This window comes from Tachypleus tridentatus, chromosome 6 (assembly GCF_004210375.1).
Source record: "Tachypleus tridentatus isolate NWPU-2018 chromosome 6, ASM421037v1, whole genome shotgun sequence".
NCBI lineage: Eukaryota > Metazoa > Arthropoda > Merostomata > Xiphosura > Limulidae > Tachypleus > Tachypleus tridentatus.
Window position 1 is genome coordinate 125,568,819 of NC_134830.1, and position 72,089 is coordinate 125,640,907.

The 72,089-nt window shown below is 32.8% G+C and overlaps 1 protein-coding gene across 3 annotated transcripts; it reads left to right on the top strand.

The window, feature by feature from the left end:
• The first annotated feature begins 32,734 nt into the window (after positions 1-32,734).
• LOC143253597 (zwei Ig domain protein zig-4-like) lies at positions 32,735-43,139 on the top strand. 3 transcript variants are annotated; one of them, XM_076507712.1, is made up of 8 exons: positions 32,735-32,972; positions 33,835-34,013; positions 35,361-35,397; positions 36,063-36,220; positions 37,005-37,215; positions 37,437-37,597; positions 38,761-38,883; positions 42,316-43,139. In XM_076507712.1, the coding sequence occupies exons 2-8, from the start codon at positions 33,912-33,914 to the stop codon at positions 42,337-42,339; spliced, it is 816 nt and encodes a 271-aa protein (XP_076363827.1). In that variant the 5' UTR covers positions 32,735-32,972; positions 33,835-33,911; the 3' UTR covers positions 42,340-43,139. The 3 variants fall into 3 exon arrangements, with proteins under 3 accessions (XP_076363827.1, XP_076363826.1, XP_076363828.1); XM_076507711.1 differs by having other exon boundaries at positions 33,832-34,013; positions 42,316-43,138; XM_076507713.1 differs by lacking the exon at positions 42,316-43,139 and adding an exon at positions 41,894-42,236 and having other exon boundaries at positions 32,738-32,972; positions 33,832-34,013.
• Positions 43,140-72,089: the final 28,950 nt, after the last annotated feature.

Consider the following 72,089-nt stretch of genomic DNA (forward strand, 5'->3'; position numbering starts at 1 on the left):
ACAGATATAGTGAACAAAGTGATATTAGTAACAGATAGTGAAACAGTGATATTAGTAACAGATAGTGAACAAAGTGATATTAGTAACAGATAGTGAACAAAGTGATATCAGTAACAGATAGTGAACAGTGATATCAGTAACATAGTGAACAGTGATATCAGTATCAAATAGTGAACAGTGATATTAGTAACAGATAGTGAACAGATATTAGTAACAGATTATGAACAGTGATAATAGTAATAGATAATGAACAGTGATATTAGTAACAGATAGTGAACAGTGATATTAGTAACAGATAGTGAACAAAGTGATATCAGTAACAAATAGTGAACAGTGATATTAGTAACAGATAGTGAACAGTGATATTAGTAACAGATAGTGAACAAAGTGATATCAGTAACAAATAGTGAACAGTGATATCAGTAACAGATAGTGAACAGCGATATCAGTAACATATAGTGAACAAAGTGATATCAGTAACAAATAGTGAACAGTTATATTAGTAACAAATAGTGAACAAAGTGGTATTAGTAACAAATAGTGAAGAGTGATATTAGTAACAGATAATGAACAGTGATATCAGTAACAGATAGTGAACAGTGATATTAGTAACAGATAGTGAACAAAGTGATATTAGTAGCAGATAATGAACAGTGATATTAGTAACAGATAGTGAACAAAGTGATATCAGTAACAGATAGTGAACAAAGTGATATTAGTAACATAGTGTACAGTGATATCAGTATCAAATAGTGAACAGTGATATTAGTAACAGATAGTGAACAGATATTAGTAACAGATAATGAACAGTGATATCAGTAACAGATAGTGAACAGTGATATCAGTAACATATAGTGAACAAAGTGATATTAGTAACAAATAGTGAAGAAAGTGATATCAGTAACAAATAGTGAACAGTGATATTAGTAACAAATAGTGAACAGTGATATTAGTGAACAGATATAGTAACAAATAGTGTAACAGATAGTGAACAAAGTGATATTAATAGTGAACAGTGAATAGATAGTGAACAGTGATATAACAGATAGTAACAGATAGTGAACAGTGATATTAGTGATATTAGATACAGTGATATTAGTAACAGATAGTGAACAGTGATATTAGTAACAGATAGTGTAGTAACAGATAGTGAACAGTGATATTAGTAACAGATAGTAACAGATATAGTAATAGATAATGAAAAGTGATATTAGTAACAGATAGTGAACAGTGATATTAGTAACAGATAGTGAACAAAGTGATATAGTAACAAATAGTGAACAGTGATATTAGTAACAGATAGTGAACAGTGATATTAGTAACAGATAGTGAACAGTGATATCAGTAACAGATAGTGAAAGTGATATCAGTAACAGATAGTGAAACAGTGATATTAGTAACATAGTGAACAGTGATATTAGTAACATAGTGAACAGTGATATAACATAGTAACAGTGATATAGTGAACAGTGATATTAGTAACAAATAGTGAACAAAGTGATATCAGTAACAAATAGTGAACAGTGATATAGTAACAAATAGTGAACAAAGTGATATTAGTAACAAATAGTGAACAAAGTGATATTAGTAACAGATAGTGAACAGTGATATCAGTAACAGATAGTGAACAGTGATATCAGTAACATATAGTGAACAAAGTGATATTAGTAACATAGTGAACAGTGATATAGTGAAGTGAACAGTGATATAGTAACAGATAGTAACAGTGATATTAGTAACAAATAGTGAACAAAGTGATATTAGTAACAAATAGTGAACAGTGATATTAGTAACAGATAGTGAACAGTGATATTAGTAACAGATAGTGAACAAAGTGATATTAGTAACAGATAGTGAACAGTGATATCAGTAACAGATAGTGAACAAAGTGATATTAGTAACAGATAGTGAACAGTGATATTAGTAACAGATAGTGAACAGTGATATTAGTAACAGATAGTGAACAGTGATATTAGTAACAGATAGTGAACAGTGATATTAGTAACAGATAGTGAACAAAGTGATATTAGTAACAGATAGTGAACAAAGTGATATCAGTAACAGATAGTGAACAGTGATATTAGTAACAGATAGTGAACAAAGTGATATTAGTAACAGATAGTGAACAGTGATATCAGTAACAGATAGTGAACAAAGTGATATTAGTAACAGATAGTGAACAGTGATATTAGTAACATAGTGAACAGTGATATTAGTAACAGATAGTGAACAGTGATATTAGTAACAGATAGTGAACAGATATTAGTAACAGATAGTGAACAGTGATATTAGTAACAGATAGTGAACAGTGATATTAGTAACAGATAGTGAACAGTGATATCAGTAACAGATAGTGAACAAAGTGATAAGTGATATTAGTAACAGATATAGTGAACAGTGATATTAGTAACAGATAGTGAACAAAGTGATATCAGTAACAAATAGTGAACAGTGATATTAGTAACAGATAATGAACAGTGATATTAGTAACAGATAGTGAACAAAGTGATATCAGTAACAGATAGTGAACAGTGATATCAGTAACAGATAGTGAACAAAGTGATATTAGTAACAGTGATATTAGTAACAGATAGTGAACAAAGTGATATTAGTAACAAATAGTGAACAAAGTGATATTAGTAACAGATGAACAGTGATATCAGTAACAGATAGTGAACAGTGATATCAGTAACATATAGTGAACAAAGTGATATTAGTAACATAGTGAACAGTAGTGAACAGTGATATTAGTAACAGATAGTGAAGTGAACAAAGTGATATTAGTAACAGATAGTGAACAAAGTGATATCAGTAACAGATAGTGAACAAAGTGATATTAGTAACAAATAGTGAACAGTGATATTAGTAATAGATAGTGAACAGATATTAGTAACAGATTATGAACAGTGATACAGTAACAGATATGAACAGTGATATTAGTAACAGATAGTGAGTAGATAGTGAACAGTGATATAGTGAGTGAAAAGTGATATCAGTAACATATAGTGAACAAAGTGATATTAGTATACAGATAGTGAACAGTGATATTAGTAACAGATAGTGAACAGTGATATATAGTAACAGATAGTGAACAAAGTGATATCAGTAACAGATAGTGAACAGTGATATCAGTAACATATAGTGAACAAAGTGATATTAGTAACATAGTGAACAGTGATATCAGTAACATAGTAAACAGTGATATTAAGTGAAAATAGTAGTAACAAATAGTGAACAAAGTGATATCAGTAACAAATAGTGAACAGTGATATTAGTAACAAATAGTGAACAAAGTGATATTAGTAACAAATAGTGAACAAAGTGATATTAGTAACAGATAATGAACAGTGATATATAACAGTAACAGATAGTGAACAGTGATATCAGTAACATATAGTGAACAAAGTGATATTAGTAACATAGTGAACAGTGAACAGTGATGTAACATAGATAAACAGTGATATTAGTAACAAATAGTGAACAAAGTGATATCAGTAACAAATAGTGAACAGTGATATTAGTAACAAATAGTGAACAAAGTGATATTAGTAACAAATAGTGAAAAAGTGATATTAGTAACATGAACAGTGATATCAGTGACAGATAGTGAACAGTGATATTAGTAACAGATAGTGAACAGTGATATTAGTAACATAGTGAACAAAGTGATATTAGTAACATAGTGAACAGTGATATAACATAGTAACAGTGATATTAGTAACAAATAGTGAACAAAGTGATATCAGTAACATAGTGAACAGTGATATTAGTAACAAATAGTGAACAAAGTGATATCAGTAACAAATAGTGAACAAAGTGATATTAGTAACAGATAATGAACAGTGATATCAGTAACAGATAGTGAACAGCTATATCAGTAACATATAGTGAACAAAGTGATATTAGTAACATAGTGAACAGTGATGTCAGTAACAGATAGTGAACAGTGATATTAGTAACAGATAATGAACAGTGATATCAGTGACAGATAGTGAACAAAGTGATATTATTAACACATAGTTAATAGTGATATTAGTAGCATAGTGAACAGTGATATTAGTAACAGATAGTGAACAAAGTGATATTAGTAACAGATAGTGAACAAAGTGATATCAGTAACAGATAGTGAACAAAGTGATATTAGTAATATAGTGAACAGTGATATCAGTATCAAATAGTGAACAGTAACATTAGTAACAGATAGTGAACAATGATATTAGTAACAGATAGTGAACAGTGATATTAGTAAGAGATAGTGAACAGTGATATTAGTAACAGATAGTGAACAAAGTGATATCAGTAACCGATAGTGAACAGTGATATTAGTAACAGATAATGAACAGTGATATTAGTAACAGATAGTGAACAGTGATATTAGTAACAGATAGTGAACAAAGTGATATTAGTAACAGATAACGAACAGTGATATCAGTAACAGATAGTGAACAAAGTGATATTAGTAACAAATAGTAAACAGTGATATCAGTAACAGATAGTAAACAGTGATATTAGTAACAAATAGTAAACAGTGATATCAGTAACAGATAGTTAACAAAGTGATATTAGTAACAAATAGTGAACAGTGATATCAGTAACAGATAGTGAACAAAGTGATATTAGTAACAGATAGTAAACAGTGATATTAGTACCAAATAGTGAACAAAGTGATATTAATAACAAATAGTGAAAAAAGTGATATTAGTAACAGATAATGAACAGTGATATCAGTAACAGATAGTGAACAGTGATATCAGTAACAGATAGTGAACAAAGTGATATTAGTAACATAGTGAACAGTGATATCAGTTACAGATAGTGAAAAAAGTGATATTAGTAACATAGTGAACAGTGATATTAGTAACAGATAGTGAACAGTGATATCAGTAACAGATAGTGAACAGTGATATCAGTAACAGATAGTGAACAGCGATATCAATAACATATAGTGAACAAAGTGATATTAGTAACATAGTGAACAGTGATATTAGTAACATAGTAAACAGTGATATTAGTAACAAATAGTGAACAAAGTGATATCAGTAACAAATAGTGAACAGTGATATTAGTAACAAATAGTGAACAAAGTGATATTAATAACAAATAGTGAACAAAGTGAGATTAGTAACAGATAATGAACAGTGATATCAGTAACAGATAGTGAACAGCGATATCAGTAAAATATAGTGAACAAAGTGATATTAGTAACATAGTGAACAGTGATATCAGTAACATAGTAAACAGTGATATCAGTAACAAATAGTGAACAAAGTGATATCAGTAACAAATAGTGAACAGTGATATTAGTAACAAATAGTGAACAAAGTGGTATTAGTAACAAATAGTGAAGAGTGATATTAGTAACAGATAATGAACTGTGATATCAGTAACAGATAGTGAACAGTGATATTAGTAACAGATAGTGAACAAAGTGATATTAGTAGCAGATAATGAACAATGATATCAGTGAGAGATAGTGAACAGTGATATCAGTAACAGATAGTGAACAAAGTGATATTATTAACACATAGTTAATAGTGATATTAGTAGCATAGTGAACAGTGATATTAGTAACAGATAGTGAACAAAGTGATATTAGTAACAGATAGTGAACAAAGTGATATCAGTAACAGATAGTAAACAAAGTGATATTAGTAACATAGTGAACAGTGATATCAGTATCAAATAGTGAACAGTAACATTAGTAAGAGATAGTGAACAATGATATTAGTAACAGATAGTGAACAGTGATATTAGTAAGAGATAGTGAACAGTAATATTAGTAACAGATAGTGAATAAAGTGATATTAGTAAGATAGTGAACAGTGATATTAGTAACAGATAGTAAACAAAGTAATATCAGTAACAAATAATGAACAGTAATATCAGTAACAGATAGTGAACAAAGTGATATCAGTAACAGATAATTAACAGTTATATCAGTAGCAGATAGTGAACAAAGTGATATTAGTAACAGATAGTGAACAAAGTGATATCGGTAATAGATAATAAACAAAGAGATATTAGTAACAGTGAACAATGATATCAGTAACAGATAGTTTACAGTGATATCAGTAACATAGTGAACAAAGTGATATCAGTAACAAATAGTGAACAGTGATATTAGTAACAGATAGTGAACAGATATTAGTAACAGATTATGAACAGTGATATCAGGAACAGATAGTGAACAAAGTGATATTAGTAACAGATAGTGAACAAAGTGATATCGGTAATAGATAATGAACAAAGAGATATTAGTAACAGTGAACAATGATATCAGTAACAGATAGTTTACAGTGATATCAGTAACATAGTGAACAAAGTGATATCAGTAGCAAATAGTGAACAGTGATATTAGTAACAGATAGTGAACAGATATTAGTAACAGATTATGAACAGTGATATCAGGAACAGATAGTGAACAGTGATATCAGTAACATAGTAAACAGTGATATTAGTAACAAATAGTGAACAAAGTGATATCAGTAACAAATAGTGAAGAGTGATATTAGTAACAAATAGTGAAGAGTGATATTAGTAACAGATAGTGAACAAAGTGATATTAGTAACAAATAGTGAATAGTGATATCAGTAGCATAGTAAACAGTGATATCAGTAACAAATAGGGAACAAAGTGATATCAGTAACAAATAGTGAACAGTGATATTAGTAAAAGATAGTGAACGAAGTGATATTTAGTAACAGATAGTTAATAAAGTGATATTAGTAACATAGTGAACAGTGATATTAGTAATGGATAGTGAACAAAGTGATATCAGTAACAGATAGTGAACAAAGTGATATTAGTAACAAATAGTAAACAGTGATATCAGTAACAGGTAGTAAACAGTGATATTAGTAACAAATAGTAAACAGTGATATCAGTAAGAGATAGTGAACAAAGTGATATTTAGTAACAGATAGTAAACAAAGTGATATTAGTAACAAATAGTGAACAGTGATATTAGTAACATAGTGTACAGTGATATCAGTATCAAATAGTGAACAGTGATATTAGTAACAAATAGTGAACAGTGATATTAGTAACATAGTGTACAGTGATATCAGTATCAAATAGTGAACAGTGATATTAGTAACAGATAGTGAACAGATATTAGTAACAGATTATGAACAGGGATAATAGTAATAGATAATGAACATTGATATTAGTAACAGATAGTGAACAAAGTGATATCAGTAACATATAGTGAACAAAGTGGTATTAGTTACAAATAGTGAAGAGTGATATTAGTAACAGATAATTAACTGTGATATCAGTGAGAGATAGTGAACAAAGTGATATTATTAACAGATAGTGAACAGCGATATCAGTAACATATAGTGAACAAAGTGATATTAGTAACATAGTGAACAGTGATATCAGTAACATAGTAAACAGTGATATTAGTAACAAATAGTGAACAAAGTGATATCAGTAACAAATAGTGAACAGTGATATTAGTAACAAATAGTGAACAAAGTGATATTAATAACAAATAATGAACAAAGTGATATTAGTAACAGATAATGAACAGTGATATCAGTAACAGATAGTGAACAGCTATATCAGTAACATATAGTGAACAAAGTGATATTAGTAACATAGTGAACAGTGATGTCAGTAACAGATAGTGAACAGTGATATTAGTAGCAGATAATGAACAGTGATATCAGTGACAGATAGTGAACAAAGTGATATTATTAACACATAGTTAATAGTGATATTAGTAGCATAGTGAACAGTGATATTAGTAACAGATAGTGAACAAAGTGATATTAGTAACAGATAGTGAACAAAGTGATATCAGTAACAGATAGTGAACAAAGTAATATTAGTAATATAGTGTACAGTGATATCAGTATCAAATAGTGAACAGTAACATTAGTAACAGATAGTGAACAATGATATTAGTAACAGATAGTGAACAGTGATATTAGTAAGAGATAGTGAACAGTGATATTAGTAACAGATAGTGAACAAAGTGATATTAGTAACAGATAGTGAATAAAGTGATATTAGTAAGATAGTGAACAGTGATATTAGTAACAGATAGTAAACAAAGTAATATCAGTAACAAATAATAAACAGTAATATCAGTAACAGATAGTGAACAAAGTGATATTAGTAACAGATAGTGAACAAAGTGATATCGGTAATAGATAATGAACAAAGAGATATTAGTAACAATGAACAATGATATCAGTAACAGATAGTTTACAGTGATATCAGTAACATAGTGAACAAAGTGATATCAGTAAGAAATAGTGAACAGTGATATTAGTAACAAATAGTGAACAGATATTAGTAAAAGATTATGAACAGTGATATTAGTAATAGATAATGAACAGTGATATTAGTAACAGATAGTGAACAAAGTGATATCAGTAACATATAGTGAACAAAGTGATATTAGTAACAGATAATGAACAGTGATATTAGTAACAGATAGTGAACAAAGTGATATTAGTAACATAGTGAACAGTGATATCAGTAACATAGTAAACAGTGATATTAGTAGCAAATAGTGAACAGTGATATCAGTAACAAATAGTGAACAGTGATATTAGTAACAAATAGTGAACAAAGTGACATTAGTAACAGATAATGAACAGTGATATCAGTAACAGATAGTGAACAGTGATATTAGTAACAAATAGTGAACAAAGTGATATCAGTAACAAATAGTGAACAGTGATATTAGTAACAAATAGTGAACAAAGTGGTATTAGTAACAAATAGTGAAGAGTGATATTAGTAACAGATAATGAACTGTGATATTAGTAACAGATAGTGAACAAAGTGATATTAGTAGCAGATAATGAACAGTGATATCAGTGACAGATAGTGAACAAAGTGATATTATTAACACATAGTTAATAGTGATATTAGTAGCATAGTGAACAGTGATATTAATAACAGATAGTGAACAAAGTGATATTAGTAACAGATAGTGAACAAAGTGATATTAGTAACAGATAGTGAACAAAGTGATACCAGTAACAGATAGTGAACAAAGTGATATTAGTAACATAGTGTACAGTGATATCAGTATCAAATAGTGAACAGTGATATTAGTAAGAGATAGTGAACAGTGATATCAGTAACAGATAGTGAACAGCGATATCAGTAACATATAGTGAACAAAGTGGTATTAGTAACAAATAATGAAGAGTGATATTAGTAACAGATAATGAACTGTGATATCAGTGACAGATAGTGAACAAAGTGATATTATTAACACATAGTTAATAGTGATATTAGTAGCATAGTAAACAGTGATATTAGTAACAGATAGTGAACAAAGTGATATTAGTAACAGATAGTGAACAAAGTGATATCAGTAACAGATAGTGAACAAAGTGATATTAGTAACAGTGAACAATGATATCAGTTAGTGATAGTGAACAGTGATATCAGTATCAAATAGTGAACAGTGATATTAGTAACAGATAGTGAACAGATATTAGTAACAGATTATGAACAGTGATATTAGTAATAGATAATGAACAGTGATATTAGTAACAGATAGTGAACAGTGATATTAGTAACAGATAGTGAACAAAGTGATATCAGTAACAAATAGTGAACAGTGATATTAGTAACAGATAGTGAACAGTGATATTAGTAACAGATAGTGAACAAGGTGATATCAGTAACAGTGAACAGTGATATAGTGAACAGTGATATCAGTAACAGATAGTGAAAAAGTGATATCAGTAACAAATAGTGAACAGTGATATTAGTAACAAATAGTGAACAAAGTGATATTAGTAACAAATAGTGAACAGTGATATTAGTAACAGATAGTGAACAAAGTGATATCAGTAACAGTGATATCAGTAACAGATAGTGAACAGTGATATTAGTAACAGATAGTGAACAAAGTGATATTAGTAGCAGATAATGAACAGTGATATTAGTAACAGATAGTGAACAAAGTGATATCAGTAACAGATAGTGAACAAAGTGATATTAGTAACATAGTGTACAGTGATATCAGTATCAAATAGTGAACAGTGATATTAGTAACAGATAGTGAACAGATATTAGTAACAGATAATGAACAGTGATATCAGTAACAGATAGTGAACAGCGATATCAGTAACATATAGTGAACAAAGTGATATTAGTAACATAGTGAACAGTGATATCAGTGATATTAGTAACAGATAGTGAACAAAGTGATATTAGTAACAGATAGTGAACAAAGTGATATCAGTAACAGATAGTGAACAAAGTGATATTAGTAACAAATAGTGAACAGTGATATTAGTAACAGATAGTGAACAGATATTAGTAACAGATTATGAACAGTGATATTAGTAATAGATAATGAACAGTGATATTAGTAACAGATAGTGAACAAAGTGATATCAGTAACATATAGTGAACAAAGTGATATTAGTAACAGATAGTGAACAGTGATATTAGTAACAGATAGTGAACAAAGTGATACCAGTAACAAATAGTGAACAGTGATATTAGTAACAGATAATGAACAGTGATATTAGTAACAGATAGTGAACAAAGTGATATCAGTAACAGATAGTGAACAGCGATATCAGTAACATATAGTGAAGAAAGTGATATTAGTAACATAGTGAACAGTGATATCAGTAACATAGTGAACAGTGATATCAGTAACATAGTAAACAGTGATATTAGTAACAAATAGTGAACAAAGTGATATCAGTAACAAATAGTGAACAGTGATATTAGTAACAAATAGTGAACAAAGTGATATTAATAACAAATAGTGAACAAAATGATATTAGTAACAGATAATGAACAGTGATATCAGTAACAGATAGTGAACAGCGATATCAGTAACATATAGTGAACAAAGTGATATTAGTAACATAGTGAACAGTGATATTAGTAACATAGTAAACAGTGATATTAGTAACAAATAGTGAACAAAGTGATATCAGTAACAAATAGTGAACAGTGATATTAGTAACAAATAGTGAACAAAGTGATATTAGTAACAAATAGTGAACAAAGTGATATCAGTAACAAATAGTGAACAGTGATATCAGTAACAGATAGTGAACAGTGATATTAGTAACAGATAGTGAACAAAGTGATATTAGTAGCAGATAATGAACAGTGATATCAGTGATAGCTAGTGAACAATGTGATATTATTAACACATAGTTACTAGTGATATTAGTAGCATAGTGAACAGTGATATTAGTAACAGATAGTGAACAAAGTGATATTAGTAACAGATAGTGAACAGAGTGATATCAGTAACAGATAGTGAACAGTGATATTAGTAACAGATAGTGAACAAAGTGATATTAGTAGCAGATAATGAACAGTGATATCAGTGATAGCTAGTGAACAATGTGATATTATTAACACATAGTTACTAGTGATATTAGTAGCATAGTGAACAGTGATATTAGTAACAGATAGTGAACAGTGATATTAGTAACAGATAGTGAACAGATATTAGTAACAGATTATGAACAGTGATATTAGTAACAGATAATGAACAGTGATATTAGTAACAGATAGTGAACAGAGTGATATCAGTAACACATAGTGAACAAAGTGATATTAGTAACACATAGTGAACAGTGATATTAGTAACAGATAGTGAACAAAGTGATATCAGTAACAAATAGTGAACAGTGATATTAGTAACAGATAATGAACAGTGATATTAGTAACAGATAGTGAACAAAGTGATATCAGTAACAGATAGTGAACAGCGATATCAGTAACATATAGTGAACAAAGTGATATTAGTAACAGATAGTGAACAGAGTGATATCAGTAACATATAGTGAACAAAGTGATATTAATAACAAATAGTGAACAAAATGATATTAGTAACAGATAATGAACAGTGATATCAGTAACAGATAGTGAACAGCGATATCAGTAACATATAGTGAACAAAGTGATATTAGTAACATAGTGAACAGTGATATCAGTGATATTAGTAACAGATAGTGAACAAAGTGATATTAGTAACAGATAGTGAACAAAGTGATATCAGTAACATATAGTGAACAAAGTGATATTAGTAACAGATAGTGAACAGTGATATTAGTAACAGATAGTGAACAGTGATATTAGTAACAGATAGTGAACAAAGTGATATCAGTAACAGATAGTGAACAGCGATATCAGTAACATATGGTGAACAAAGTGATATTAGTAACATAGTTAACAGTGATATCAGTAACATAGTAAACAGTGATATTAGTAACAAATAGTGAACAAAGTGATATCAGTAACAAATAGTGAACAGTGATATTAGTAACAAATAGTGAACAAAGTGATATTAATAACAAATAGTGAACAAAGTGATATTAGTAACAGATAATGAACAGTGATATCAGTAACAGATAGTGAACAGCGATATCAGTAACATATAGTGAACAAAGTGATATTAGTAACATAGTGAACAGTGATATCAGTAACATAGTAAACAGTGATATTAGTAACAAATAGTGAACAAAGTGATATCAGTAACAAATAGTGAACAGTGATATTAGTAAAAAATAGTGAACAAAGTGGTATTAGTAACAAATAGTGAAGAGTGATATTAGTAACAGATAATGAACTGTGATATCAGTAACAGATAGTGAACAGTGATATTAGTAACAGATAGTGAACAAAGTGATATTAGTAACAGATAATGAACAGTGATATCAGTAACAGATAGTGAACAAAGTGATATTAGTAACATAGTGTACAGTGATATCAGTATCAAATAGTGAACAGTAACATTAGTAACAAATAGTGAACAATGATATTAGTAAGAGATAGTGAACAGTGATATTAGTAACAGATAGTGAACAAAGTGATATTAGTAACAGATAGTGAACAAAGTGATATCAGTAACAGATAGTGAACAAAGTGATATTAGTAACATAGTGTACAGTGATATCAGTATCAAATAGTGAACAGTAACATTAGTAACAGATAGTGAACAATGATATTAGTAAGAGATAGTGAACAGTGATATTAGTAACAGATAGTGAACAAAGTGATATTAGTAACAGATAGTGAATAAAGTGATATTAGTAAGATAGTGAACAGTGATATTAGTAACAGATATTAAACAAAGTAATATCAGTAACAAATAATGAACAGTAATATCAGTAACATATAGTGAACAAAATGATATCAGTAACATATAGTGAACAAAATGATATCAGTAACAGATAATGAACAGTGATATCAGTAACAGATAGTGAACAAAGTGATATTAGTAACAGATAGTGAACAAAGTGATATCGGTAATAGATAGTGAACAAAGTGATATTAGTAGCAGATAATGAACAGTGATATCAGTGACAGATAGTGAAGAAAGTGATATTATTAACACATAGGTAATAGTGATATTAGTAGCATATTGAACAGTGATATCAGTAACATAGTGAACAAAGTGATATCAGTAACAAATAGTGAACAGTGATATTAGTAACAGATAGTGAACAGATATTAGTAACAGATTATGAACAGTGATATCAGGAACAGATAGTGAATAAAGTGATATTAGTAACAGATAGTGAACAAAGTGATATCGGTAATAGATAATAAACAAAGAGATATTAGTAACAGTGAACAATGATATCAGTAACAGATAGTTTACAGTGATATTAGTAACATAGTGAACAAAGTGATATTAGTAACAGATAGTGAACAGATATTAGTAACAGATTATGAACAGTGATATCAGAAACAGATAGTGAATAAAGTGATATTAGTAACAGATAGTAAACAGTGATATTAGTAACAGATAGTGAACAGTGATATTAGTAACAGATAGTGAACAAAGTGATATCAGTAACAGTTAGTGAACAGTGATATTAGTAATAGATAATGAACAGTGATATTAGTAACAGATAGTGAACAAAGTGATATCGGTAACAGATAGTGAACAAAGTGATATTAGTAAGAGATAGTGAACAGTGATATTAGTAACAGATAGTGAACAAAGTGATATCAGTAACAAATAGTGAACAGTGATATTAGTAACAGATAGTGAACAAAGTGATATCAGTAACAGATAGTGAACCAAGTGATATTAGTAACAGATAGTGAACAGTGATATTAGTAACAGATAGTAAACAAGGTGATATTAGTAAGATAGTGAACAAAGTGATATCAGTAACAGATAGTGAACAAAGTGATATTAGTAACATAGTGAACAGTGATATCAGTAACAGACAGTAAACAGTGATATTAGTAACAAATAGTAAACAGTGATATCAGTAACAGATAGTGAATAAAGTGATATTAGTAACAGATAATGAACAGTGATATTACATGTTCATGGTCAAAATGTTTACTAAAGAATGCTTCTTAAATGCATTTATTTACTTATATTCTCAAAAACAATTCAACAACTGTTAGCTTTCAAATTTCCTACTTCTTTTTATACTTTTGAATTAGTAAATAATCTTTTATATTCGCCACGAAATAAGGGAACCCTAACGGTAAATAGTGGAATTAACTGAAAGTTTGACGTTTAAAATTCCGATGATGTTTATCAGTAATTTTAGAGTTAAGAATCTTCTTTAACAATAAGAAGTGACGATACAGGAATTGACATGATGACCAAACAAGCACTTTTACAAAAAAGAATTACTTGGTTTAAGGCGTTCGACAAGTAATCTAAGGGTTGCGGGTTCGAATCCCCGTCGCACTAAACATGCTTGCTCGTTTAGCCGTGTAGTCGTTATAATGTGACGGCCAATATCACTATTCACTGGTAAAAGAGTAGCCCCAGAGTTGGTGGTTGGTGGTGATGACTAGCTGCCTTCCCTCTTGTCTTACACTGCTAAATTAGGGACGGCTAGCACAGGTAGCCCTCGTGTAGCTTTGCGCGAAATTAAAAAAAGAATGTGGAGAAATAAATAAGTTCGCTTTAGATATTTTTCTTCAATCGAGAATAAATATATTAAAAGACTTTTATAATACCGGACTCCTGTGTTTATGTATCTCTCAAAATTTTATCGTTGCCTAGTTACGGCATTTGCAACAAACAAAAATTAACTTTAAAAGGGGACGCAAATTTCACTGTGGAAAGACTACGATTTTAAAAGCTGGCGAACCGGGTTTGAACCTATGTGATGACGCAAAACATTACTGTTTTCATGTTAATAAGCTATGAGTGCGTTATAAGAATGACAGTCAATTCCTTTGCGTGAAATATACGTCGGAAGTGTTTACTTATTTATTGCTTTCTCTTTTTTAAGTCGTTCAAAATTAATTAGAGAGAGGTCAGTGATAAGTCTTTTGGATTTAAAAGGCAAAATAGCCCATTTTGTACCTTTGCGCTAAAAAAATACCAATAAAAATTAAGAAAATATTGATAGATTGTTTTCTCTTTATATGTGTATGTACTATTTTGGCCAAAAGTAAATTGGAGTCTTTAGGAAAGGATACCAGGATAAAAAAAAGTGAAAACCTAAAAACACGCCATTAACGCGTAAATACGAGATCTCTAGGAAGACTGAGTAGACTGACATAATTGACATTTTGAACTCTGAAGATACAAGTGACACCTGGATAGAGCTCCATACGTGGTTCATATTAGGGTTAGGAAAAGGTTAGCTTGTCTTTATAAGGATAAATCAAATAGTTTTATTTTTTACAGGGACTTAGTGGATAAGTCTTACAAACTTTCAGCTGAGCACATGTTGACGTCATTACATTCAGACTACCCATGTGAGTACAAAATTCCATCACTTTCTGAGATAAAAACCTTCAACACTCCGCTGTTTCCTGAGCAGAAGAGTTAGCGGTAAAAATTTTTGACCAACTATCAGTATAATATTGTACAACAAGGAGAAAATGTTATGAACACTGGAGGGAGGAATATAAAAGTTTGGTCATTGTGATAGCACACAATGAAATTAGAAACAGATGGAGGTTTGTAATGAGAACACAAAAATTACAAATAAAATATCTATTGTAGTAGAACTCTGTCCACTTGTAAACACAAAAAGTTAAACGTCAAGATGTTGTCAGGTGTACAAGGACCATAATACTAACACTTCCCAGTGGTCAACAATAAAGTTTAGACGTTAAGATGTTGTCAAGTATACAACGACCATAACAGTAGTGCTTCCCAGGGGTCAACAATAAATGTTAAAATGTTAAGATGTTGTTAAGTATACAAGGACTATAATAATAACACTTCCCAATGGCCAATAGCAAGGGTAAGACACTGTGATCAAGTGTATAAGAACTAAACTAATAGCACTGCCCATTGGTCAACAATAAGAGTTGGACGTTAATCAACATAATGAGGTATGAATGGATTATAACGTCCATAGGACTGAAAGGGCGAACACGTTGGGACATTAGATTCAAACCTACAGTTCACAGATTAAAAATCGAGCACCGTAACCACCAGTCCATCCCAGGCCTTATCTTTATGAGTAGAAAGACTTACAGTAAAACAACTTTGTTTATTGTGAGAAACACAAATCAAAATCATGTATCACCTGATCTGGTTTAAGTTTTCACAGCACACGGGTACATAATGAGCTATTTGTTCTATGCCCACCGTGAGAATCGAAATTCAATTTTTAAATTCATAAGGCCACTAACTCACCATTGAGCAACCAATGGGCAGATTCTTTTTTTTTAACACAATTAACAAGACTTTTTGGACTACGTTTGTTTGTCTTGAATTTCGCATAAAGCTACACGATGGCCATCTGCACTAGCCATCCCTAATTTAGCAGTGTAAGACTAGAGGGAAGGCAGCTAGTCATCACCACCAACCGCCAACTCTTAGGCTACTATTTTGTCAACGTATAGTGGGAATCACCTTTACATTACAACGCTCCCACGGCGGAAATGGCGATCACGTTTGGTGTGACTGCGATTCGAACCCATGATCTTCAGGCTGAGAGTCGAGTGTGTTGAGCCTACTCTAATTCTGGACATGTCTAAAATGTAGCAGTACCTAACGTGTCGCATTGACCGTTTAGGGTGTTATGTGTTGCATGATATATCATTCAGGTTGCAAGTACCAAATGTGGCATCCACAACTAAAAACTGCGTTATTCAACGGAAAATAGGCTATTGGACAAAGTTCGACATTCTGATCCCAAAGATTCGCACCCCTATTTCCTACGGGTGTGTGAAAGTGAAATAAAAACGTTTCTGATACAACCAACATCTTTCTGTCGTTACAACTTAACAGATTTCCCAGCAAAATCTAATTAAGCTATACAGATAGTTTTGTTTTTGAAATTTCGCATAAAGCTACACGACGGCTATCAGCGCTAGCTTTCCCTAATTTAGTAGTGTAAAACTAGAGTGAAAGCAGCTAGCCATCACCACCTATCATCAACTCTTGAACAAATCTTTTACCAACGAATAGTTGGAGTGACCGTAACTTTATAACGCCTCCACGACTGAAAGGACGAACATGTTTGGTGTGACGGGGATTCGAACTTACGACTCTCAGATTAAGAATCTAGCGCCCTAATCACCTGGCCATAGCAGACCCACTACATTTGTGATACATATTTCTTAACAAATTTTCTTCAATTATATATAAAAAATTACGTTTTCCCTTTATTTCTGCTTGTAATAATGAACTCTCAAAAAACATAAACAAACTCAGTAAAACATTTATGTGTAGAAATCGTACACTGAGCTCGGATGTACCTACAGAGATCGCTTTGTAATGACCCATATAACATTTTTTTTAGTTTCCTATAAAGATCCCCTACAGATAAATAGTGTCTTAGTTATTTTTATCGAAAAAACAGGGTGAGGCGAGTTTTATGTAAATACACAATATATATATATATATATATAGTAGGAGATTTCAGAGTAGCCACTGTAATTTCACGCTCACGTTAAACGTGTGTCATTACCTTGTCACTAGAGGACGCTATAGTCGCTGAATCGTTGCTATAAAAATAGCGCCCACTATGATATGCTCCAACAGGTTTCATCTCAGCGAGAAAAAAACTAACGGCCAGTTTCGAAAGTTATTTCTACTTTCACCATTAAACCCCTGAAACGAACACGTCGCTTTTTGTATTGTAATTGAGGTAAGAATCTAACCCTTTTATTTCTCAGTAATTACAGACCAAAACCGGATGTTTGTAATTACTAGGGTGTGAAACCGTAGACGACTGAAATCAAACGAAGATAAATGTTAGAAGAACACGATTCAGTTGAAATACCTTAAGTGAGACGAGCATGGCCAGTTTACTACAAAAAACACCAGCAACAAAAACTTCTTGCCTTATTTTGTGGCAGCGGATGCGTTATAAGGGTGACAGTCTATTTGAGTGGCACATGAATTGACGACAGGTGGTGCTGGTTGGCCCAGCTATGGCCAGGTGGTTAAGGCACTCGACTCGTAATCCGAGGGTAGCGGGTTCAAATCCCCGTCACACCAAACATGCTCGCCCTTTCAGCCATAGGGGTGTTATAATCTTACGGTCAATTCCAATATTCGCTGGTAAAATAGTCAAGAGTTGGCGGTGGGTAGTGATGACTAGCTGCCTTTCCTCTAGTCTTGCACTGCTAAATTTCGGACGGCTAGCGCAGAAAGCCCTCGTGTAACTTTGCGCGAAATTCAAACCAAACCAGGTGGTGCTGACTAACTACCTTCCCTCTGGGTGCGAAATTTAAAAAAAAAAGGTTTTTGCTAATATTCTATACCAACTAAAGTCTGGAATTCATATATTTCTGGAAGATCAGATTGCATGTTATTCATGCAAACACGTGATTCAACGCCCTAAATGTAACCTTGCGCTTAAAACAAATAAGGAAACGCTAACGTTTGAAACAACATCTTGAGATGTTTTATTTTGGTTACAGTGGTTTCGAAAGTTAAAGCAAAAGTTTATTAAATCCGGAATTTATTTGTTTAATATTCACAATCTCTATATGTATCAATTATCTTTATTAATTCCAAGATATTTTATAAAAATGGATGACAAAGTTGCAAGTGGCTTTATGGTACTATACACCCAGCCTTTAGAGTATTATACACCCAGTTTTTACGGTATTATACAACCAGTCTTTACAGTATTATACACCCAGCTCTTAGGGTTTTATGTTCCCTGACTTTAGCATATTTTACATTCTGATTTTATGGTATTATACATCCAACCTTTAGCGTATTTACACCCTGATTTTATGGTATCTTACACCCTGTCTTTATAGTATTACACACCCTCCCTGCTCTGCTATGTAGTAGAAGCCAGACTAAACATCCGCTCTGCCCTTGTAGAAAATACTTATAATACTCAACACTTGACCAGCCTTTATAATACTGCCACAAGGAGAGAGCACTGCATTGCTTGTTTAAAGACCCTGTAGGGTGAGCTGTAGACCATACTTGAAGAAGACAGACCAAAGTTTAAATGAAACGTGTTGGTTGTTCATACAAACAATATCACATGTTAATCTACTACAGTAGTTTTTAAAATATTATACATGCTGCCGTATCACGTACATACGGACTGAATAGTCGCTCTGACCCTGTAGAAAGTACTTTTTGTTATTAATTATTAATGAGATTTAGTTACTTCATAATACACCTGATCTAAGAAATATGTCTATCATTGTAACTCTGTATTTGTTCTTAAAACTGGGAAACACTACGGTGACGATAACCAAAAGGAAAAGATTATAAATAAGTCAGCTACCCGGGTGGGACAGTTTACGGACTTGCTAAAATTTGGGGTTCGATTCTCTGCGGTGGGCACAGCGGATAGTTCAACGTGGCTTTGTTCAAAAGCAAACAAAATCTAAAAAAAATGTTGCTCCAAAAAGTAAAGAAAGAAGTGAACGTGGTTTCTTTTCTTAGAATATGCATGGGGATATTTTAATTAAAAATGAAGCTATATTGTTGAAGACGTTTCTTTCCCGTGACAATTAAACTAAAACTACGTTACTGTCTAAAAAAAACAATCAGTTACTTTACATTCTGGAATCAGACCTTGAAGTTTGGAAATAAAGTACAAAACAGCTTAAAAAGTGGACACAGAAGGAACAGGCTTCGACGTTTCGCAAAAGTTAACCCTCGTCATGCCTGGTTAACTCAGATGAAAAGATAACGGAAGTGTGTCTGCCGGTCTTACATCCATCCTTACGTTTTTCTTTATAAACTAAGTTAGTTCAAAGGAATATTTTCGTTATCACTTTTTTAACATAGTTCTTTATTTTTAGGAAGTAAGATGGAGTGGAAATTCGGAAGAATTTACAGCTTTTTCACCAATGAAATTTAGTTTCAGAACTTTATAAACTATTTTTGACCTAAGAGTAGAAGTTAGGGTTGAACAAGAACGGAAAACATTGAGTATGGTTATTACATAAGACTGTTTCAACGAAGGAAATCTCACTGGCTACTTGACATATATTAGATATTGCGACTACGGCTTTGGAACGGGCGAGATATATATTTGTAGCGAGTGCACTTATTGCATTATTTAAATAAGATTCCGGAACTTTCCATAATGCATCCTTTTACGTCAAACTTTCTGTTATTTCATTAATAGGTATGAGAGAAATAAAAACAGCCAAAATATCACGCTATTTTGTTATATGGCACATATGAATATATATATTTTTAGAGAAAATTAATAACGATAGAGTTAAGAAAACATAATCAAAAGGAAAGACTGTTAAAAACAGCAAATCCAAACCTCTGACTAATTATATCAGTTCGTTATAACCTAAAAACAAGCCGAAACAAAAATAGATTTAAAATAAACAAACGCTGCACTAATTGAAAGGATTCCAGGTTTTGTTTTTAGATATAACACACTAATATATACATATTATATACATATATATATATATATATTTTTTTTTCAAAATGTTGTACGGTCAAACCACATACATTTTTTTTTTTTTTCTGGGGCGGAAAGAAATCGTATTTGATGAATTCTATGGAACGAGGTGTCATAAACTGATAAAGTTGTAAAAGTAATAATATTTTTCACACTAATCCAGAAATGAAACCCTCAACATAAAAACGTCTCGAAGGGAAGGGTGTTTATGGTAATGGTTCCTCCAATATGTGCATGGGTCGTTTTCAGGTCAAAGCGTTGCCAGATGACAAATAAAATGAAATAAGCCTCAAGAACCATGATGGTTTCTTTTTCAATGAGGTGAATATATGGAATTCTCCCCTTTTCCTTCCACTTGAACTCTTTTATTTCTGATAGGTGGACATTGTAAAATATTCATAATCGAGTAGTTGATTTCTAAACTACTAGATAGCGCCATATATCAGGATAATTTTACTACAGACACCATTTTTTTTCTGCTACTTAAGAAAATTTACTAAATAAAGGCACTGGAGAGACAACGCAATGAAAAGTGAGGTCGATCGGTATTCAAACCCGCGACTATGCTTTTCGGGCGGAAGATTTAACTTGAGAAGCTCATATCACGCATCCGAGGGTCGCGGGTTCGAATCCCGGTTGCACCAAACATGCTCGCCCTTTCAGCCGTGGGGGCGTTATAATGTGACGGTCAATCCCACTATTCGTTGGTAATAGAGTAGCCCAAGAGTTGGCGGTGGGTGGTGATGACTAGCTGCCTTCCCTCTAGTCTTACACTGCTAAATTAGGGACGGCTAGCGCAGATAGCCCTCGCGTAGCTTTGCGCAAAATTCAAAACAAACAATCATATCACGCGGAGTAACACGAATCTCTCTCAGCTTATGTTTCATGGTTTTTATAAACTACTTCTGAACCCTAACACATTCATACGCCGAACTTCATAACACAAGTGTAATGAACCAATCAGTTTGTGGAACTCAAAATCCAATTAATAAACACAGTGTTTGTTTTAGAACAAGCCACACTGGACTATCTGTTGTTTTTACCGCAGGGAATCGAACTCCGGATTGTAGACTCAACGCTGTCGCAGCGCGGGACTACCTTACAATGTTCAATACTTTCAGTAAACCAGAATACTATACAATAACAACTAAATTATGCTAAGTTGTCTCCTCATCAGTTGTCCATCAGTTGTTTATTAAGTTGTCTCCTAGTCAACTGTTCATAAATCTACAAATACGATGTCCAAGTGTCATTCTAATTACTTAATAGCCAAGTGGAACAGTATAAAATAACGGAACGGTCCACTACAGAATCTCGAATAGTTGAACACAATTATTAATTTAGTCATTTCTTACTAAGGTTTTTCTACAAATATTCGACATATCAGTGATTAGCTATAGTGAAAAGATTTTCAGTTGTATGAAGAAACATACAAAAACAAATCACACTTGCTGGAGTTTCATACATTTTTAACTCAGACCTAAATGTGAAATTTTTGTGGGTTACAACAGTAAGTTATACCTCTTATTATACTTGAGTGTTTATGTAGCTGTGTTTGCTTATATGTACAAAGCTACACGGTGGGCTATCTGTGCTCTGCCCACACGGGTATCAAAACCCGGCTTCTAGAGTTGTAAGTCCGCAGACATACCGCTGTGCCACTGGGAGGTTCTGGAGCTGGGAAATATTCTCAGGAGTGAACAAATTTTAATGACGAAATAACTTATTTTATTGGTGTGTGCGCGTGTCTGTGTGTGTTTTTCTTAGAGCAAAACCACATCAGGCTATCTGCTAAGCCCACAGAGGGGAATCGAACCCCTGATTTTAGCGTTGTAAATCCGGAGACATACCGCTGTACTAGCGGGGGGGACCTGTGTGCGTGACGATCTTGAGAGCTTACAATGTTAAGATCCTGTGTTAGATACCTGCTGTGGGTGCACGCAGAAAACAATTTGCTGAAAGTACCAAATGATTTGCACTTCCCTAGCGATTCAATGGTAATACCATGAACCTACAAGATTACAATTCTGAGTTCGACACCTGGAGTAAGAGTAATGTAGTCTTCAAGGTGTCATCTGCTTTTCGACACCGACTCACCGAGAGATCACAAACGCTAAAATCCTTGGTTCGACGTCTGTGGTTAATACAACGCAGCTAGCCCAATGAGTAGTTTTGCATTTAAAATACAGCTGAAGAAAACAACAAAAACCCGCTCGCTAGAAATATCCTAATTTTATCACATTTACAATGGCTTTGGAGGTTCAATATATACTTCAAAAAGAAATTATAAACAGTAAACACCAGAAACAAATGGGTAATAAACAGCAACTAATATTGACAAAATGGTAATAAACAGCAATCACCGGTAACAAACTGGTAATAAACAGAAAATATCACAAACAAACTGGTTATAAACAGAAAAATCACTAACAAACTAGTAATAAACAGAAAATATCACTAACAAAGTGATAATAAACAGAAAATATCACTAACAAAGTGATAATAAACAGAAAATATCACTAACAAACTGGTAATAAACAGAAAATATCAACAACAAACTGGTAATAAACAAAAAATATCACTAACAAACTGATAATAAACAGAAAATATCACTAACAAACTGATAATAAACAGAAAATATCACTAACAAACTGATAATAAACAGAAAATATCACAAACAAACTGGTTATAAACAGAAAAATCACTAACAAACTAGTAATAAACAGAAAATATCACTAACAAAGTGATAATAAACAGAAAATATCACTAACAAACTGGTAATAAACAGAAAATATCAACAACAAACTGGTAATAAACAAAAAATATCACTAACAAACTGATAATAAACAGAAAATATCACTAACAAACTGATAATAAACAGAAAATATCACTAACAAACTGATAATAAACAGAAAATATTACTAACAAACTAGTAATAAACATAAAATATCACTAACAAATTGATAATAAACAGAAAATATCACTAACAAACTAGTAATAAACAGAAAATATCACTAACAAACTAGTAATAAACAGAATATACCGGTAACAAACGTACCTCATGGCAGTTCATGTTTGTTTGTCAACATTCCACTTCATAAATCTTTCATTAACCACAGATAATGTTTGTCTGTCACACTACTCGGTATACGACATTAGACTCCATCATATATGTTTCGTCAAATCCACTTCTAGTTGGGAGATTTTACTTATCAGAGCTGGACATTGGCTCAAGATGATGTAACTTGGTGGTGGAGTGAAAATTTACCTCATGAAATAATGGGTCTCTAGAAAATTAGGGGTTGCTTGTCCTTAGGGGTTGTTACCTTACCAAAACAAAACGAAAAAAACTGGAGTCGTGGTATAATAAAGTTTAAACGTTCTGGCTCCCCACGAGAGAGATACGATCATGTGACTGCCACTAGAGGGTAGGCTAGGTTTGCAGAAGGTCTAACAAGGATAGGTAGATAGTTGAACAAAGAGAAGAAACGTAATTCGTTTTTGATGAAGTTAAACGAAACAGGTTAGAAGCAAAAGATGGGGAAAAACACAGCCTTCGCCTACATGAAAGTTACTTATTTAGAATATTTTTATATCCGTATGAGAAGCAACTACCGAAAACATACAAGAGTGCTTAAGAAGTATTAACTTTATTTTCGATTGTACAAAACTTATACCTATACTGTACTGAAAGAAAGAATTATTAACTATAAATACAGTTAATACGACCCTACTGGACACTATTTTAACAAGTTATTGTTAACAGCGTTGTTTCACACTACACTGTCTATCAAGTTATGTGATTCTCTGCTAAAAATTCAACCAACCACACGAGTGGTATTCTGAAGATTACTTTTATGCTGATTTTGTTGCCTGAATGGTCACTAGGTGACAGCTGGACTTACTTGAAAGTATGTAAGACATCTTAACCAGGTGTGACAATATCACACTATGTTGGAAGGGAAAGGTTTGAACTAAAATGTGAACGGAGGCGTTAGTGTTAAAATTTGGGATTCAGTTCTCGCGTTTGGCACTGAGCAGGCACACTACTGTTCATGTTAACAAACAGCATATCTGTCAGTGTCTGGCTGATTGAAATTCAAAATGAAAAGACAAAAGCATTTTGTCGTGTGTCCTTTATCCAAAAATCGAGAATTTCGGTATTTTTCTGCTCTGGTGATTATTTTGTATAGAACTGAAAATATATCTTTATAGTTGGCACGAGGGCTAACCCTATAACCCAGGGATACTCTGAGCTAATCTGATAATATTTCTTTGAAATCTGACTTTTCTCATTACCAAGAAAAGGACAATATAGTTGTTCTGTCTGAGATATTGTCCGAAAACGTAAAGACAAAGTTTTCTTTGCAAAGAAAACTTTTAGTGCTATAGAATACCGATAATTCCTAAACCACTTGATTGCCATGTCTGACCTGGGTGTTAGGAAACTTGAGGGTCATGTTCGTCCTTTCAGCCGTGTAGACGTTTTAACGTGACAAACAACACCAATGCTCGTTAGTAACGAGTAGCCATGAGAATTGGCGGTGGGTGGTATTTATAAGTTGTCTTCTCCTTAGTTTATCACTTCAAAATTAGGGACAGCTAACGCAGCAATCCGTTGATGTAGTTTAGCGCGAAATTAAAACAACAACAATTATTGTGACTGTAATATTCTCTCCCCTTCCTTTATATTGACACCACCACCTATTAATATTCGAACCACTGACTACAATAAATACACCAGCTACAAAGTTTCATTAATACTATAACAATTAATTAAATCTGTTTCAAGTTGTTACTGGAAATGATGAAATGCCAGCCTTCTAGGTCGTCCTTTATTCAATGACTTGAATCTTTTCCCCGAAATTTTGCAAGTCTGTTCACGCCTACATCCACGAAACCTCAGCCAGAAACAATGAAAAAGGCGACAAGCGGTAATAAACCAAACTTGAATTATCGGAAAGACGTATGGGGTTAATCACGTGCGAAAATCTTATTTATAGAGTACGTTACGTCAGTCGTTCAACAACCCTCAAACCCTATGGTTTACTCAATAATGTGTCCCACGCACACTGTCATGCTAACCAGTATAAACGGAATATTTTAAACGTTTTAGTTGTTACAACACTCACTGAAAAAACAAAATAGAAAGGAATTAATTCGTTAACTTTCTACACAAAACACGTGGCTGATGTTGATACTCTTAGAATAATGTGGGTTATCTACAGTGTTCACCGTGAGGAATCGAACCCCGAATTTTAACATTTTAAGATAATAAAAATTATCGCTGACCCATCAGGGTGAGGGAGAATAAATGAGAGGGGAAACTAACGGTTGATTAGTACGGTTAATTAGAGTTCCAGTGATGTCTTTGTTTGATTGCATATGTTATTAGGATTCCAGTAACCACACCAAATCATGGAGTCAGGAGCTATCTGATAGTTTAGAACATTTTGTTCACGAAACTATGTTCTATGGTTAATAAGCACTATAGTTCTGGGGTTAGCAAATATTGTAATTCTAGAGTTAGTAAGCACTGTAGTTCTAGGGTTAACTAACATTGTAGTTCTAGGCTAAGTAAGCATCGTAGTTTCACGGTTAGTAAGCACTGTAGATATAGGGTTAAGAAACGTTCTAGTTCTAGGGTTAACAAACACTAAGAACGTATAAAAAGATCGCTGTTATTTCTTACATACAAAATAAATAAAAATTTCGAAACATCCATTGATTATATCTAATAAAAATCGTTACATTTATACATTCACGTTCTTCATAAGGAATAAATCAATTTATGTAAGTCAAAAGTAATTACGAACAATTTAAAATAACATACTATACAAGAATCAGTATTCAGGTAGACTTACCGTTGTTCTATTAGAGAACCTGTCTTTTAGCAACATAACTTGAACTATATGTAGTGTATGACACACAAAAAATACCAAACTTACTAAACATATCAAATTATATGTATTTATTCAAGAAGTTACATTTCTTTTAATGTACACATCAGGCTGAGAAACCTCAATATTATACGAAAGGCCTCGTCTACACTAGATGTAGCATACAATATATGATTGCCAAATTATAATTAATACGATGCATTGCTGTTATAAACTCGTTATTTCAGTTTCTGTTTTGAAGGGCAGGTGTTGCCGTTGTAACAACGCTACCGTGAACGTGATGGAGTACATTGGCCTAAGTCCAATATTTAATTATTTTAAAAATTATAAGCAACACAACAGAATTAAACATATTTATCTTTAGTATGTATTTTATACATTATTAAATAGTGAACGCTCTACGTCGTGGTGTTGGAGAGGGTGTCTCACAAGTGAGAACATTATGTTAAATTTTCAAGTTGTTACACCAGTCCTGAAAGATGTATTCATAAATTATTTCAATTCCAAAGTTAGCTGTATTTACGAAAACACAAATCTTCGATCTCCGTGAAACATTCGTCAAAATAACAGTTCCTGGGTAAAATATGCGCCGTATGTGGTATAATATGAATACGTATAATAATATATATATATATATATATATATATATATCGATCATAGGTAATAATAAACATATGTATGGATTCTGTATGGTAATATATGGATAATGTGTAATTATATACATATATATGGATCCTGTGAGGTAATATATGGATCATGTTTAATAATATATATACATATATGTGTCTTATTTTCTTGGCATTTATGTATATTAGGAAAATAATAAATAGGCAACACTCTAATCGATACAAAATTAAAAACATTTTTCAAATGTGGACTCTACATGTTCTGACGTTTACCACTCTTCACCATAACTAAATATACAATACTTAAATGTTATATTTTTTTTATTTTTAGACAGAATCACATTTTAGGAATATATTTTTAACGTCGAGTGTTTATTTATTTATTTATTTATTTCAATGATATATAAGTCCTGTGCAATAATATGCTGACTATATGTAGTAATATATGGATCCTTTATGGCAATATATTTATAATTTGTAACAATATATGGATCTGATAAGTGATGGGGTTGATACGAGGTCAACAGTTCACGTTGTCGTTATTTCTGGAAATACCACTTTAGGTAAATGTTAATAACTTAGTTACAAAGTGTAATATTTTTGATGTAGTACAACCGAATATTATCCTCCTAATACTGCTCAGATTTTACGCGGTTCTTTCGAATCCTTTGGATTGGTTAATATATCCATTTTTTCTTTTCTATTTCCGAACGTTCGCAACAGTATCTTAAAATAAAACATTCGTGATTTTGTGTTTCTAACAAAATAGTTTTTAATGTTCAAAGTAAAAGAAGACAGATAAAATATAGTTCAATATAGCAGCTGTTGTATGGAACTGGGAGGGGACGCAAAGAGAAGATGAGGAAATTTCGGAAATGATGAATGACTTTGTAATGAAGGGAGGTGTGATTATGACTCAAAGGAATGGAATCACTCTAGCTTGCACGTGGAGAGAGACCTTGAGTACGAACCGAGATCCTGTCGTAACTAGTCAGCGGAGAATTTGCTGTCCGTTTCCTTTCCGTCTAAAAAGCCTTCATTCTGAGAAATCTTACGGTATGTATAGAACAATTAGAAAAGCTTTCGAACTGCAGACAGTCGTAGCCTCAAAATTCCTTAGTTACTAGGTGGTGCTGCTGTCAATGAACTCCCGAATGGGTGGAAAAGAACTGAGAAGGTTCTGGAAACTTTTCACTGACATAAAACGAATTCGAAGTTTGTAACGATGTAAATGAAGGATTAGAAAGGCTTAGTATTGTTTTATTCTGTTTGATTTATTGTCTCTTCATCTATATTTGTGCGATTATATTACAGACAATTCTATACGTTTGATTGAGATTACTAAACATTTTTTTTGCTTCTTAACACGAAAGTTTTAGTATTTCTATCTTTGTTGTTTTTACACTGGATTGACAACAACGATTTTCTCAGATACTTCACCATAAAATATATTTTGTCGTTAAGCATAAAAATTTGGCTGTCACAGGGATCGAACTCCTAATTTTATTTTAACAGCACTTGAATTACAGACTTCTAAATCGGCCCCCTCTCCATATATTATCATTGGCTCAGACACTTTTCGAACTTTCCGAACTCAGGACTACGATTAATTAACCCTAATTCTCTCTACATCTATGAAATAAAACAAAACAGCATACATTTTGGGTTGTTTTTTAAATAAGGTCCTGTTAACAGAAGTACGTGTTGGTAGGTAATTTAAATGATTGTTTTGATTTTCGCGCAAAACTACACGAGGGCTATCTGCGCTAACTATCCTTAATTTAGCAGTGTAAGACTAGAGGGAAGGCAGCTAGTCATTACCACCCACCGCTAACTCTTGGGCTACTCTTTTACCAACGATAAAATTATCATTATAATGCCCACACGGCTGAAAGGGGCGAGCATATTTGGTGTGGCGAGGATTTGAACCTGCGATACTCAGATTACGATTCGAGTCCTTTAACCACCTGGCCATGCCAGGCCCCCAAACGGAAGAGGACTCATCTGGTTTAGATCAGAAAGGCTGTGTGTCTCAATTGGAAAATTTCAGTAAAACATACTCGCTGTTCTATTTTTATTAATTGTTTTCATATAAGCATGACTATTTGTTTTTTAATCTTCCTAATTGTTTGGCAAAAACTAGTAAACAAAAACAAATGAACATCGTTTTTTTATCTCCCTTAACGTCCAATGTATTGAAAAATTCAACTTTTTTTATTTTCACGAGCATTTGTTATATCTAGAGTCTGATCAAATATTTTTTGAAAAAACCAATAAAAAACAGACATCCTGCAATATATACTAGTTCATACGTTTACATTTTCGTTTCGAAGTGTAGCTTGAATAAATCACAATAATTACGTAAAAGCATGAAGCACGTGAATACGAAACAAATAAAAATAGACGCAATAAACTATGTAAACCGAAACTTGAATACTATTGGTGCTTTTAAAATAACAACAAAATACAGCAATATCGAAACTAGATACTGGTGGAAACCTATAAATATTTTAACTATTTTAAAAAACATAAATTGCATGTATTAATAAAGATAACTTTGAGGGTCGCGGATTTGAATCCCCGTCACACCAAACATGCTCGCCGTTTCAGTCGTAGGGGTGTTATAATGTGATGGCCAACACCACTATTCGTTGGTAAAAGACTCGCCCAACAATTGGCAGTGGGTGGTGATGATTAGCTCCCTTCATTCTAGGTCTACATTGCTAAATTAGGGACGGCTAGCGCAGATAGCCCTCTTGTAGCTATGCGCGAAATTCAAAAAACAAAGAATCAATAATAAAGATAACCATAAGATACTTGAATACAAAGGCAGTTGCCGTAGGAACACAAGTAAATGAATATATAAATTGATGGTTAGAGAGTTTGGTAGGACGACAGGCATACAGACAGATTGAAAGGCATATTGTTTCTCGTTTCAGTACAGAACTAAGTAGTGGGTAACAGAAATGACAAAAATTCGGGTAGAAAATACACCACAAATGGTGGCCAGATGTGTACATAATAATAACACAAGGATAGTCAGAAAAGATATTTCTGTTAAACACAACGATAATAGAAAGATAATAATAATATATTAAAGGTTAAAGCCTTTATTTCTTAGAACCTCGGAGAGAAGCTGTAGTGGCAGAGAGAAGAGTGATCCGTCTCACGTGCACTTTAAAAAACCGCGTGATCCATCTCACGCGCACTTTAAAGAACCGCGTGACTCATCGCACGTGCGCGTCTGTCTCGAAATTTTACAGATTACTTCATCTCCCCCTCTCCCTACAGTCTCTCCAACAAGTTTTTGGGGTAAATCACCACTTTCTTCACTATCTAGCCTCCAATGGGGACGAATCTCAACAGGCGACTAGATATTTTGAAAGACAACTGAGATTCGGGGTGGTTTCTCCACGTGCGTTCTGAAACACATTCTCACAACAACTGTATGTCCCACGCGATGCATACAGCACCTAACCTAAAGAAACATCAATTGGGACACTAACGTGTTAAAACTCAAAAGCAACGATTTTTTGTTTTAACACGTTAGTGTCCCAGTTGATGTTCAAAGCCCTAGCTTGACGCAGCCTAGCCTCTTTATTGTCACTGGTGTTAAGCCTAACATTCAGACGCGTTTTATATATATAAAAATGTTATTTATAACCTATTTTTTCTTCTTTCTTTTCAAAGCTGATTCAGAGAAAAATAAACGTTTAAGGAAGTACCTTCTTGAAAAAGTACATTGACAAAACATGATACGTTAATACAGGTGGCGGTACGACACCATAATGATAAATTCTGGAAATTTACGAAAGGCCTCTTCGACAGCAATGTACAGCTACAAGATATAGTAGGAATGCAATTATCCAATTTCTTGTTGGACCAGTGAATAAATATATAATTTCACTCTTGCACAATAATTATGTGTTCCAACAGGTCACGTTATGAACAATAATGGATTCAAAACAAGATATTAAAGATAACATTTATACTACAGAAATTCGAGTACATTTTGATAAAGAAACAAAAATAATTAAATTCTCATTTCAGTATAATCAGCAAAGCAAAATAATAATAAAAAACAAAATATGTGCCAAACAATATATATATGCAAGTATCGCCGTAAAACCTAATGCAGATATATAGTGACGACTTATGAATGACATATAACCTTCCTTGTTTAATTAGAGTATCTGATAACAAATCGTGTCCGTATAAGAAAAAAAACGATAAATAGTAGTCAACATATGTGTTTCAGTTTTGCTGCGAATGAACTTTTTGTTAAATGGTTTTTGAATTGTGCCGAATATTTTATAAAGAACTGTTAACCTATAGGATTATTAGTGTTTATATCCACGTGAGAAAGATAATTCTATATCAATTGAGGTGTGTCATTTTATTATTATCTGAGGCAAAAGTAACATTTGTGGTTATTCATACGAGACACAAAAACAGCATATTTAACAGTTTGAAATAATTAAAGAGGCGATTTTTATAATTTTATAAATGGGCTGAAATCACAGCTACACAATATGTACTGGGTAAACAAAATTATTTAGAATTATTCAAACACGGCTTATAGTAATTTCGATGATTTATTATAGAAACAAAGACTGTGGAATTTCAACATTCATAAACACTTTTAATGTAATTTCCTTCAGTAAGTAATAATAATAATATAATATTTATTATACATATAATGATTATTAAGTTATATCCTGTATTAGGCATATGTTTTGGATGATTTAGCAAAAATATTTAAGATTATCCATCGAATATTTTACAATTATTTGTTTGATAACGGCAATTATTGATAAATGGAATCTTTATTTAAAGATACCACCCATTTTAAATACACGTGAATAGGTAAAAATAGTTATAAAAATTATATATACACGGGTATAACGGTTATGTTTAATAGGGTGATGGACGTATATGTTTTTCTCGTGTAAAAACTATTTGCCATTAATCTTAGAATATAATAATATCGATCTGTCTATGTCTTTACAACGTGTTGTGTAATTTGTCCACGAGGTGCATCATTCTTTTTATCCGGCGTTTGATTGTTTTTTTTTCCTGCTGACTGAAAAAAAATCTCACTCAATAAGATAACGTGTTGCGTCAGAAATGTTAAGTAAATCTGATTGGCTATACGCTTGTCCTGCCCTCCTCTCTATTGGAAGATCAACTTCCGCGAAAACTTATGATGTAGTATCGGCCCTATCACCCCTAGGGGTCACAGACGAAGGTGAAAAGAAGTTAAAGAGGGGCGGGAGAGTAGAGGAACATACGACTCGAGCTGATTGGAAGAAACTGGATTTCGTGTCGTAGAAGTCCTACATACTCAATTTGAATCTCGTACTGACGTAATCAAATATTTTGAGTGCAAAACACTATATATATAAGCAGTCACGTGCCTGAGTTCGCTCACATTGGAAGCTTGGAAGTATTCGAATATTTTGGTTTTTCTAATGCGATCGGTTGTTTCGAATATAAATTTGCTGGTTTTTTTTTTCACTAAAACGAATTGAAGTTTGAAAGGCCAGTTTTAGACAGATTATTAATCTCACACGAAACTGTTTTATTAAAAAAAAGTCAGTATATCGGAATTTTCCATATTAGCATATTCAACTCGTCGAAGGTGAGTTGTAATCTTGCATTGGTTTGTTTTAAAATTTGTTATTTTTTGTGGGTTAAATTACAAAAGGACAGCGCATGCACATTTATCTCTAAATTTAAAAAGATACAATAAAAGGATGGCAACCAGTCAAAATCATCCGCTGCTAACTCGTCTGAGGGATTAGTGGAAATTCACCGTGACTCTTGTGATTGGGGGATATAGGAGTAAGTTTAGGGGGGCGACGCTACAGTCCAGGGTTTTATTCAACGATGTAAATCCGGCTGATGATCCATTGTGCTTTCTTTTTAACAAAACAAACTAACTTTCGTCTCCCGTTGAGACAACGTAAACTTACGGGCATAGAACGCTAAAATTTGGGACTCGATTACCCGCGGTGGACACAACAGATAGCCCAATGTGTCTGCCCAGTCAAATGTATCACATGATTAGTTGCTCTTCACGTTTTTATACTGGTCAACTAAGTCACATGTGTTTCATATTGTCGTAGATGGACCTCAATTAAAAAAACAAACAAACTCTAATTTTGGAGTTAATTGTTAACCAAGACGCGTAAACATGGCAGTAACCAAAATATATCAGTTTAAGTTAATATGTTATATATTTACTTATTGTGTGATGTTTCTTCACGATGTTAAAATATATTTAAGTATAGATCTTTCGTAGCTGATGGATTACTTGAAATTAACACATTTAAAGTATTATTATATAATATTTTAACATTTTATTTATTTATTTTTTATTAATTGTTAGTTTTCACAATAATATTGATATATTTAATAGTAATATTGATATATTTAATAGTAATATTGATATATTTAATAATAATATTGATGCATTTATTGTCTGCATTTTGTTGCAGTAGAGGGCCTCAAAAAATTTTGTGCTAACACGATTATCCGTTAGACGATTCTGGTGTTCCACGCAGCCAGCTCGATTAAAATGTTTATCGCATTTCGTCTGTTAACAGTTCTAGTTCTTTTACCCTTTGTTCTGACCTGGCCACTGGATTTCACCGAGGTAAAAAGGACCTCAGCATCAGGGGTATGTGACTCTTAATCATCAGATTTTATTTTTATCAACCAAATTAAATGAAAGTTTGCTGCTATTTTAACTGAATATTTTGGTATTAACAAGATAATAAAGTGGTTTTTAAAACTGTATCTCGTCTGTTGAGAGAACGTAATTTGGAAAAATATATGTAAGCTTACTTTCCCAATTGTAATTTCATTTGACATTTTGTAACGTAATTGGTTTAAAAAGTATCTACCTGTCTCACAATTTCTTTCATTTAGTAGTGTTTGGAAAAAGGAAAGCTTACGTTTAATTGTTCAAACACACATGTTTGCCAGTGCAATGTTTCTGCCTGTTTCTTTTATTTTTATGTCTCCACAGGGATATGTGTTGTTTTTTCCTCTTCCAAATGCTATTCAATCAACTACCATTTCTTCGTTTCTGAATAGGTTGACATGAAATTTGATACAGTACGTCCAAACATCCCTTTTTATTTTTTATTTTGACCTTCCCAAGGATGTTATGGGATCAGAGGTCAAACAAACCAAAAATATGTATTTTTCTATGTTAACATGAGAATAGATAAAAGTGGAAATTTTCATATGTGCAACACAACACATCGTCACGCAAACAAGTTGCACTTGCACAGTTTGAATCTTTAAAAAAGTATTGTTTTGGGATTTTTGGTTAATTATTCTGCCGTATTTTACTTATCCAAATGGTATTCGGTAAAAAGATACTTTTCTACAGGTGACACACATTCACAAACAAAACTGGTGGACTTGACCATTTTCAGTAATTATAGGAGTTTCAAGATACCACAAAAATACACTTTTAGTTTTTTTTTTACGATTACTTTGTTTTGGGCAATTTAAGTGGGATTGGATACAAAGTTACTATTAGTAGGTATGAAACAGAGAATTTTGAAATTTTTGTTTCTTTCCCAAATTTTCAGCAAGGAAAGCACAATTTGGGGGTTTCGTGAACGATTCACGTGTATGTCAACCAACTCGCATGGGATTTGTTGCAAAGATATCTTCTTACAGGACCCAAGCAGTGATATACGGTTATTTCTCTTGTTTATATTTTTCATCATTTTCCTAGTGTCAAAATTCGCCATGTTGAAACTATGTGGTGGATACATATTGAATCCGCCCCTAATATCAGTCTCTTTAATTTTCTCCCCCATTTCTTCATATTCGTTTTTATCTAAACCTGAATCTGTTCTTCCATACCTGTTCTTATCTGATAAACCTGAATTATTGATCACACAAAATATTGTTTATTTTTATTTTTCATAATTTTCCCTTTTGTAACAGAATATTGACAATGTTACATTGCATTCCCGCCAATTTATTTATTTTTTTCTATTTTTAGCTCAACAACTTGAAAATACGTCGAAACTCCGAACAAGGTGAGGAAAATTAACATAATGAACTTAAAGAATCCGAAACATTGACGTTACGAGCTAAAAATCCAAAATATTGAAAAATTACGAAATATTAAAATTACGAGACTCGAAAAACAACAACAAAAAACAAAACCAAACACGAACCAACGGAGGCATAACGAGTTTAATAAACGAAACACTGATATTAAGAACTTGAATATTCGAAATCGGCGAACTTCGCATTATATGATACGTTGCAACACAAATATTTAAACCTTTTATATTGAGAAAATAACAGTTTTATGATGTTGGAATGCTTTCATTATTAGTAATGAAAATACAAGTCTTAAATTTCGTATGGCTTACAAAAACGTATTAGTGTGTTTTAATTTTTCATAAAAAGCGAATTTCGAAACTTCTGTAAAACACCTGTAATTTATTTTATTATATATTTTATACATTTTATAAATTTATTAATATTTTTCTCCAATAATTTTACTACATTTATTGTTTTTCATGAACTAGTTGTAACGAACACACCGTGCTAATAGAATGTAGTAAAGTTGCTGGAAAATGAGTATTAACTTACAGAAATCTTTCTCAGGGTTAGCTCTCTGCTTGGTATGTTATGAGAAGTTAATTCCTAACGCTTGTGGTAGTGGCTAACTTTTTTTTTTATTAATTTCCAGAAGAACATTTTGTTCCAAAACCAGGAGTTAGGTTACTCGGGACACCAGGCAGTTCTTTGTTCGTGGAACCATATGAAAGTATTACACTAGAATGTGAAGCAGAGGGAAACTCGTCACCCACAATATACTGGCTTAAAGATGGACGCCGAATTAATCAGGTAGGCCTAGCGATATCTCCACAAAATAACCTTCGCAAAGTGATGTGGTATGCTATCAATGAGATTATTGATGCAATATCCATTATAATTTCACCCCATGTGTCACAAGAAGGCGCTGCAACTCAGTTACAGTGGCTGGTTTATGGTCGTGGTTAGCAATTTTCTGTCTCAGTTCTGTCCAACTCTCAATAGGATTGTAACCTGGAGACTCTGCTGGCCATGACAATTTTGTGATGCCCACCTGGTGGAGATAATCCTGTACAATACATGCACTGTGGGTATCGAAACCCAGTGTTTAGCAGTGTGAGTCCACAGACATAATGTTGTCCACTGAGGGACAATATCCTTTCATTTTGGGTATTGTCCAATAAGTAGTAATTGTAATTTCAACGATGGTTAAGAAGGTATTAGGAGAGGAATGAGGGAGACAAATTGCATTAGGTGGAGGACGTACCCCCTACGAATGTACCAAGGTCGGTTATTACTTTCATACTAACTGTTTTATGACTTTGACAAACAATATAATTATTGTGATTTAGTTCTATATATGGCTAATTAATTAATTAATTGACACAAATATCGTTTTGTAACTGAAAAAATAATTACAATGATTAGAATTTACTTAAATTAATTTTAAAACCATAAAAACTGATATATCAGACGCATATGACAATGGGAAGAGTAGAGGGAACTTGTCCCCCACCGATTGTTTGCTTCTGTTATTGTTATAATATTTACCATATCTGCTAACGGCTCTACCATGTATTTGTTTATCCTTCTTCAGGGAGCTGAGGATGGTGTGGAATCGATTGATAATATGAGGGTTAGAGAAGGTTTTAGCCGGACTAGATCTCGGCTTTACCTTGATTGTGTCTCAGCGAAGGATGAAGGTCTTTACTCGTGCGCCTCCGAAAGCCCTCATCAACGGGCCAGTGAAAAAACAGGCCTGAAGCTGACAGAATCAGACAGAGCCAGTGGCGCTACCTGCAGGTTAGGTATGTTTTGCACATTTATGTACAGAAGATACGTCACATACTCCTTAAATAACTAAATTTGTTAGGTGAAAAACAAACGAAAAAACACTGAAATCCAGTATCCGTTAGTGTCAAACAATGGAAAAAAGTTTCTTCTCAAGTGATTTTGTTATGGATTTGAACACACAGAAAATAGTAAATACACGAAACAAAACTGAAGTTGTTTAAAATATTTGTTTCAGGCACACCTGCTAGAATATACATGTGGACTCGAGCTAGGATTGAGGTCCAGGGTAATGATATTCAATTATTCTGTCGATCATCTGGGAACCCTCGGCCCCAGGTCGTTTGGATGCGTGAAAATAAAGATGGCGAACGGATTCAAAATAGCCAGAAATATAAGGTAGTCTGGACATTGTGTTAGTAACTAAACGTTAAGACTGGACATTGTGTTAATAACTAAATATTAGGGCTGGACGTTATTGTATAGGTAAATATTGAGATCAGACGTTTTATTCTCGTAAGTTTTAAAAAGAAATAAGATGTTTTACACTATCACCCTAGGCTCTATGTTTGTGTAATTTTATCATATTTTTATTTGGTAGACAATAAAATATACCAGTAATGATACCGAATACTTATAATTGCATTTAACGAGCAACAATAATAAAGCATCGTGTATATTAATAACATGTCATTTTAGTTTTTGTTTTGTTGAGAACCAGATCCAAAGTAGGGTTTCAATAATTGTGTCCATTAGTAACAAATATTGTTATTTTTTGCCAGTTTGATATAAAATATTATTTTAACACTAGTGTTCCCACAGATGGCGCCACAGTAAAAGTTCCGTCAGTTATTGTTTTAACTGTGTCTGGAAGAATAGTTCGGTTTATTTACTTGCTGATTCATTTTATTTACCAAAAATAAATCTAATGAAAACGTTATGACGTACAGGTCTAATATGTTATATAATTTGCTACTTTCACTGTAGTAGAATAGGTTAGCCGAATTCACGGATCATCGGTGTTCTTTGGAAGAGCGAAACAAATAAACCGAGAATGCCCCATTACTGGTGTGATTCGTTATATTTCGCATAAAGCTACACGAAGACAAAGTTGCACTAGTAACTTTTTATAAGAGGGACGATCAGTCTTCTGTGTAAATAAGCACACAGCTACATAATGGGTTATATGTGCTTTGCCAATGGCAGGTATCAACACTTCTTCCCCTTTTCTAAAGTTGTAAATCCGAACACGGACCGCTGTGCCACTGTGTGTGTCGATCAGATTCTATAATTTGATCAGATAATCTCAAATTTGGCGGTGGATGCTGTTGATCTTGTACCTTTATCTCGACTTCATGAGTTCAAAATTAGGGACAGCGATATTCAGATTGCCTTTGTGTAGTTTTCCATAAAACGAAACAAACAACAAGAAACAGCAAATTGACAAAAAATAAGTTTTTTGGTCTGAAATTAATCTTTAATTAAATAAAACTCACTATTCGATGCTTTTTTAAAAATTAAATATAATTAAAATAATTAGTTGAAATGGACATTTTATCTAGGTTTTAGAAAATGGAGACCTGGTAATCCGTAATCTATCATGGGGAGATCTTGGTGGTTACACATGTATGGCTCAAAATATCCACGGAAATGCGAAAACATTCACGTTCGTGTATCCAGCTGCGGTAAGTAAGGAAGATATGTTAACGTAAATACTTGATTTAGTTCTTTATAAAGCCTACAAGAAGATTTGTGTTAAGTTTTTGAGAAATTAAAGCTTTTGCCACTAGATAACGCTAAGAAGAAAGTTTAACTTTTTGACTTTTTTTTAAGTACACGAAATGCAAAACGTTTACTTTTTATATATTTCAACACTGAAATTGTTCGGTGTTTGACATTAGAATTCAATTCCAACATAGAATTGGGTTTTGAATATTCAGAATTCAATTCCAATACGAAAGTGTTGTTAGATCTGTAGGTATCTTCAATGGCAGCTGTTTTCTTCTGCTCACAGGTGTTTTGAAAATGATTGTAACTGTTAGTAATATCTCATCTTGTTGGACTACCATATTCTCTTTTCAAAGTCCATGACTTACATCAGTAAAGAATAATGCTATAAGAAGTCCTCATGGATTGCAATATTTTTATACTTTCACATAACTTTAAATTTTTTGAGTTCACCAGCATTCTTCAATGTTTCCTTGAAGCTGTCGTAGTCGGAAAACACTCCTCAGTTGTTTGGAAATGGCCCGGCATGGCCTAGCGCGTAAGGCGTGCGACTCGTAATCCGAGGGTTTGCGCCCGCGTCGCGCTAAACATGCTCACCCTCCCAGCCGTGGGGGTGTATAAGTGACGGTCAATCCCACTATTCGTTGGTAAAAGAGTAGTCCAAGAGTTGGCGGTGGGTGATGATGACTAGCTGCCTTCCCTCTAGTCTTACACTGCTAAATTAGGGACGGCTAGCACAGATAGCCCTCGAGTAGCTTTGTGCGAAATTCCCAAACAAACAAACTGTTTGGAAATATTTACTTAAAATATCTACAGAGGGCGCTACACATCATATTTATTATATTGTTGTCAACAAGTGAATTGCTCCTCTTTGCTTTTGTATAATTTTCCACAGTGCATCTTTGCTGCTATACGCGATCTAATAAAAACACCTTAGGTGTGAAATTAAAGGTGACCCCCCCAAAAAAAGAAAAAAAAAACGATTCAATACTCGACTTAATGGAACGAAACCAAAATTGGTGCTCAAACTGGTAACTAAACTTATAGCACTGAAACATTTTATTGCATTTGCATTTTCTGTTATGAATGCTGTAAGTTTAGTTCCAGGTTTGGCCGTTAAATTTGATTTCATTAATGAAGTCCTTTTCTGGCCGCACTTTTTCTCACACCTAAAGTGTTTTTAAGATATAATGACCTTTTTGTCAATACACATCAACAGATCACAGCAAATAAGAAAAGTGAAATTCGACAGTAACCCACATTAGCTTTAGGATTGAAAACCTATTATTAGGAACAGACCTAATTTTACAGAACCAACCAAATTCTTTAAATGGTATGGTTAGTTTTCTTCTCCAAAAACAGTTTTAGCCATTAAACGGCGGCCAGAATCAATTTATGCTGCTACCTACAACATTTTAGATGTTTAAGGGTTAATAATTTTCTTTGTATTAACGCCATGGAATCTATATTAACAGTTTCTTGTCATCACCCGAAATCATTCGGTACAAGCGTATCCAAGCATCATTATTTATGATAATTGCTTAAGCTAATATCATGTGGCTTTAAACGCTCTTCTAAAAAACTTACCAGATTTGTGCTTCAAAGTTGGTGATGAATAATAATTGTCTATTTGTATGATTTTTTTGAAAATTTGAACTAGAAACTACTAATCTAGTTTGCTTTATCTAAGTAATACCTGTCTGTCTGCACGTACTTCCACTCTATAGTTCTGTTTCTTTAAATTGGTCGTTTTGGATTTCAATGATAAAGAATAAACTGCCCACTTCTTAGATGAAGCTGTAATATGAATTGTGGGCTGATAACTTACGTGACTTTTTGCATAGGTGTGCCCAAATATTTTGGTCAAAACCGAGTAGTTTTTGTTGAATATTTTGCACAAACGGGCTTATATTCAGACCAAATTTAATATCTAAGTGTAGTTTGAAAAGATTTATAAGAGTATCAAATTTGAAGGAAACTCTTAAAGGTAAGTACGTTTTTCTATCAATTAAAGTTTATGTTCGTTTAGTGCACAGAGAAAAAGGAATAACTAAAGTCGAAATAGGATACTTTATATTTAGTGTATTTCTTAATGGATTGTTTTACAAATTAGTGTGTGAAGTAAGGGTTTAGTAGAGCACATCTACTTAAAGTGTATCATAGCTTGGTTTACCACGATGTGAGCTACAGAAAATGGAATATCATTAAACTGTCGCTCTTTTCGTGTGTGTTATTGATCAGAGACTGTTTTAAGTTGGTGAATTTTTCTTCTTACCACCTCAAACCCGTTCTGACAATGGGTCAGTAACTTGGGTCTATTCGCCACGTTTCTCCATGTTATTTTCTGACAGCAAATAGAATGGCCATAGATTCAAGTTTTGTTTGGGCCAGGGTTTTACACTCGAGTGACGTGATGAACCTTAATGATAAATTTCATCATTCATTCGGGCTTGGGACCGACAGGCATATCCTGGAGTTCGGGAGACGTCTCTCTATGTTCTAAATGTTTCTCACAGATAGTATCGAAGTCAAACATATGGTTCACTTTTATTCTTTTAAGCCTTTAACTCCTTGTTTTCCAGCCAGCGGGAGTCCAGTTTTCAATTTTCGACCATGAAAATCACGGTTAAAAATAAATGGGACACATTGGGACTACCTTTGCTTTACCCACCATGGGTGCTACATATTTGAATTAACCTAATAACATAAATTTAATTTTTAGCCTTTTTTTTGTCCATGGATTGTATCAATATTAATTTTGAGAGATACTATATAAATAAACGTTTTTGTTATAGTTTTTATGCAGTTCTTTTGAAACGTGTTTTGTCTCGTTTGAGAACTAGAATAAAACAATAAAGATATAACTTATTTTAACCACGTTTGTTTTTATAAATTTATTGGCGATTGAAAGTTCAGAAATCTTAAGTGAAAGAAGTGTAATATTGTACCTTTTTTCATATTTTTTAGCCTGAAAGTGACTCAAAATAAATTGCGTAAGAGATATCCTCACCTGAAATGACCAAGAATTATGTCAATCCTTTGGCGCCATCTATCGAAATAACACAACATTTAAACTTGAAAAATCGAAGCTTTTAGATTACAGACATTATTATTAAGACATTTCTCTTGTTATTGGTTGTTTTACAGTACTAGAATTATAAAAGCTGTATATTGTGTAACATGTTTTTCGTATCGTTATTTGTTAATTTAATTTTCATTGTGAAAGTTGTTTTTGCATTTTTTTTACTGTATTTCGTTTTTTTACAATGGCATGTAAATACCGAAGTAAAGTTTGAAACTATGACATAGATGTCGTCAGCAGCATTGTGAGTTTTTATTCACTACGTTCTTATTAAAGAATTGTTTTTGTTTTTTAATTTCGCGCAAAGCTACTCGAGGGCTATCTGCACTAGCCGTCCCTAATCCAGCAGTGTAGGACTAAAAGGAAGGCAGCTAGTCATCACCACCCACTTCCAACTCTTGGTCTACTCTTTTACCAAGGAATTATACCATTATAACGTACCCACGGCTTAAAGAGCGAGCATCTTTGGTGTGACGAACCTGCGTCCTTCAGATTACGAGTCGAACGCCTTAATCCATCTGGCCATGTCGGGCCAGCTCATTAAATTTAGAAAGCAATCAACAAGTCCAGTTGATTATAGAAGCAAACATAAGATATTATAAGTAAAATGTACTTGAAAAGCAGAACTACTTAATGTAAGACTAAAGCTAAAGCATAATACGCCACATAGTATGTTACAACGTAATGTTTTTTGCAGGCTTTTTCTTTTAAACTATCCTGTGAAAATAATTTAACGACCTGTTTGGTAAGAGTTATAAATTAGTTTATAAAATATTTAAAACTCGAACCGTGTTGTAAACAATGTAAACAAAAATTAACCAACGTAGCGCAATAACAAATATAGTTTTATTTAACCTGAATAAATTATACTATTTTCTGAGTTTCAGAAGCTTGTTCATGTTGTAGATATAAATAACGAGATTAAAAATCACGTGACTTTCGGCATGCGCAAGCGATCGCCATTGCTACGTGTTGAATTTTCAATGACAGATCGATATCATCTCAGAAATTATGGTCGTCTTCCATCAAAACTACATATTTGGATAACTTTTTTATTTGATTTTAAGAAATTTATTTAACCAAGATGAATTAAGCCTAGTTTCAACTTAGAAATTAGTGCAAAAACCTTTCGCAAAACACATATATATATTTAACCTATCATATGAAGAGTACACTGGATTATTTTAACCCGGAGAGAAATCTTAGGATTAAAATCCTGTTTTTTTTTTTCAGTATTTATGTGTCATAAAAATTTACATCTAATATATTGTTTCTAATGAACAATAGATGTCCTTTTATTGATTGGTAACAAATGTTATTTAGTCTCTGCACCTCGAAACGTTCTTCATTGAAGTGAGTGGAAATTATTCAGAAAATAAAATATTTGGATTTATTTGAGAATTTGTGACAAAAATGAGTACAAAATTCTTGAACACACAGAAAATATAAAGTCTAAAAGAAGATGGCCCGGCGTAGCCAGGTGGTTAAGGCATTTGACTCGTTATCTCAGGGTCGCGGATTAGAATCCCCGTCACACCTAACATCCTCGCCTTTTCAGTTGTATATGGCGTTATAATGTTACGGTCAATCGAACTATTCGTTAATAAAAGAGTAAATCAATAGTTGGTAGGTGGTGATGACCAGCTCCCTTCCCTCTAGTCTTACACTGCTAAATTAGAGACGGCTAGCGCAGATAGCCTCTGTAGCTTTGCGCGAAATTCAAAACAAACCGAACCAAAAGAAGTAATGCAAATTATTACATCTATTTTATCAATGGTGCTTTACATACACTGTAAAGCAATAACTTTATCAATATTACTTTTTAAAAGACTGTTTACCGAGTTATGACCAGTGCTCCATTCATCTACTACTAGTACATATTTTTTGGATCTGACCCACTTTCCTCCAAGTGGTCTCTGTAAGGTCTTCTAATTAAAGAAAACTTTGCTCAATCTTTTAATTCTAATTATAGTTTAACTCGAGTATCTTATCGTTAAGGACAAAAATAAATAATTCCTCATGATATTGTAAATTTGTCATTTTAATGAAAGTTAATGTAAAACCTTTTACGAATATAACAATTCTGCAACCAGAACAAAATATTAACATCCTCTTCTATAGAACAGTGGCTCTCAAGATATTCTGTCATTAAAACCAAATATCATTCCACGTATTGGGATCCACGTTTGAATATCAAAGTAACAAAGGTTAAACGTTTTATTGCAGGTGAAAATTTTATATTACTAGTGTAGTACAAGACGTGCAGACTAAAACAAGAAAACAGTACATGTGGTATAATATATTTAATTGATGTTGTCTTCTATGAAACTACAAATTATATAAACATTAATGCGCAAAAGTTGTTAGTTTTAAATAGGTCAGATTTATGGGTGTATATGTAAATAATTAAAACGTGCCCCTTTTCATTATTATTTCATTAGTCCGGCATTTTCCAGTCTGTATACCATAATATAAGTCCAATACTTGCTGTAAGTACCATACATATGGACATTTTCATGACCAGTACATTTTCCCATCATGAACAGCTCGACACAGTCCGTAATGCCCCTCTTCGACTTGTATTTATTTTCATTTGTGCAATAAGCTTAGGTTGCCACCATTTGTAACAGTAAATCAAAATATAAATCAAATTTTTCTCCAAATACTTAAAATTCATTTGTTTAGAAAACGTCTATGTGATTAATGTATGTCGCAGAGTAAGTTCACAAATCTTACAAACATGACTAAGTAAAGAAATACCAAGAACGAAGGCCTATCTTTTCCAACAGAGTACGGTAGAGTACAGTGAATTATTTTCAAGAGCACTGCAGGAATAGATTTATCTAAAGCATAGTCAACAGTTTTCTCCATTAAATGTATAACTTATAATTATATGTTGGACAAAATATTCTATTTCATGTGAGAATCATTTTTACAGTACTTTATTTTCATGTAAATATGTAAATACATTATAGGCATTGTGAAAAACATTTACATGTCTAATACACTGAATTAATATTACACATGGACATTATAATTAACTGTAACCAAATAGAAAGGTATGTACAAACATACTGTAATAAAGGAGGTTCATTCTGTTATAAGCACTCTTTATATGTATACCTCAGATACTTTTATGTCTTTTGTTGTTGTTTATGCAACAACAAATATTTTGGGCTACTTGTACCCTACACTAATTATTTATCATAATAACCCTAACAACTTCCTCTATACTGATTATTTATCATAATAATCCTAAAAACTCCCTCTATATTGATTATTTATCATAATAAGTCTAACAACTCCTTCTATACTGATTATTTATCATAATAACCTTAACAACTCCCTCTATACCGATTATTTGTCATAATAACCCTAACAATCCAGGGTTTTGGACTGGAATGGAGCACCTGCAAAAGCTTAATTTATCATGTAATTCAGAGAATTCGTCTATTGAGAGTATTAGGCAAATGTTTCAGTTGTTTTCCGGATGATCCATAATCTCAATGATCGAACTAGGCTTGTATTAAGCCCTATAAAATCATTCAAACTTCCTATATTACCCATTAAAGAGAAATAATATATTTAGTACACTTCTACACATCAAGAATGAATGTAAAAGAACTTGTGTCTGTAGATGATGTACATTTTGGTGGCATCTTTGTTTAACCTGACTGGCTAGCAAGCGACACTATAATGTTGTGGAAGATTATTTCAACATATATTAATCTTTTCAGTATTTTAAATCAAGAGCTACCGCTCTCTCATGCTGACTTCTATACGTGAAATACGTTCCAAAAAAGACTCATATATACTTTGAAACTAGACGTAAACATCCATGCTAATTTCCGATGTTGTCATCATGTCCCAGACGATTTCGCTCATTGCAACTTAATATGTTACAGAAATAAAAAAAGTTTTACTTATTTGTGGGGTGTAACACCCTCTGCCTTTGACTCCTGGTTACTGTACGGTAACAGTTAATGGCATAGCACCGTGTTCCATTCGTTCTTTCGGGTTGTGGACTCAGATTACTATCACTCCCAGCCATTATACATTGTCTATCAGTTCGAACTTCAACACATAGCAATGGCGGTCGCATGCGCATCTACCTCTCAATGATAAAGAGTAGTTACTAGCCGACCAGACTGGTGTTACTTATATTTATGGTTCATGTAGCCAAGCCTTGTTCTAGATAATTTGTGGACTAACTTAACATACCTTCGCATTAAATCATTAAAAACTGAAGCATTTCACAGACAACGAGTCTCCCGCTGGTATAGCGGTAAGTCTACGGATTTACAACGCTAAAATCAGGGGTTCGATTTCCCTCGGTAGATACAGCAAGTAGCCCGATGTGACTTTGCTAAAAGAAAACACAGACAGTGAACAAAGTACAACATTAAACAAACTTAATTTGTTTTGTTATTTTCACTTGTCACAAGAAACAACTTATAATCTCAAACTACATGTATCAAAATGAGTTCTTTCATTTCAAAGCTACTAAAAATAAGTTAAACATAAATCCATCTTCCAATCCACTACTTCTTATACACCTGTGTGTGACAAGGAACGTTTGTTGAATCCATTGATAAACTGGACCTCATACTATTTTTTGATATTCTAATTAGCTTTTTTTTGACGAATAATGTATAAGAATAAACTGCTTGTACCAAATCTTTATATATAAATATAATTTCAGTATGGTGAGTAAAAAACCTAAATTAATTCAAAGAAACACTTCTAGAAAGGCAATGCTTTTTCATAATTAACAGAGATTTCTCTAGCTTGGTCGCTTCACGGGGACTTTTTTATTTTAATGACTTCACAACAACACTTCTTTAAACAGAAATGTTATATTAATTATCACATACTGCTGCAAACCGACCACAAATCAATTAGTAATTACCACAAATTATGTACATAATGTTACACCATGCCTGGATTATCTATCCAAGTATGTACATAATGTTACACTACCACTGGATTATCTCTCCACCCACATATATAATGTACATTATCACTAGATTAGTATCAACAAAGAAGAAGGTTAACAACATCATGAACAAAGGATTATCTCTCTACCTACATATATAATGTACATTATCACTAGATTAGTATCAACAAAGAAGAAGGTTAACAACGTCATGAACAAAGGATTATCTATCCACCTACATATATAATGTACATTATCACTAGATTAGTATCAACAAAGAAGAAGGTTAACAACGTCATGAACAAAGGATTATCTCTCCACCTACATATATAATGTACATTATCACTAGATTAGTATCAACAAAGAAGAAGGTTAACAACGTCATGAACAAAGGCTGAACATTGAAGAAAGACAACAAGACCCAGAACAAGGACTAAAGCTTGACGAACGTTCACAGTTCAAGAGATGACGATCTTCGGACGAAATCTCGAATTTAACGGTTGTTGATCTCATAAAAGTGATGTTGGAAGGAACTGAAACCACAAGAGTCTTTTACCATCACATGCTTGTGAAGCCCCTGATGTGCCTTCAATACTATTCTATGTCCTTTGCCTGCTTAACCTATGTATTAAAAGCTGACGTCTAAATATATTAGTCAGCCAGTGAGAAGTTTGTAAAAACGTGATTTTTAAAAATGGCCATCCTTCTATTGTTAGAACTGTACAGATCAACAATGGTCTTGTGTTTGGAAATTATACCAAGTTTAATACCAAGCAGAAGACAGAAACAACGTTTGTCCATTGGTGGAGAACTGCTACGTTTCGGTTATCACATTTGATGTATTCACTTATAAAACAACCATTCAACTGAAAAACAGTTGGTGAAGATCTTTCAACATGGGGCGGAGTAGTGGTTAAAACACGTCCATAAAATCCGTAAAATATAAAAGTGAAAATTTTGTGGTCTCTCAATGGACTTAGTGCCAAATTTTCTAAACCCTGTGAAATAATTACGTGGCCATACGATAGACAGTACTATTATATTTATATAGATGCTAAGGGTAGCTATAATGAACTTAGTAGTGGCCTTTACAAAACTGGAATCCTATGAAGCTGTTTCACTAACATCTACAGAGTTTTTTACATATTCCCCTCTCTTCAGGTCCTTCTTTGCATAACGTATGTGTGAGCATGTAAAAACACGTGTTGTTTTAACGTTGTACTAAACCGCCTTACGCATCGCCATCTGTGTCTGAACAGTGATAACTACAGACAGCGAACGCTTAGCAACAGATTTCCGAAGGCCAAATAGGCACAAACTTTCAAAATTTTTATTTTGAATTTTATGCTTCTATTGACAAGATGCATATTTAATATTAACCAATAAAAAGTATCTATCTGCTGGGGAAATGTATTGTTTTGTTGTTGTTTTTTTATTTCGCGCAAAGCTACTCCAGGCTATCTGCGCTAGCCGTCCATAATTTAGCAGTGTAAGACTAGAGGGAAGGCAGCTAGTCATCACCACCCACCGCTAACTCTTGGGCTACTCTTTTACCAACGAATAGTGGAATTAAACGTCACATTATAACGCCTCCACGGCTGAAAGGGCGAGCATGTTTGGTGCGATCGGAATTCGAAACTGCGACCTTCGAATTACGAGTCGAACGCCTTAACACGCTTGGCAATGCCGGGCCTGGGAAATGTATATGTCAGAGTCAAGTCTGTTCATAGAAGATTAAAATGGCGAAGATAAGGAAAGGACACCAAAACATCTTCGTTATTTTAAAGTTTTTGTTTTATACTTTTTATGGACAAATTATCGATAATAATTTAGTGAATTTTAAACTGGCAATTACAGAAAAATAAACCAAGCAGCGATAAATACTGCGAACTCTTTGAATAATTTTAGCAACATTCAGTAGTGGAATTGACCATAAGTTTATAACGACCTCATTGCTGAAAGGACGACTACTGTTGACACTAAGTTCGGTGTACAATTACTCAAATAGCAAGTCGAATTCTCTAACTACAAACCCATAACAGGTCTTATTACAGAACATAATTTAGAAACAGTATTATGTTTTCTCTTGTCAGTTTCCCTTTACAGAACATATATTTAGAAACAGTGTTACGTTTTTCCTTGTTAGTTCTCTTTACAGAACATATACTTAGAAACAGCACCACGTTGTGTTACGGTCAGTTCTCTTTATGTACACATAACTACACTGGCAATGTTTGTTTTGAAATGCACAACTTTTAGTAGGACTTGGAGAAATAACATATTGGCACAATGTTTTATTATTAACGCAACACAACGGAAGTTGTCTACAGCCCGTTATAGATGTGTTTGATGTATGGCACATCTGTTGATATAACGTTAAAATGTGGCTGTAAAATGTATTGCAACCATTTTGTATTACTGGTTCTCTGACATCTGTTGACGTAATGTGAGGACGTTTGGTTGTATTACCAGTTCTCTGTTGACGTAATGTAAGAACGTTAGGTTGTATTACTGGTTCTTTGACATCTGTTGACGTAAAGTGAGGACGTTTGGTTGTATTACCAGTTCTCTGACATCTATTGACGTAAGATGAGAATGTTTGGTTGTATTTGAAGAACGTCTGTCATTCGTTGACAACACATAGTTGGCCTTAAATTTAAAACCTTATAACTAGTCGAACAATAGTTGTAAATAATTCTGACAAATGTTTCATGTAAAACTAACTCCTCAGCCAATATGATGTGGAGCTTTGGTGCGTTTTGCCATCTGTTGCCAGTTGTATAAATTAGCATGTTTATTATTAATATTGGTTTTTCTAGTGAGAATTAAAGAATACAATTTTCAGAGAATAGATGTATTTATTTAAGAAAAAAATGTTATTCGTACGATGTAAAAGGAATATTTTGAATAATTCTGCTATAACTGGAAAACGAGAGGTTTTCAAGATGAATTTTCAACGTGAATTTTGTAGTTAAAATCCACCCCTCGCTAGTACAGCGCCATGTCTACGGATTTACAACGCTAAAATCAGGCGTTCGATTCTCTTCGGTGGGTTGAGCACATAGCCGGATGTGACTTTGCTATAAGAAAACACACGAATTAAAATCCGTTTCAGTTACTTTGTCTAGTAGGACAGAAATGTTATTAATATGAAATTTCGTATGCATATTAGTTAAAAACGACAAAGCTTAAACTACAACTCTGTAAATGAATTACATTTTCTAGGCCAAGCGCGTAAGGCGTGCGACTCGTAATCCGACGGTCGCGGGTTCGCGCCCGCGTCGCGCTAAACATGCTCGCCCTCCCAGCCGTTGGGGCGTATAATGTGACGGTCAATCCCACTATTCGTTGGTAAAAGAGTAGCCCAAGAGGTGGCAGTGGGTGGTGATGACTAGCTGCCTTCCCTCTAGTCTTACACTGCTAAATTAGGGACGGCGAGCACAGATAGCCCTCGAGTAGCTTTGTGCGAAATTCCAAAACAAACAAACAAAGAATTACATTTTCTTTTCTAATCTGGTGATTGTGTTGTAACACAATATTAATAAGTTCTATTTTTATTTCATCTCGTCTCCTAGAAACACGCTGTTGGAATAAGAAAATCGAATATAGCTAAGTTAATTTTTGGTAACCACCAGTGACTAAAGGGAAATATGTGGATTCATTTGATAAAGATCAGGTTTCCATGTCTATCGTGGGCAAAACGCACATAGCCCACTGTGTAGTTTTGTGCTTAAACGTAAGCCACGTTTTCTAGTTACCATTTAACATTTCGTCCTTTCGTGTTATATAATATGATTATAATGTTTAAATTATTAATAGAAACAGTGACGTAGCCACAGTCTCGTTAGATGCTCCAGAGCCCTTGCAACTTGAAATTTGAAACTTTTAATACTGATATGTGGAAAACTCTTTATAGGAGGGGAGAGACAAAGAGCTTAGCTTATGACCCTTTGAGCCTAATTATTTCAGTAAACATTTATTATTATAGTTATTTCACAGAAAACATTTTATTGTTATAGTCATTTCACAGTAAACATTGCATTGTTATAGTTATTTCACAATAAACATTGCATTGCTATAGTTATTTCACAATAAACATTGCATTGTTAAAGTCATTTCAGAGTAAACATTTATTGTTATAGTTATTTCACAGTAAACATTGTATTGTTATAGTTACTTCACAATAAACACTGTACTGTTATAGTGACTTCACAGTAAACATTGCATTGTTATAGTTATTTCACCGCAAACATTGCATTGTTATTGTCATTTCACAGTAAACATTGCATTGTTATTGTCATTTCACAGTAAACATTGTACTGTTATAGTTACTTACAGGAAACACTGTACTGTTATAGTGACTTCACAGTAAACATTGCATTGTTATAGTGATCTCACAGTAAACATTGCATTGTTATAGTCATTTCACAGTGAACATTTTATTGTTATAGTTACTTTACAGTAAACGTAGCATTGTTATAGTGATCTCACAGTAAGCATTGCATTGTTATAGTTATTTCACAGTAAACATTGCATTGTTATAGTTATTTCATAGTAAACATTGCATTGTTATAGTTATTTCATAGTAAACATTGCATTGTTATAGTTATTTCACATTAAACATTGTATTGTTATAGTTACTTCACAATAAACATTGTACTGTTATAGTTACTTACAGGAAACACTGTACTGTTATAGTGACTTCACAGTAAACATTGTGTTGTTATTGTTATTTCACAGTAAACATTGCATTGTTATAGTTATTTTACAGTAAACATTGCATTGTTATAGTGATCTCACAGTAAACATTGCATTGTTATAGTTATTTCACCGTAAACATTGCATTGTTATTGTCATTTCACAGTAAACATTGCATTGTTATTGTCATTTCACAGTAAACATTTTATTGTTATAGTTATTTCACAGTAAACCTTGTATTGTTATAGTTACTTCACAATAAACATTGTACTGTTATAGTTACTTACAGGAAACATTGTACTGTTATAGTGACATCACAGTAAACATTGTGTTGTTATAGTTACTTTACAGTAAACATTGCATTGTTATAGTGATCTTCACAATAAACATTGTACTGTAATAGTTATTTCACAGCAAACATTGTCTTGCAATAATTACTTTATTGTTATAGTTACTTTTCAGTAAACATTAAATTGTCGCATTGTTTCCATAGTTACGGGGTTTTTGTTTTCTGCCTGTCTAATCTGGACATTTTAAGGTTAATTTTAAGAAATTCAAATCTGTTCATTTTGATTATTTATAACGAATTAATATTTAAATAAAATAGAGGGAAAATATATTAAGCTCAGAAGACAAAGTAGTAGCAGATATGTATATTTTACACATCATGGACTATTATGTTTGATTTTTGTTTGTGCCTTTTTCAGGATGAAAAAACAACCGCTAGGGGCCGCAACTTCCCAGAAACAACAGTTAAACTGGACAGGAGCGAGAAAGACCAGAATAAGCAGAAATTTTGTGCGCTAGAAACTAAAACTAAAACTTAAACAGAAACCTATGGGATCGTGTTTATAAGACTAAACAGTATTTTAATAGCATGCAAAGTTTTTAAACAGAATTATTACTTTGCTGAGGTACTTGGAAAACTAGTTAAAATACAGGGTGGCTCGAAAGTCCCTACCCATCCATATGTTATTATGTTATATTCAATTACGCATGTATTATAAATTTGTTTCTTTTTTTTCAGAGAAATATGGCCGATGTAAGCCCATTTACACTTCAAGAGCGTATTGTGACAAGTACATGGGTTACATGAGCGCAAGAATACTGGTGACACCACACAGATACACTGGATACATAAGATATATGGATGGGTAAGGACTTACGGGCCACCCTGTATAGTAATTATTCATTATTAAAATTACTCCCCCAAGGGTTTATTATATTTTTATACGATTATTTTCTAAATCTTTTGTAAACAAACATTAGATACGAAAAATAAATGATTTTGTACAATACTTTCAATGAAAGTTAGCAAAGTTTAAAAAATATTATGGTGTTATACTGTTTGAAAATTTAATTAAACACGTTGAATAGATTTATTCATTTATATTACAATAACCCAAGGTTTTAAATTTTGTTCATAAGAATCTCTCAGAGACGACATTTCAAGTCGACTTGAGGTGCGTTAACTAGTAGAAAGTCTTAGTGACGACCGAAGAAACGCGATTTTGTATTTCACACCGATTTAGCAACGATTGAAGAGAGTATTTTCACACATTTCTACCGACGACTGCAGAAAATTGTCTGTATTTTTATTTTCACACCGGAGTTACTTTCCAGGTTAAATCATATTTCGTATATTTCTAGGTAACAGTGTTAGTCTCTTCTCTCATGTTTTTAATATAATTTTTATTATTAGTAACTTATAATCAGTCAAACGAGAGGAAGGACCCTTATTACTGGTGTAACGTTTCTCTGCGTTCACATACGCTGAAATGGTTGCCATGTGAACCTTCTGCAAATCTAGTGGCATGCTGACGTCTTATAATGACAGTTCTACAACGCTGAGCGGCTACTTTGTGCGGAGAGTTTCAATCTCTGGAATAATTTCAACCTTAATTTCTTCAACTGCCAGAAACCATAAACACTGATATACCTTATAAGTTCTTCTTATCACGTGCTTTATTGTTACATACGTAAATGTCTTTCTCAGACGCAGAACGTCAACAAAACTCACTCATCTTTAGTTGACACGTTTAATATGGCAAGCACTTAGTCAATAAACTCGCATTCTAGGAAATAACCGTGAAAGCTGTTCAAGTTTGTTTTTATATCTCTCGGGAATTTTCTTCAAATTTCGTCATGTGCTAATGGAGAAGCAAACTTTGGAAGCAAACATTTATACGTATGTCATAACATGTACTTAGTTCACTTTATCACGCGCCATCTTGGCCATGCTTCATCCCCGTGTTGTTTGGTAATTTGAGTTTAGGAGAAACCCTAAACCTAATTTCACTATATATATTATCCTAATTAAAATATATAGAAATTACTAAACATAATTCCAATATGTATATACGTTATCTTAAATACGTTTGTAGAAATTTTAAACCTAATTCTAATATATACATATATATATTATTCTAAATAAGTTTATAGAAATCATAAACCTAATTTCAATATATATATATTGCCCTAAATAAATTTATAGAAATCCTAAACTTAATTCCAATATATATATATATACTTACCTAAATAACTTTATAGAAATCATAAACCTAATTCCAATATATATATATATTATCCTAATTAAGTTTATAAAAATTCTAAGACTATTTCCAATATATTTATCCTACATATATATATATGTATATATTAAATCTGAACTTTATTTTAATATAATTATATAACCCTAAATACGTTTATAGAAATTCTAAATCTAATTTCAATATATATATTATCTTAAGTAAATTTATAGAAATCCTAAACGTAATTCCAATATATAAATATATTATCTTAAATAAGTTTATAAAAATTCTAAACCCAATGCCAGTATCTATTCTATACATATCCAATCTAAATCTAATTCCAGTATATAAATATAAATTATCCTAAATAAGTTTATGAAACTTACAGTTCGCTGTTTTAATCTAGTGAACACTGAGAAAAATTGTTGTCGAAGACCTGACGAGATACATAGTGTATTAACCACTATTATGGTCTATTTAAACCTGTCAAAAGAGATCTAGTATCAGCCGAAAAGCCACTTCGGTACTGGATAGAATAGTTGTTGTATAGTTCAAATACATTTTTTATTATTTGTGTTTATAATTTAGTATAAAGTAAGATTTGTTCGATGAACTATCTTTAACCACATGTTGATAATGTATGATTCGTCAGGTGAACCGTCTTTCAACCCCATGTTAATAATGTACAATTTGTCAGGTGGAACGTCAGTCAACCCCATGTATGATAATGTATGGACCATCTTTCAACCTCATGTTTTATGGTACTATAAGCTCCAGAATAGTAGATAGTGAACCAATTAAGGAAGTTTTCTCCAAACCCATATCGCTTAATCAAGAAGAACGAGTAATGATGTTCAGCACAGTCAAAAACCTTAATTTGATCAATCTTAAAAAACAATCTCTCACCGTTGTGTTTGGTCGAGATAGTCCATCAACAACTTCATCCAGACTGGTTCTGTAGCTAATATTTGAGTGAGAATCTTATAGTTACAATCAGATGCGTTAACAGTTCTTTTATTTTCTCCATCTGGAAACAAAACAAGTTCACTTAGCTTCAAACTACCAAGTAAGAAAACCTCCTGTAAAGCCGGCACAAAATCCTCAATGAAGGAAGATAAATAAACACACGTAAAGTTCTATAGTGAACCCATCTTACTCTGAAGATGAGTTTCCTTTAAGATACTACATAAACCTCGAAACTATCAACACTGATGTTAGCATCACATGTAAGACGATTATAGTTGATCAACCTGGCGGATACACAAGACAATAAATCTACCAAAATTGAACCTTCCGCACTCTCCAACCAGTAAAGGTTAAAATAAATATAGAACAGCCCCAGTATCTTTATAATCAGAAACAAACTTGCGGTATTTCCTGGCTTGGACCAATTTAGTACTTGTTGGAACATTGACCATCTTCAAACCACCTCACATCTAATTCCTTCATATGATAGAGTTTTTGATGGGACCGAAAAGAACAGGATGACATCAAGGTATGTCCAATCTCTATAGCCCTCTTCAAATATAAACTAGGGTAAGTTGTTTGATAACATTTACAACCTCACATACCACATTCTAAAGATAAATGGGCCAACCTCGACTTCGTTGTATTAAAACAAGAACCGTTTCAATATAATCTAAATATCTTAACAAAAGTCCTCAAAAGAGCATGATTTGTCTGGGGAAACCAAGACCTATCAAAGCTCAACACATTTAGGACTAACCAGAATTTTACCAATCCGAGATTCAACCGACGATCCCTGAATAAACTTGCTCCAAGTAAAACTTAAACAAAGAGAATGTATTAAAACTGTGACGACTGGCGTCGTGATAATATTTTACCAGAGATTTATGTAACAGAATGGCTGTAAAACAATTAAAAACTCCTACTACAACTACGTTTGTATCTGTTGGTAAAAGTGTAATTCAACCATTAATAAACCCAACTCGGTCAGATATATTCGAAGGATTGTTTTGTTTCGTTTTTGAATTTCGCACAAAGCTACTCGAGGGCTATCTGTGCGAGCCGTCCCTAATTTAGCAGTGTAAGACTAGAGGGAAGGCAGCTAGTCATCACCACCCACCGCCAACTCTTGGGCTACTCTTTTACCAACGAATAGTGGGATTGACCGTCACATTTTAACGCCCCCACGGCTGAAAGGGCTAGCATGTTTGGCGTGACGGGGTATTCGAAGGAACATACATATTAAACAATACATTATATTTACAATAAATAACAACTCCCTCAACAGATTAACATAATATAAAATTAGTGACAAACAAACACTGTCACCCCTGTATACCACAACTTAAAGAGACAGAAAAAAGGCGACCCTGGCCAAAAGTTGCCAACTAGTTGAGAATTGTCGAATGTAAAATATGTCTCTTGGAAATAAGTTATAGAATAACGTGGAGTAAAATATTTTCTCAATTTTCCAAACATCCACCAATGTCCACCACCCCTATTTTAAATAGAAAAGACATAAATTAAACAGAATTATGTTTCAAAGTTTAGAGTCTAACAGTATTATTTTTCATACGAGATGAGCAAATCGTTTAACTTAGAAATATGGTTGTCATCAGTGACGTACGAAAAATGAAACAGTAACGTACTGCTGGCCACATCTTGAGCTACAGAATTTTTGACCGCGAATATTCAGTTCAGAAATTATCATAAGTTCAACGTATTCGGTCAAAATAATTGTTTGTTGGTTTTAACTTCACGCAAAATTACACAAGAATATTTGCGTTAGCCGTCCCTAACTTAGCAGTGTAAACTAGAGGAAGAGCAGCTAGTTATCATTTACTCTTGGGTTTGGTTTGGTTTGAGTTTCGCGCAAAGCTACACGAAGGCTACCTGCGCTAGTCGTCCCTAATTTAGCAGTGTAAGACTAGAGGAAAGGCAGCTAGCTATCACCACTCACCGCTAACTCTTGGGCTACTCTTTTACCAGTAAATAGTTGGATTGAGTGTCACATTATAACTCTCCGACGGCTGAAAGGGCGAGTATGTTTGATGTGACGGGGATTCAAATCCGCGACCTTCGGATCACAAGTCGAAAGTCCTAACCACCTGGCCATGCCGGGGCTCGGTAAAGTGTGATCTTATCTAACGCTTAACGACTAACACATAAAAATAATTGAAATTGAGTTGGTAAGTTTGATTGTTTGTTTGTTTTGAATTTCGCATATAGCTACACGAGGGCTATCTGATATAGTCCTTTCCTTATTTTGCAAGCCCAGCATGGTCAGGTGTGTCAAGGCGCAGACTGTTTAAAACAGTGAGCATGTAAACAACAAAACAAATAAAATCACTGTTTCTGTCTATCGGAGCATTCAACATTATGCGCACGTGGGCTGAACAGCCAGAGCAGTTTGATTGATTGAGTGTTTGGAATTAAGCACAAAGCTACACAATGAGTTATCTGTTCACAACAGATATCGAAACCATGTTTCTTCCGAATTTTGCACCACTGATTAGCAGTGTTTTCCACTATTTTCGACACTCCATATACGTCGTGTATTTGTGGTTTTTCTTTGTTATATTTGTCTTCCATTTTCCCACTAATATTCGAATTTTTTTTTCTTACTGTATTTTACTGTCCGTCAGTCTCATTTGCTGACGGGTTTAAAACCTCGAACCAGTTGTTAAAACACGTTAAGTTGTTTATTGGTGTTGTATATATTTTTTTATCATGTGGCGAATATGGTGATTTGATCGCCACAAGTCTGGCGAACATCAAAATCCTATTGGACACCGCAAGACATGTCCTACTACTAGGACCTTGTCCAACTTTTCTTGACCGAATAACGAGACTGACCACCACTTTTATAACATCTCCAAAGCAAAAAAGTGCAAAGCGTGCTTAATAGGGTTTCAGGTCTCGAAGTTCGGGTTCTTCCACCTTAAGCTTATCACACCAACCATTTCTAATTGTGTGTGAGAATCTACCTTCCTCTGTGTTCAAGGTGACAGGAAGCACGAAACGCAATTTATGTTGTATTTTGTTTCTTTCTCACGATAAATGTAAGTGAATAACATCGTGGATGCTAAGTTCATGATTCAATAAGTTATGACTTTCAAATGGTTTTGTGTGTATGAAAGAAACAAAAATCTTCTAACATTAACTATTCTTTCCTTACAGCCTCTTTAGGAACGTTCCACTAAAACACAAACCGTAACTGAAAGTACAAGGTTTTGTTTGTTTTTAATATTAAAATGTCTTCTTTACATCAATATGCCCTACAGAAGTGATTGTATGAATATTTTTGTCACATATCTTTCCCCAAATGATTATTATTGATGACATCACCATTACCCACAAAATGCCACACATTGTTCAGAATTATTTGCAATACATTTCGCTCTATGTCAGCTTTATATCGGGTATGGTTGTCATGTGACTTGTTGTTTGAATATTTCTCTTAATATAACACATATAAGACAGATACGAGTCAATCTTTCGTAAAGCAAATAAAGAGGGGTCTCTTTCACGTGATATATAATTTCAAAAGTTTTAGCTCTATTTACTATAATATTATAATACAATACCTGAAATAGAGTTACGTTCAAAAGGCAAAATCATTCAGTACCTTACACAATACGTTTTTATTCGATGGCTAAATCTTTTATCAATGTAGTAACTTTAGTAGAATCACTTTCAGTCGCAGTCAAAGCTAGTATTGTCAGAACGTTGGAAACCCCGTATAAACCAAAAGACATTTAAACATGTTAATGAGAATCGGAGCTATATTATATTACGTCTGTCCCTATGAGCAAGCCAACCTGAAGGTAATTAAAAGTAAGCATAATGACTTATCATTATTCAAAGACACTTAACTGCACAGCCACAATATGTCTCCTTCTTAATCACCCATCCTACGCTTTGTGAGTTTTATATTGAAGTTCAAAGACTATAATTCCCACGTTTATTCTGCTAATTGTTTCACATAAATTCTATTAGATGGTCCTTAATTCTCGATAAAAGGGCAATAGAAGCGTAAAATAACGTAAAATAAAGTAAAATAACGCTGGTACTGAGAGAAAATTGAACGTTAAGGATAAATCTCGGAATAAAACGTGAAAGTAACATTGTATTATCTATTTAATATGAAGGTTTGTCCCTGAAAAGGGAAGTTTACCTATGGAAAGAGTTCGGGTTTTAGGGTTTCTATCTCATATCTATCGAACTTTCTTAAACCTACGTGTTTTTCTAAAATTATGAAACATTCAGATAACCATATTTAAAAGAAAAAAATACGATTTTTGGCTGTTTAGGTTAGTTTAGACATCGAACTTAGTTTCTAGTTTAGCATTAACAAATGGCTAAACTGCTATACAGTGTTAACTGTATAAAAGAGCACTTTGAAATAACAATAAAACAAATAAATAGAGTTTGTAACAGTATAACGAGTAAAATACTTCACTTTACATTCGGGGTTCGACCAGTTAAGTTATCTATGTATTAATACTAGTAATGTAAACAATATTAACAATGTATAAATACTAGTAGTGTAAACAATACTAACAATATATAAATACCAGAAGTGTAAACAATAATAACAATGTACAAATACTAATGGAACAAACAACACTAACAATGTGTAAACACAAATAGTGTAAAATATACTAACAATGTATAAATAAAAAAAGTAGTGTAAACAATACTAAGAATGTATAAATATAAATAGTGTAAACACTACTAACAATGTATAGATAAAGGCAGTGTAAACAATAACAACAATGAATAACTACTAGTAGAGTAAAAATACTAACAATGTATAAATACTAGTAACTGTAAGTAACACTAACAGTGTAAAAACATTAGTTGTGTAAAAAATACTAACAATGTGTAAATAACGGTAGTGTAGACAATATTACCAATAAATAAATACCTTTAGTATAAACAATACTAACAACCTATAAATAAAAATAGTAAAAACAATACTAACAATGTAGAAATAAAATAAGTGAAAATAATATTAACATTGCAGAAATATATATAGTGTACACAATACTAACAATGTAGAAACATTAATTGTGTACTCAGTACTAACAACGTAGAAATATAAATAGTCTAAAATATTAACAATGTATAAATATAAATAGTGTAAATATTACTAACAACGTAGAAATATAAATTTTGTAAACAATACTAAAAATATATAAATATAAATAGTGTAAACAATACTAATAATATATAAATATAAATAGTTTAAATAATACTAATAATATATAAATATAAATAGTGTAAATAATACTAAAATGTACAAATATAAGTAGTGTATAAGTAGTGTAAACAATAATAAAAATGTATAAATATAAACAGTGTAAACTATACTAACAATGTAAAAATATAAATAGTGTAAACAATGTATATTTAAAGTGTATAAATACTAGCAATGTATAAATACTAGGAATGTAAACAACACATATAATGTAAAAATACTAATAGTGTAAACAACACAAATGATGTATATGTATAAATAGTGTAAACAATAATAACAATGTATACATAGTATAAACAACACTAACAATGTAGAAATATAAATAGCGTAAACAATACTAAAAAAATGTATAAATATAGTGTAAACAATACCAACGATGTATAAATATAAATAGTATAAAAATAATAACAAGGTATAAATACTAGTGGTGTAAACAATTCTAACAAGGTATAAAGGTTGGTTTGTTTTTTGAATTTCGCACAAAGCTACACGAGGGCTATCTGTGCTAGCCGTCCCTAATTTAGCAGTGTAAGACTGTAGGGAAGGCAGCTAGTCATCACCACCCACCGCCAACTCTTGGGCTACACTTTTACCAACGAATAGTGGGATTGACCGTCACATTGTAACGCCCCCACGGCTGGGAGGGCGAGCATGTTTGGCGCGACTCGGGGACGAACCCGCGACCCTCAGATTACGAAGCGCACGCCTTAACGCGCTAGGCCATGCCAGGCTCATAAGCCCCCCAGTGGCTCAGAGGTATGTCTGCGGACTTACAACGCTAAAATCCGGGTTTCGATACCCGTGGTGAGCAGAGCACAGATAGCCCATTGTGTAGCTTTGTGCTTAATTAAAAACAACAACAAGGTGTAAATACTAGTGGTGTAAACAATTCTAACAATGTAGAAATATAAATAGTATAAACAATACTAACAATGTAGAAATATAAATAGTAGAGATACAAACAGCATAAACGATACAAAAATGTATAAATTTAGTCCAAACAATACTAACAATGATTAAATACCAGTAATTTAAACAATACTAATAATGTGGAAATATAAATAGTGTAAACAACATTAACAACGTAGAAATAGAGTAAATAATACTAACAAGGTAGAAATAGAGTAAATAATACTAACAAGGTAGAAATATAAATAGAGTAAATAATACTAACAAGGTAGAAATATAAATAGAGTAAATAATACTAACAATGTATAACTAATAGTAGTGTAACTAGTACTAACAATATATAAATATAAATAGCGTAAACAATAGTAACAATGTATAAATACTTGTATTGGATAGAACACAAACAATGTATGAATACTTGCACTGTAAACAATATTAACAATGCATAAGTACTAGTAGTGTAAAGAATTTTAAAAATGTAGAAATATAAAGTGGGTAAAAATACTTAAAATGTATAAATATAAATAGTGGAAACAATACTAACAAGGTATCGATACTAAGAGTGGAAAGAAAACTAGCAATGTGTATATATATATATAAGTAGTGTAAACAATACAAACAATGTATAAATATAAATTGTGTAAACAATAGAAACAACGTATAAATATAACTAGTGTGAACAATACTAACAATGTATAAATACTGGTAGTATAAATCATACTAGCAATGTATAAATAAAATAGTGTAACAATACTAACAATGTATAAATAAAATAGTGTAACAATACTAACAATGTATAAATATAAATAATGTAAAAAATACTAACGGTGTAGTATTAGAAATATTGTAAACAATACTAACAATGTATAAATACTACATGTGTAATCCATGCTAACATTTTATAAGTACTAGTAATGTAAACAATTCTAACAATGTATAAATATAAATAGCCTGAACAATAGTAACAATGTAAGGTATAATTAGGCTAAACAAAACTAACAATGCAGAAATATGAAAAGTCTAAACAAAAATTATAATGTCGAAAAATAAATAGTGCAAACAATACTAACAATACTAAATAAACAGTACTAATAATGTATAAATATAAATATTGTAAACAATACTAACAATGTATAAATATAAATAGTGTAAACTTTATTAAATTGAAAAGTAATTTTTTCGTATTCTTGTGTAGACGAAGAAAACCTTGACTAATGGAAATCAACTTTTATAAAACATAAAGAATGTATTTCCAGGTAACAAAAGCTGAATATGTAACAAATATAATAATGATATAAACCTAGAATGGTGATATTTGTTACCGAGTTCAGTGTCTCTCATTTGTTAAGGTTTAAACTACCAGTTTCTCAGTCCCGCCCACAAACCATTCATTTGACTTACAAATTCAGGATATTCTAGTAAAATAAATATAAAAGAGACAATAATTTAGTTGATGAAAATGTCGAAAGGAACCGATAAAAAAAATGAAAGAAAAAATCGAATATTTCAAGGAAGTTGGAGAAAATCCGTAATGACGAACATTAGGAAGGTGGTTATGAGAAACGTCTGAAACGGAAATACTCGTAAATGAGTAGCTTAGAGAAAGCATGGTTTTCAATAATATTCATTTTTATGTCTTCAGGAGAGACACCTAAAACACTGAGCAATCATCCAGTATGATGAAACACGAAACTCGATGATCATAGAACATATAACGTATATAGGATGTTATTTTAACTCTTTACTAGGTCGGTTTATATAGAGAGGGGTATTGTTTTCATTTTTTTGTTTATGTTTTTAGGATCACGTGAGAGGCTACACAAGAGAGGCAGGCTTTCACGCATGCATATCTGGTTTTAGTTTTGTTTTGTTTTCATTTCGCGCATGCCTAGTTATGACAACTTGCGTTAGCTGTCCCTGATTTACCAGTGATAGATTAGAGGAACTGCGGGCAGTTAAGAAAACCGTCCGTTAATTAATGGGCTACTGTTGTTACCAACGAATAGTGGGATTCACCGTAAAATTATAACGCTCCCACAGCTGAAACGGCGGGAACGATAGGTGATAGGATTCGAACTTGTGATCCGATGCGCGCGAACACAATAACCACCGGTCCATGCCAGCCTCTCAAACAACATATTGCCTCTTGTTACAATAACAGAAGATAGGATGACAATAAAGAACGTAACCCCACTTATTGTTATAAGTATCTGTTAGTATCTGTCAGACACAGTACCTGTTAGTATCTGTTACACACAATATCTTAATATCCGTCAGACACAGTACCTTAGTATCTGGTAGTAGCTATAATACACAGTATCTTAGTATATGTTAATAGCTGTCACACACAGTATTTTAATATCTGTCAGACACAGTATCTTAGTATCTGTTAATATCCGTCAGACACAGTACCTTAGTATCTATTAGTATCCGTCAAACACAGTACCATAGTATCTGTTAGTAGTTGTCACACACAGTATCTTAGTATCTGTTAATATCCGTCAGACACAGTACCTTAGTATCTGTTAGTAGCTGTCAGACACAGTACCTTAGTATCTGTTAGTAGCTGTCAGACACAGTACCTTAGTATCTGTTAGTAGCTGTCAGACACAGTACCTTAGTATCTGTTAGTAGCTGTCAGACACAGTATCTTCCAGAGATATCCTGGTCGAAGATAAAGTATCTTTATTTTAAAAAAATCAATAACATTATGAACACAAAGTTTCGTTTGACAGTTTTTTTTCATCCTTAGTAAACCAGTTTACCCGCACTGCTACTTTAAACCTGTGTAATGATGTACACGTGTTTATGCATATTTTAAAAGATTATAAAGAAATGAGACTTATAAATTTGAGTTTACATACTGCGTATTGTTTGTGAAAGATCCAATTTATTCGAATCTAGTAAGGAATATTTACTCAGCTTCTTCAAGTAATATTTTGTCAAGATACAAAATACGACGCGTGATGAAAATTATCTTACGTAAGCTGGTGTTAAAGTATTTCTCATCTGGTTTTTCAGTTCTCGATAAATGTTAATAGGAGAAATTCGGAGATCGACACGTGCATCAGCTATACCTGGTAAGGAGATTACAAACAAGGATATCTGATTTTTTTTCCTTCTAAATAGCCTTATGAAACAGCATTTAATTATTTCGTAGGTAAAGAAAAAACAAAAATAATCTGCATTTGAAATTTGAGTGGGGAACGTGGCCGAGGGTTTGGTTGTCATAGCAACTTGTGTTTGTCATGCATTCAGGGGAGAAGGAGTCCACCTTAGAACGATTCTCATAAGGAAGTTATGGTCACTCTTTGTACCGGAACTACTGACCAATCACGGTCATTTATATTATAATAAATTACCATTTATTGTAATATAAAGTCTACTACTTTTTGTTGTATAAAGTCCACTATATAATGTCATGTAAAGTCCACTACTTACTGTAATACAAAGCCCACTACTTGTTTATTTGTTTTGTTCATGAATTTCGCGCAAAGCTACACGAGAGCTATCTGCGCTAGCCGTCCCTAATTGAGCAGTGTAAGACTAGAGGGAATGCAGCTAGTCATCACCACCCACTGCCAACTCTTGGGCTACTCTTTTACCAACGAATAGTAGGATTGACCGTCACATTATAACGCCCCCACGGTTGAAAGAGCGAGCATGTTTGGTGCAACAGGGATTCGAACCCGTGACCCTCAGATGACGAGTCGAACGCCTTAACCCACCTGTCCATGCCGGGCCAGTCCACTACGTACTGTAATATAAAGCCCACTTCGTAATTCCATGTAAAGTCCACTACATAATGCCACTTATACTGGCTGATGTGTCACGTGGACATGGACCATGAAAAGCAAGCTGAATTGATCTTTTAAATTTCACAAATTCGCCAAGATGAGAAGGAATAAAATAACTTAAGCAAACACTGGTGCTTTGAGGTTTAACAACTAAATAATAATAGTTGTTTGTTTGTTTCCTGAAGTATCGGAGATTAAATTTCACTGATTGTATCATCTAGATTCGCTACAATAAAACAGCAACAAGATAACTAATAATAAAAATTATTACGCATACGAGAAACACAACACATCCACACAATAAATAAAATAATTCACCTGAAGGAGAAAAAAATCTTGACAGGAGTTTTCAGAATAAATATAAAAGACGAGTTCATGACAAAGATTTTAACAAGTGTAAAGGAGCGACTGTGTTGGAGTTGAAAGTTTCGAAGAAAGAATTTTTTATTTATTTCTATTTAAAATTTTGTCGTACATATCTACACTTAGAAAAAAAAACACTTCGAAATGTTGGACTTTGAAATTTTCTTTTCTTTTAATGTCATTTCGTAAATTTAAAAGTACCTTTTCTTTCCAGTGTTCTAATTCTAAGTAATTATTGAACAAATAAGTTTTTAAAAGATTAATTTGCGCCTGGCTGGAATTGAAACCGAAATCTATACCATTTATATGAAGAACAAGTTTAATTAAAGCTTTTGTGATGTGTATAGAGCAAAAATTCCAATTTCGTGTCTTTAAATGAAATAAAGTTTTGTGAAAAACCTGCGCTCGAAGCTGGTTTAATTACTTTTTTTTCTTGTTAATGTTTCAATAAATGCTATAACAGGTTTAGTTAAAATTTGAGACTGCTCGTAGATTCAAACACCTTTAATTAAACTGATTACAGTTAACAATGAATAAAATGTAACTCCAACCTCTGCCTTGCCTCACATGATTCTTTTATCTTATACAAGTAAAATAAAAAAAATATTTAAATTTTAAAAATACAATTATATATCAAAATACACTGCTTGCCAAAATCTTAAGGCCAATGAACATAAAGAAACAATATGCATTTTGCGTTGTTAGACTCAACCACTTATTTGAGTAGAGCTTCGAAAGATGAAAATAAGAAAAGGGAAAATAAAACTAAAAAAGATTTTTAGCATTTAATAATAAAAAATGTGAACACTATGAAATGAGCCTAAATACTAGCTGGTCAAAAGTTTAAGACTATACCAAAAAGAAGTCCTAAACAGGGTAGGAAATGCCCAACAAGAGGTGTCAGTAGTGAGTTGCTTTGGCATGGTTGATGTAAGCATTTGCAGAAGGCTGGCTGGAATGTTATTCCAAGTAGTGAAGATGGCTTCATGTACTGTTTGGAATTGATGTCCATTTCTATAGACTTCCCTTGTCATCCACCCCCAAACATTTTCAATGGGGTTCAGTTCGAACGAACACGCTGGATGGTCAAAAAAAAAGTCACGTTATTCGCCATGAAAAGTTCTTTGTTCAGCGGGCATTGTGGATTGCAGCATTGTCCTGCTGAAAGATCCAGTCATTTCCACACAAGAGAGGGTCTTCAGTCAATAAAAATGCTCTCTCCAACATGCCAATATAGCCAGCTTGGCCATGCCAGGCCATATATATATATTTATCAGACTAATATTATTACAGTAATTTACCAAGTAGGAATAATTTTTATGAAACTTTAAGTGACCCAAGTTATGTAGTTTGACTTTCTTTTTTCAATACTTTTGTGACGTTAAAATCTCTATATTACAATAGTAGTTAGACTATGTGTATATTAATCCTTTATTGTCTTTGTAAAATTAAAAAAAATATTACACTCGTTTGTTTCCTTTTCATTAGGTACCACCAGAGTGCCATCCTTGTTTGGATAAAAATAATTTGAATATTCTGAATTATACATCCAGAATAAAAGACTCAATTTTATTCTGGATGTATAATATAATTGAGGCCTTTTGGTCTCAATTTATGGCCTAAAAACAGCCTTTGATCTTTTGCACCATTTTGAAAAAAAATGATTTCTTTACTTAGATAATATTTTGATTGAAATAAATAAAAATAAAAATGTTCGAAAAAATAAACGTTTGCTATAACTATTTTAATCAAAACAAACCGCGGTACATTGTTCCTGTTTTTTGCACGTGCTTTGCATGATATTTCAAGTATTGAAAACAAATTTGCCCACCCTTTGATGTCCAGATATCTACTGTGTGGTCAAGGGTCATTTGCAACGTATTCTAATTTTGTTATTGTCCCGTTAAATGAAGAATTGATTTAAACTATTCTCCTTACAACGCGATGTAGATAAATTTCCAGTACCGAACGTTTTTGTAAAGTCATCGAATAGCCGATTCTTGCGAGTACACGCAAGCAAAGCAAAATATATCGCTGAAGCTAGCCTGTTTAGTTGAGGGAGTGTGCGCATGTGTTTCAAAGAAAGAACCAGGCTTTTTGGTCTCAATTTATGGCCTAAAAACAGCCTTTGAGGCCGTGGCAATATAGCTAATTTTACTTTCCGCACAAAACGATATATCTGTGCTCCGAGTTTGGAGTTTTTAGCTTTAAAGATGTGGCCGTGCATGCATAAGGATCAAACGCATGGTGAAAAAGAGGAAGATGTTCGCACTTATACACATAGATATTTGTTTGTGTGCGAGCAATATTAAGAGTGGGGTGCGCGTGCATCGATTCGATTTCATTATTCATCAGGACCTCTGCCAACTAGTTTGAATTTATTAAATCAAAAAAACAGTTCGAAATGGATGTACAAATAAAAACACACACAAAACAATATAAACAATGTGAAATTACATTGTTCTTGACAAAATAGGTTAAATGAAGAGGAATTGCAATACAAATTTGAAATAATAACTTAAAAATATACAGAAAATAATAAATTAAAAATTATATAAAGAAAAGAAAATAATATACAAATTGAGCTTTTGATATTTACATAAGAAAAAATACACAGAGTGGTTGTTATATTATTGTACTAATGTTGCATATTGGTGATAAGTCTAGACTCCAATGATGGTAAAAGTCTTTAGGCCGACCTCTACCAACCTACCCTCAAATCTAATATAATTACAAATGTATATGGTCAAATAGCGAATAAGCTGTTAGGGCCTTAACGGGATAATTATGTGAAATAATTAAAGTGATAAGGTTTGTCACTTTTTTCTGTACACTTTTCTGGAAATGTCACTTACTTATTTAGTTAGATGAAAATTCGTTAAAATAGAGAAATTTTGATTCACTCCATAAACACGTATATAACGATTTGGGAGGCTTTATAAGTACAGTAAGTTTTAGTTTTTATCAACCAGTACTGTGAAATAGATATTGTAAATATTCAGACAGTTTAAAGGTTGTTTTAAACAGGCGATTATTGTAGCCACCATTTTGTTTCATCACGATCCCTACTATTAACTACTATCGTGCTTAATGAGAAAACTGTACCTTCAAATACGTGAGACATCACTTTAATAAGTAATATACCGTGTTACTTCGAATTTAAGAAGACCTCTAATTTAAGGCGCATTCACTTTTAGAAAGATATTTTGAGAAAAAAAAAATGGAAGATAATTAGAAAGGAGTAATTATATTTTGAAGGAGTTTATTAATGAATAAAAATGTTAATAATGTATTAAACTTGAAATATAATAAAAATATATAACACATACAGAAAATTAAAATATTTTATTACAATGTTTCTTCCTGCTTTATTTGTTTAATCAGAATGCGACCATGATGTTACTTCTGACTTTGTTATATTCCAAAGTTGAAGAACCTTCGTCATTTGACTTATTATTATCCCAAAGAAATATTCTCTTGTGTTCCATCTTCCGCATTGGATAAACACCATTTTAAAAACAATTTTTTTATAATATTGTCTGATATTTCTTTCCAAGCTTTTGAAATCCACTCCACTATTGTTGATGCTGATACCAGTTTTATTAAACCACTTGGTGTCAAAGTATGATTGCCTTTTGTCAGCCAAGCATCATCATGCTTACAGATGCGATCTTTGAATGACTTGCTAATGGACACATCAAGAGGTTGTAACTGACCGGTCATTCCGCCAGGAATTATCACCAGATCACTGTTCCTTAACCTACTCTTGATTGTATAGGAGAGATGGTTACGAAATGGATCCATTACAGACATGCTCCGTTGCTTTAATAATGCACCAGGCCGGCCTTCCCATACACATTCCAACCACTTAACTTTTTGTGCACGAACTATTATATCTTTGCAAAAATTTTCTTTTGCCAGTGTTTTCCTGTTTAATATGACACATGGTGATAATTTATTTCCATCTGCAGTTACACACAGCATGACACTAACTCTTAACTTTTCATAACTAATGGTTTTAATTGCAACCTGGTTTTCTTCTTTTGGCATTTACAGTGTAGTTGTGCAGTATGTCGCAAACAATTGCCGTTTAATTTACGTTACCGATTTGGTTTAGGGAATATTGATTCCTTTGACGTAGACCAATAACATAACGTTGATATTCACTAAGTTTTGTTTCAAAATCAGACGGTAATTTTTCACTATTTTTGTCCTTTGCTGTAATGATAAACCTTCTCTTTCCAGAAAATTTTCAAATCAGCCACGATTAGCCTTGAAAGAAATACTACTATTTCTTGCATACTTTTTTTTTTTGCTTTTAACACTAAAATTTCTCTCGTAACAGACAGTTCTTTATTTCATAACCCTTTGAAATACGTTAAAACAGCAATATCTTGGGCCAGAAAATGACTATACTTTTCTTGCAAGAAAACTACTTGGTTTTCATATCATGCCAACGACGTACATTTGCCTCAATTACTGTATACTTTTTACTGGCTGTACGATTACCAGTCTGTTCGGTTCACAAAATAACTTTTCTTTTAAATTCGGCACCGTATGTAAAACATGGATAAAAACACAATAAAAAACAACAGAATTAAAAAGTGTCTGAACAACAGCAAAGTCAGACAATGACTGATGACGGTGATATCTAACTACACCGCTTGAGGCGCTGACATCAGCAAAGTTTACGTTCTTTACGTGTACGTGCTTTTTAAGTCTTTCTAAGCTAACTTCTGTTTAAAATTTAGTCCTATCTGTTTGTTAATGCAAAATGTTTTCGAAAACCTTTGTTGTTCGAGGAAAATGATGTTTTTCGAAACTTTCGAAGAGCGAAAAATATCTTGAATGTAAGACGTACCCTAATTTTCAGTTCAGAAAAATGTAAAAAAAGGTGCATATTATATTCAAAATAACACAGTGATTAAAGCAATAAGGCTCATCAGTTTTTCTGCACACTTGTCTTGAAAAGTCACTTACTTACTTAGATGAAAATTCATTGAAATAGAGAAATTTTGATTCACTCCGTAAACATATTTTCATAGCAGTTTAGGAGACTTTCTAAGTACAGTAAGTTTTAGTTTTTTCAGCCAGTGCTATGAAATAATTATATTAAATATTCAGATATTTTAAAGGTTGTTTTAAGCAGGCGATTATTGTAGCCACCATCTTGTTTCATCACGATCCCTACTATTAACTACTATCGTGCTTAATGAGAAAACTGTACCTTCAAATACGTGAGACATTACTTTAATTAGTAATATACCATTGAGTAGCAGATAAAACATGGATCCAAAAGCTCAGACTATGACGTCATTACAGGAAGACGTCAAATTTAAACTCGATATATTTGTGACGTCACTGTATAGCGATGCGGAGTTATAACTATTGGAAGTTACACCAGTTCTTGGATTTAGAGTGATTGAAGAAAAACAGTAAGTACTATAGAAAATAATTCTTCGTTTTATCTATAAAAAATTAATTGGTTAACTGTTGTTTGAAACTTTCACAGATGGTTAACTGTTCTTTGTTTGTTCGCAGTTAAGCACAAAGCAACACAATGGATTATCTGTGTTCTGCCCACCACGGGTATCGAAACACAAAATGTAAACGTTTTTGCCTCTTCTTGCACTTAACACCTAGTAACTAACACCAACGTAACTAATTAAAAAAAATAATTCTTTTTCTCCTGCGATGCCCTCAATGGACATCTCAGAAATCTGACTAATACGCGAACATTCTCTGAGGATATATTTAACTAATTATACATTCACAATCATCTGATGCTATTTTGTTTGGCTTTCAAATTAATAAATTAGAAGGTTTTGATGTGGGTTGTTTATGATAAAACAACAACAGATTTTTAATACTTACTGTTTTAACAACGTGAATATTTACTCCTTCAAGTAAAACATATATATACCTCGGGGTTCATAATTTTTTCAATAATTTTCTTTCTTTACCTTTCATATCAGTAACAAATAAAAATGAATTTTGTGAAAGTTCATTAATATTAATATTAAAACGTAAGTTATTTTATTTATAGATCTCTGCTACGTACTGTTGATATTTTTTGTGGTTGATAAATTACGCGATAACAGAGTCAGACAGTGCAGACAAGTAAAGAAACCGACAAAAATATTAGATTAATAATTTAATATAATAACTGTTGTTTACAACGTTCACGGATGGTTAACTGGGGTTTTATAATGTGACTTTCAATCCCGCTATTCGTTGCTAAAAGAGTAGCTTAAGAGTTGGCGGTGGATGGTGATGACTAACTGCCTTCCCTCTAGCCTTACATTGCTGTATTAGGGACAACCAGAGCAGATAGTCTTCGCGTAACTTTTCGCAAAATTCAAAACAAAGCAAACCGAGGGTCTAAGTCTTGCAAAGTAGAGTATAGAACAATAAACACAAACTGTAATGTAGGGTTTCAGTAAATATTGCCTGTCGGTGAAAGAGTGCACGATTTTTTTTATGTTCTCATTTTCATTAAATCTGGTTTAACGGTTTCTAACTGCTTCATCATTTAAAAATGTCACCGGAATGTTCAAAACAAACCACAACAACAAACTTCCAAAAGCCGGTTTGGTTGTTGTTTTTAAATAAAATTTT

Excerpts from the sequence above, each read along its gene's own strand:
- LOC143253597 (XM_076507712.1), top strand. The coding sequence starts at position 33,912 with ATGTTTATCGCATTTCGTCTGTTAACAGTTCTAGTTCTTTTACCCTTT. Across the intron at positions 34,014-35,360 it reads AAAGGACCTCAGCATCAGGG|CTCAACAACTTGAAAATACG; the intron begins GTATGTGACTCT and ends TTCTATTTTTAG. Across the intron at positions 37,598-38,760 it reads AAAATAGCCAGAAATATAAG|GTTTTAGAAAATGGAGACCT; the intron begins GTAGTCTGGACA and ends CATTTTATCTAG.